The sequence below is a fragment of the Lycium ferocissimum genome, chromosome 7, assembly GCF_029784015.1.
Source record: "Lycium ferocissimum isolate CSIRO_LF1 chromosome 7, AGI_CSIRO_Lferr_CH_V1, whole genome shotgun sequence".
Taxonomy (NCBI): Eukaryota; Viridiplantae; Streptophyta; class Magnoliopsida; order Solanales; family Solanaceae; genus Lycium; species Lycium ferocissimum.
The window spans coordinates 53,794,426-53,858,546 of NC_081348.1; the positions used below are offsets into that span (position 1 = coordinate 53,794,426).

At 36.1% G+C, this 64,121-nt stretch overlaps 1 protein-coding gene across 5 annotated transcripts; it reads right to left on the bottom strand.

The window, feature by feature from the left end:
* Nucleotides 1–19,803: 19,803 nt before the first annotated feature.
* LOC132065670 (DNA repair protein RAD51 homolog 2) lies at nucleotides 19,804–48,131 on the bottom strand. 5 transcript variants are annotated; one of them, XM_059459170.1, is made up of 13 exons: nucleotides 46,235–46,628; nucleotides 46,021–46,134; nucleotides 45,782–45,934; nucleotides 45,447–45,550; nucleotides 45,301–45,364; nucleotides 44,702–44,757; nucleotides 26,131–26,211; nucleotides 25,558–25,617; nucleotides 25,350–25,441; nucleotides 23,685–23,804; nucleotides 22,713–22,856; nucleotides 21,889–21,975; nucleotides 19,804–20,027 (listed from the first exon to the last, which is right to left on the bottom strand). In XM_059459170.1, exons 2-12 carry the CDS (start codon nucleotides 46,102–46,104, stop codon nucleotides 21,932–21,934), a joined length of 1,002 nt encoding a protein of 333 aa, XP_059315153.1. In that variant the 5' UTR covers nucleotides 46,105–46,134; nucleotides 46,235–46,628; the 3' UTR covers nucleotides 19,804–20,027; nucleotides 21,889–21,931. The 5 variants fall into 5 exon arrangements, 4 of the variants coding, with proteins under 4 accessions (XP_059315153.1, XP_059315150.1, XP_059315151.1 ...); XM_059459167.1 differs by lacking the exon at nucleotides 46,235–46,628 and adding an exon at nucleotides 47,973–48,128 and having other exon boundaries at nucleotides 19,805–20,027; XM_059459168.1 differs by lacking the exons at nucleotides 19,804–20,027; nucleotides 46,235–46,628 and adding exons at nucleotides 21,371–21,734; nucleotides 47,973–48,128.
* Between the last annotated feature and the right edge of the window lie 15,990 nt (nucleotides 48,132–64,121).

A 64,121-nucleotide genomic window follows, 5' to 3' on the forward strand; every position in this document is an offset into this window, starting at 1 on the left:
CCTTTCAAGATGCTGACAAGATTGAGGAGTATAGAAGGAGGTTGGGTCTGAATACTGCTCTAGTGAATGTGTCAGGAAAGATTTGGGCTTTTATTGATGATTTATTTGAAGTAATGGTGATGGTGGATCATGCACAACACCTTACCATTAAATTGAAAAATCGAAATCTTCAGGAGGATCTAATTGTCACTTTGGTATATGCTAAATGCACTCAAAATGAAAGATTGGAACTATGGGAATCATTGGAAGATGCTGCTATGAATATGACTATACCATGGATGATAGGAGGTGATTTCAATGTTATAAAATCAAGGGAAGAGAAGTATGGGGGTTTACCTGTTGGAAGTAATGAGGTGCAGGACTTCATCCAGTGCATACAAAATTGTAATGTGAATGATCTGGGTTTTAAGGGCAGTAGATACACATGGTGGAATGGGCAGAGTGGTGATGATTGTATTTTTAAAAGGCTGGATAGATGTCTTGGAAATGCAGAGTTACAGAATAGATATCCTGGTATTGAAGTTACTCATTTGATCAGAACTGGGTCTTATCATGCCCCTCTTTTAATATCATATTCTGCTAACTTTGCAAATATTAAAAAGCCTTTTAAGTTGTTAAATTTTTGGGCTAAGAATGAAACCTTCATAGATACTGTAAAAAATCATTGGAAAGCTGATTTCATGGCCAATCCTTTCATTCTTTTCCATCATAAGTTGAAAAAGGTGAAGGAAGCTCTTTCCCAATGGAGTAGACAGACCTTTGGAAATATTTTTCAAGAGATAGAAACTTTGGAAGATGTAGTCAAAGTGCATGAGATTCAGTTTGAATTGCAACCTACTCCCAATAACAAAGAGAGACTACATAGAGTCCAGGCTGATCTGAATAGGTATTTACATTTAGAAGAAGAATTCTGGAAATAAAAGGCAGGGATGCAGTGGTTTCAGGATGGGGATAGGAATACCAAGTTTTTTCATGCATATGTACAAGGGAGGAGGAAGAGATTGCAACTTAGAAGGATACAGGATCAGAGTGGAAACTGGATAGAGAATGAAGAAGGTATGGCTGAAGAAGCTATCAGATTTTTCAAGGCACAATTTACAAAAGAGAATGATCCTGAGAAGTTTGAAATGCTGGACCATGTGCCTACAATGATTTCTGAAGAACAAAATGAATACATTCATGCAATGCCAAATCATGAGGAGGTTAGAAAGGTAGTTTTCAGCTTAAGTGGGGAAAGTGCAGGTTTTACTGGCTCTTTTTTCAAACATGTTGGGAAATTGTTGGGGAAGATATTACTAACATGGTGAAAGCTTTTTTCTGTGGGGCAGACCTTCCAAAGTTTATAACTCATACTAACTTGGTCTTATTACCAAAAAAGGATGTGGTAAATACCTTTTCTGATATGAGACCAATAAGTTTGAGTAATTTTGTGAACAAAATATTCTCAAGATTGTTGCATGAAAGACTGGTTGATGGTTTGGCAGATATTATCTCTTTAAATCAAGCTGGTTTTGTTAAAGGAAGAAGTATCGTGGAGAATGTGTTGTTGACTCAAGAAATCATTGCAGATATTAGACTTAGAACCAAGACTACTAATGTAGTTCTAAAACTGGATATGGCTAAGGCCTATGACAGAGTGTCTTGATTATTCTTAACTAAGGTGTTGAGAAAGATGGGCTTTTCAGAAAGGATAATTGATATGGTATTTAGAATAATCAGTAACAATTGGTATTCTATTCTTTTAAATGGTCAGCAACAAGACTTTTTCCAATCATCAAGAGGGGTCAAGCAAGGTGACCCATTGTCCCCTACTCTTTTCATCTTGGCAACTGAGGTATTAACAAGAAATTTGGATGCCTTATTGCATATAGCACATTATAAAGGGTATGGGATGCCTAAATGGAGTCCTAAGATTACTCATTTGGCATATGCGAGATGACATGATCATATTTACTTGGTTTGATCTGTTTTCTCTAAGGTTGATTGTGGAGGTGTTAAAAACTATGAGGTGACTTCAGGGCAGAAGATCAACAGGGAGAAAAGTTCTGTGTACATTCACCATAATGTTCCAGGTGATATAAAGATTATGGTAGAAGTGGCAACATGAATAATCAAAAAGGATTTTCCCTTTACATATTTGGGTTGTCCAATTTTTTATAGCAGAAGAAAGAAAGAGTTTTATAATCCTACTTTGATAAAGATAATGAACAGATTGCAATCTTGGAAGGGTAAGATGCTATCCTTTGGAGGTAGGGCTATATTGATTAAGCATGTCTTGCAGAGTTTACCTCTTCACATGCTTTCGAAGAATGAATCCACCGGATTGTGTCATTAAGGAAATGCACGAGAATGTTTGCTCAATTTTTTGGAGCAATAACATTGGGGAAAGAGTAGACATTGGTCGGCTTGGCACAATCTTTGTCTACCAGTGAAAGAAGGAGGATTAGGTTTCAGATCTATGCATGATGTATCTATGGCCTTATATTGCAAACTTTGGTAGAATATCAGAACTAGACTATCATTATGGGGTGCTTTCATGAGCACTAAATATAACAAGAAGGTGAATTCAGTTGTGTCACAATGGAAGTATGGATCACAAACATGGAAGAAGATGCTACAGGCAAGAGATTTGATAGAGCATCAAATTTGGTGGCAAACAAAAATGGGAAATTCCTACCTCTGAGGAGTATTATGATGTGAGGATTCAAAATATGAATGAAGTCAGTCAAGATGGGAGATGGAACACAGTTCTGCTTAATGAATTGTTACCCCAAGATATAGTTCAGCATATTACTGATACTATACTGCCACCATCCTGGGAGAAGGGCATGGATAGACCTTGGTGGCTCTTGGATACTAAAGGGGAATTTTCGTAAAATCGGCACAGGGAGTACATAAGGTTGAGAGGGCGACCAAATAAGACCTATAAGCACGTGTGGATAAAGGGCTTCCTTTTAAAATTTCCTTTTTCTTATGGAGATGTTGGAAATTCAAGTTGCCACTTGATGATGTTTTGAAGAAGATGCACTATAATATGGCTTCAAGATCTTGGTGTTGCTCAACTCCACAAGAGGAAACAATACAACATCTTTTTGCCAAATCCTTTTCGACTAACGGGACTTGGTCCTATTTTTCTCTTTTGCGGTATCAATGTGGAAGGATTACAACTACAACAAATAATATTGAAATGGTGGCAAGCCCTTGTGGATCGGGAGGCTTAAACCATTTTTTCAAGCATCACTTTACTATAGTTGTATGGGAAGCGTGGAAGAGAAGAAATTCAATCAAACATGGAGGGCATAAGTACGTAGGTAGAGTCATTTATCGGTGTACTTAACAATTCAAAGACTGGTGCAAGTTAGGAATCCTTCTATGAAACGGGTCCCATACAAAAGGAGAGATATGATACAAGTACTAGAGGAAGGAACGACTAGATTGAAGGTCACTAAGGTACTATGGAAATTCCCTCCGGAGGGATGGATTATATGCGATACGGATGGGGCATCCGGAGGAAATCCGGTAGGAGTTCTTATGGTTTTTGCTAAGGAACAATTCGGGAGATCTAATGTATGCTCGGTGAAGAGATTAGTTACACTTCAAACACCGAAAGTTTGAAACTATAGCAATTTTGGAGGCAATCAAGTATTGTAAAAGCAAACATTTACATTGCATTATAATACGGACCGACTCCAAATTGTTAACACGATTCTTTCGGATGAATGGAAACCACCTTGGAACATAGTTGAATGGGTGGAGGAAATTGTTGAAATGAGCGAGAGATATACAAATTAGATATGAGCACATGTTAAGGGAAGGGAATAAACTTGCGATTCCCTAACAAACCGGGCCTTGGACAAGGGCAATTTGAGATACCACGGTTTTATAGAAATGGAGGTGGAACAAAGAAAGATCATTAACGGTGATAAATCCCAAATACCTTATGCGAGGATTAGAGCGTAAGTTAACAAATACCATGGAGAACATTCATAAGGGGAGGACAGAAATGTCAACACAACTTACCACAAGGAAGAGCAAAGGAAAGTCACATAAAAACCACTCAAAGGGCATCAGAATGCACAAGAATCAGGAAGATTTACACATTGAGAAAAAGCAGAACACAGAAATGACTCTCAGATCTGGGTACAGACAAAAGTCATCATCTATTGTGAAGAATTAGAGAAATCACAGGGCAAATCACATCGGAAAAGTTTACACAACAAATAACCGAACAAACAAACACCAACATGAAAGGGGTTCTGCGAAATATGCAAAGGAGATGAAGAAGAGCATACGGAGCGAATACAAGAGGATTTGAGCAAAAGAACACTTGATTATTTGAAGGAGAGCTCGATTTGGGCATCGACCACGATACTAACAAGAAGAGGAAAATCATGAAGAAAAGTGAGATATTGAGATTTCAACCAGAACAATAGCACACAAACAATAAGTGGAAGGTTATCTTACCTGAGGTGGAACGATAACGATGGTTGCAGAGAATCGATCGGAGGAGCTTCACTGTTGGAGTACACCTGAGATGGAGGAGACAACATAGTTTAGGAAAGTACCAATGTTTTAGGGCTTTTACATGTTTTAGTAGCTTTCAACTTTTAGTCCATGTATTTTCGTTTTTTGCATTTCTTTACTTCTGCTGGACCTTTTGATTTAATAAATACAAAATAGTCCCATGGGACTAAAATTTATTTAATAAATAAATAAATAAATAAATTTGCCTTAGTCCATAGGATTTATGTAACTCCGTTCTGCCGTTGGATTTGACTTGTAAATATGTCGTTTGGTTCGCGAATTAAATTATTCCGAAATTATAGTTGTTGGATTATAATTCTTGAACTAATTTATATGAACTTTCGGGTGGGATAAAATAACACCAAAGTTTGATGAAATAAGGTGATATATTTCAGGATTAAGTTTGAGATTAAATAGTTTATACTTTATTTGGTTGAAGTTATAAATTTATTCTGAAAGTAGTTATACCTTCAATCAAGGAAGTTTAAATTTAATCTAGGATATATATCCTGAAACATCCACCTTATCTCCCGAGCCCAACGACCCCTAAAGAATTGGTGGACGGCTGGATTTGAAGGGACTAGAAAGATACGTGGGAGGTAAAAATTAAAAATAAGGGGACCAATAAAGATGGAGTTGTTGATATGTTTGATATTACCGGCAACCGGTTGTAGCCGGTATTGAGAAATCATCGTAAAAACACGGGCCGAACCTTGTGGAGTCCAGGATGAAGAAGTTGAAGGTTACTTACCAAATTTGGAAAATTTAAGGAAAAATGTTTAAGGACGTAATATATATGCCTTAAGAGGAAGCAAGGGTCAGCCTTCTAATCACTCAAATCATGATGTTTGTCATCTGTCTTTGCTTTTTTCTTACTTTATTACTCCATTAAGGCCCTAAGAGGAAGTTGTATTTGGAATTTGGAAAGCAACCAAAACTTGTTTTTCACTTTTTTTTTTCTTATTTTTTTCACTTTCAAATCATTAAATGTTTGTCACTGTCTTTGCATTTACCAAATAAAATGAAAAATATTTGGTTTTCATGGCCAAACGCCTACTAAGTTTATTGTATTAATTACCCCATTAGAATGATAAGATTACTTTAACCTCAAAATAAAAGCAAAAATATGCAACTTATGCGGTGCTATAATTTTGATAGGAAAAAGGGTTTATGACTAATGATATTCTACACATCAAGGGCTTTAGTTAAATTAAATACACTTTATCACTTTCATATTTGATTTGTAGTGTTTTTTGGGATCAAGTGAGGAAGATTTAATTGAGAAGCAATGATCAATTATGTTTTTGTGACGCATATAAAAATATAATTAATAATAAATCAAGTTATATATGATACAAAAATGTGTTTTAAAAAGTGTTTAAAAATGTATTTTTGGAGTAGTATTTGCCTATTTGGATTGCAAGAACAGCAAAATTATATATTTAAAAATAATTTAATTTAAAAAAATTCATCTACCCTTGATCCATGCTTTTATCGTCACGAAATTGTTGTGATATCTATACAATTGCAAGATTTTAAAGTCATTTTTCTTTAATAAATTTCATCTCTAGTTAAAATTCGTCACATAAATTGAAACATAAGGAATATTTGTTAGAGGAGAAGTTTAATTTTTCATTTTCTATTCTCATATACAACACCATCAAGAAAGTAAAAGGGGAGGGGTGGGGGTGGAAGACCATCTCTTGTCACATTATTTTTCTTTTGGAAGATCGTAATCAAAACGGGACAAGCAAGATAATAAGTAAGATTAAAAACTAATAGTCATCTTGGTCCAATAGTTTATACTTTATTTGATTGAAGGTATAAATTTATTCTGAAATTAGTTATACCTTTAACCAATGAAGTTTAAATTTCTCGATTTATATCTTTGATCTCATGCTCGGTTTATTATCTAGAAAGATACAAATTAGATATATGTTTAAAAATGTGTTTAAAAATGTACGATACAAAAATGTGTTTAAAAATGTATTTTTGGAGTAGTATTTGGACTGCCAAAACAGCAAAATGATATATTTGAAAATAACTTAATTTTAAAATTTTCCTTTACCCTTGATCTCATGCTTTTATTATCACAAAATTGTTATGACATATATACAATTGCAAGGTTTGAAAGTCTTTTTTCTTTCTTAAATTTCATCTCAAGTCAAATTTCGCCACATAAATCGAAACAGAAGAAATATTTGTTAGAGGAGAAGTTTAATTAATTTCATTTTTTATTCTTATATGCAACACAATCGAGAAAGTAAAAGGGGAGGGGTGGGGTTGGAAGATCATCTCTCGTCACATTATTTTTCTTTTGCAAGATATGTATATACACGTAACCAAAACGGGACTAGGAATAATTGATCAACAAGCAAGATAATAAGTAAGATTAAAAACTAATAATCATCTTGGTCCAATTTGTTGGCCCCTTGTTTTTCTCCTTTAAGAGAGAAACTGACAACTTGGACAGGAAAAAAAGGATAAGATCCACCAAATGCAGGAGCAAAATTATCGTTGTCATTGTAGCCAATTAATTGGTAGAAGATCTACCATTAAGAGTTGTGATGGATTTTGCATGAAATAGACAGGTTTCGTTCATTCTTATTTATAGTTCTCTGAGTTCAAATTTTGATAAACGAAAATAATTTTGCAAAAAGCGCTTTCCCTTAAATGGATTCTATGTGGTGGCAAAATCAGAATAATTTCCAAAATACATGTCGATATTGAATGAGAAATCAAAAAAGAAAAGGTAGAAGATCTGTGTTGGTCAAGGATGGGCTCAAATCTTTAGTTTTATTTTAAGCTAGGTCATGCAACGTGGTAACTTCTTGTCCTAGGAAATACTTTTTTCTTTAGGACACAATACAAGGGGAGCTCGTACTTGATGAAGAGAAGTTACATATCTAACCAAAGGCCCCAGTCGAAATAGTCTATTATTCTCCAATTTCAAATGTTAATCGTTTTAGTAAACTTAAGTTATTCGAAATTATTTGTTTTTTTTTAAGTATTAGTTACTTTTTCATATTTTCCTTACATTGATGAAATATTAAAGAGTAGTTTAGATAAACACTCTTAATTAAAGTTATTAAGAAATGTATCAATAATCACAAATTAAAGACAAACACTACTAGAAATAGAAGTTTTTCCCACCGACATTTAATGGGAAATTTGTGCTACAAAACATGATATTTTCACCTCATTCCCACCGAACAATCTTACTAGGAAAACACAAGGTGGGAAACAGGTTCCCATTGAAACGCTGAGAAACTTTCTAATTTTTCTGTGTGAAAATACTATGATTTAGGTTTTTTCCCACCGACATTCAGTGGGATATAGCTACTGAACATTTTTCAGTGGAAAATTCAGTGGAAAAATAATGATTTTTTAGTAGGGAAAAAAATAGGAACCATGAGGCAGTATTATCTTCTGGAGATATTTTTGTGTTGGAAAGTTTAAAGAATCGATTTTGTCTCCAATCATGTCAAGTAGTCGATGAATTGCTTCATTCTTGTAAAAGATAATTTTATAAATTTCTATGAATAATGATATTAATCAAGAGCAGCTAAAAATGTACTTTTACTAGCCAAGAACTATTCTCCCTCTTCGTATAATTCGAGTCGTTAGAAATTCTTTGACAAAGAGGACGAATAGAGCTATACCAAAATTGTGTGTCAAGAACCAACAGTTAATTTTGATCATAAGTTTACGACTAATTACGTTGAAGAACGAAAAAAGTCCCTCATCGGTGGTTAATGAGATGGGTGGTCTCCTTATATGGACTTGGGCAATCCTCCCCTCTTAAGCTAGCTTTTGGGGTTGAGTTAGGCCCATGATCCATTTCTTTACATGGTATCAGAGCAGGACTTGTCTCACCCGATGTGGGCCGCCAAATTAAATTGTCCACGCACCAGATGTCCAGTCCTGGGTGTGAGGTGGGGTGTTGAAGAATGAAAAAAGTCTCTCATCGGTGGTTAATGAGATGGGTAGTCTCCTTATATGGACTTGGACAATCCTCCCCTCATAAGCTAATTTTTGGGGTTGAGTTATCATGATCCATTTCTTTACCATTAAGGTTTATATTTACTTCTAAGTATTTGATGTGTTTTACATCTGTTGTTCCTTTACCTATCAGTCCATAAAAATCAATCTTTGTTGTTATCTTTTGTCTTAAAAATTAATAAGTCTCTTCCTCTAATGAATGTTCATCTTGACTCTGACATTTGTTTAGATGGAGCTACGTAGATAAACAAAAAATTCAAATTTACCCTTAAAACTATCAAATTGGTTCATATATCCTCTATAATTATCCTAAACAATTTAAAAATAAATATACCCCTTATGTGGCTTTTACCTTGTCAGCTCTGTGGTAATAGTTGTAATAGTAATAGTTATCATCTCAATATAATTACATGATTCTTGATGAAATCCATGTGCTTAAAGTTGCTAAACAAGAGGAATAACCCAAAATGAGGATTATATTATCACCCTTAACAACCTAATAAAGTCCCACACGAGCATGGCATAAAAGTATTCCCTTGTTACCTTTTATCTGAAAAGGTTTGCGTGGAAAATTACTTGAAAAAAGAAACCAATAAATCAATAAGGTTTTTTGGCCAATAAATACCTTTAATAATATGTGCTTACTTTTTTTTTTTTTTTTTTTCTTAATTTAAAATTGGAGAGGATATGATTTTTATATAAGTGTGACAAAAAGAGATGAAGGAGAAATGATAAACCAAAAAGAGATGGAGAAGATTATTCTCCGTTTGATATAAGAGAACCGTCGTTTTCCTTAGTTGACGACCAAGAAATGACATCGTTACCCACCATGTGATTAATTAAGAAAATAAAGATTAGTATTAATTTGCAGTTGGAATGTGACTTTTTTTAAAAAAAATTTTTTTATTGGAACAAGTAGCCCATCTTCATCCAAGCACGAGCTTACAACCATCCTTTTTGGGTGTGTTCGGTACAGGAGAAAATATTTTCCATGGAAAATGTTTTCTCAAAAATGTGTTTTTGAAAATAAGTAAATTTCTTACTTATTTTTTCATGTTCGGTTGGCTAATAAACAAAAAATTTTCAAAAAATACTCACCCAAGCCCTATCAACCCCACCACCCCACACCTACCCTGCCGCCACCACCCAACTCCACCCAACCACCACCCTCGAAAGCATTTAATCTTCACCCACCCTATCCCACACCACCACCACCCCACACCACCGCTCCACCCATTTTTTTCTCAAGTTTTCTATTTCATATATTTTATTTTAATAAAAAAAAATTTTCAAAAAACACCACCCACTCCCGCCAACAACCCACCTACCAACCACCACCATCCCCCACCACACCTCCACACCACCGCCACCACCCCACTCCACCCAAACCACCACTTTAACCATACAAATTTTTCATTTTTAGGAAAGTATTAAATTAAATGAAGTCACCCAAAAATTTGATTGGAGGGAGGTGAGTTGGGTGGTGCCTATCCCACACCATGGGAGTGGGTGGGGGTGGGTTGAGTGATAGTGAGGTAGTTGGTGGAACGTCGCTCCACCCAAACACCACCAAACAAAAATGAAAAAATTGGAAAACACACACCCTTTTTCTTAACCGAAAATTCTGTTAGATTAGCCGTAGCTTATGAAACTCGAAAATAATAGGTCTGTCTGTTTACCCTTATCAGTTTAAAAATAGCAAGCTTAATTCTTGTGACATAGACTTCGAATTGTGACTTAAATTACAAACGCCTCAATCTTTATCACTTGAGCAAAAAGCTATCTTCGATGCTTCCTAGAGAAATTATATATCCTGGGACAACAAGTTATCACGTTACTTGACCTTATAAAGAGGCAAATAATGCCCTTGTCGCAATTTTTGACTGCCTTAGATTTCTTGGACCAATAAAATCTACTATAGTACCTTATTAGTTGGCTACCATGTAACTAACATGTTTTGCATTCACCTTTTCTTTCCTTTTGTTTGCTTCTACCTATTTTTGCACAGATGTTCAGCTTGTCTCCTAACGAAACGAGAGGCCAAAATTCGACCGCAGACGATTACTTGGTTAAATTACACTATTTAGTCATGTGCATATATCTTGAAAAGTACGATCGACAGTTTCAATGGAACGATAAATATTCTTCCATCCTGAATCAAAAGTTTCGGATTCAAGCTTTAGGTATGAGTTCATTTTTGGGTAAGGTGAATTTTACATCCAATGTAAGATTTTTTCAGTGTGATATATGTCAAATTTAATCGGACCCCAATACAAATAACGGATATCAAGTGAAAACTCAAAAACAAATCTTGAAAACGAAGGAAAGCCCGAAATAGAGAAGGGGAATCTTCCTCCTAGATTGACCTTTTTTGCCTTTTCAAAAAGAAGAAATAGTTTTTGTTTATTGATAATAATGAATATATTCCAAAACCATTTTACTTGATCTTCAATTACCTCCCGTAAACCTTGGTTTCTTCAATGTGCATGATAGTGCGACACAGTTCATCTCAGGCTTTCACATTGCGACACGTCACACATCCTTTTGGCCTTTAGAGAGAATATACATAAAGAATCAATCCACAACGATTTTTGTTTTATCCCTTCTTACCTTAAAACAATTCAATGTCAATATCCAGATAAAAGAATCATTGGCACTAACATTCTTCTCTTGTGATGTAACAAGGCATGTAGCTTCAATTCAAAATGTTGCATTTTAGTTTTTTTTTCTCTCTTTTCGTATCCGTCTTTTAGAGTTTTGACTCCCTAATTAATATGTAAGAACATCGACAACTTTGATAGAGATTATTAAGACACAACGTATAAATATAAAATCATAATCTTGAGTTAAGGTTAAACAAATGATTCGTTCAACTCCATTGATTTGACAACAGACTAATTTTCACAATCCACTAGCTATCATGCTCTCATAGCCTGAAGAACTCGATTGATGGGATGTCAACTTTTATCATTTAAGAATAAAATACGGTAAGGTTCTGATAGTTAGGAAACAAGGGTTCTCTATTTATAGAGAGTGTCTACTCATCACAGATCAATAACTATTGAGTATTTGCTTATTCACACATAATAATGTAATATTAGATCCTTTTTTTTTTTTTTACTACTTAAGCTAAGCCATTATCCTTTTCAGATTATAACCCATCAACGTAAATTCAAATTTCAAACATAACAAATAATACATGATGATATCATTGTGGGAAAATTTTATTCTAAACGAAGGGTATATTAGTTCAATTATATTTTTTTACATATAAATTGATTAAAAGAATCATTCTTATAAATAAATTAACATAAGGGAGTTAAGTGTGATATTGTGAACTAAAAAGCGAGGTTAGTGTTACGAAACTAAATCTAAGAGGAGATTTCTGAAATTTTCGTAAAAAATATTTTCAATATAGAAAACTTTTACTATTTTTTTAACTTATATACTACACCTATTTTTTATTTAAAAAAATCTACCTATTCAATACCTGCCACGTTACCTTCTAGCCCCTTCTGCAGCCGTCCACCAATTTTTGTCCAATATTTCCAAGTAATCTTCGACTAGGATTGTTTAAAGGTTTAAAAATCCAATCCAAAGAACTGGGTGTAGTTAAACATTCCTGATGGACAAAGGCAATCAATCTCTTAAAGAAAAAGATGCTTTTGTACTTGGTCGATATTCTGGACATATACATTATTGTCCTTAAGTCGATGATATTTTTGTACTATATAATTTATGAAAAAATTTGGTACCCTAACCATTTGTCAAATGTCGTGAGTTCAAGGATTTCTATATGTAGCAACTAGCAATTTATAAAAGTTACGGAGTAATAAATTGCAGTACATGATTGCAATACTTGAATTTTGAGTAATCTAAGGAAAAGCGATATCAAAATGAAATAAATCAAAGGTACAATTAATAGATTATTTACATGATTACACTTTTCTTGGTCTGTATGGTTTGGGGCCAGCAAGGTAGGTTAAGGCATTAAACTAGGGTTTTAATATAGGAAATGTTATTAATACTTCTTCCGTTCACTTTTACTTGTCTATTATTACAAAAATAGATTTTTACTTTTACTTGTCCACTTTCGCATATCAAGAGAAATATAATTTGTTTTTCTTGTTTTGTCCTAAGCATTAATTACTCATTCCAAATCATTTTTCAAATCCAATACAATTACACACCAATTAATATGGGTATCATGGTAAAATATGCACTTTATTTATTATTTTGTAAAGGGTGTGCAAAGTTCACTTGAACAAGTATAAGTGAATGGAGGGAGTAAAATTTATTAAATACGCTGAATAGACACAAAATGAGAAAACAGGAAAAATGTTCTGGATCTTCCTTTATGATCTTTCTTCTTGGAGGGTTTACGATAAGTATAAAAATCAAGAAATGGTGAATCCTATGAAAGAAAATAATGAAAAAAAACGAAAGGGAAATTAGTACTTTTAGTTCTCAAATATTGATAAATTTAATTTTGATGCTTATAATTTTTAGTTGAACATTAACCTTCAATCGATTGACATGTACACTTTGATCCTTTAACTGTAAATCTTTATAAATTTAATAAGTATTAAACCATTATATTGTTGATGTGTTATATTAACGTGTTTTTGTTACTTCATATTTTAAAATAATATAATTTTAAAAATAGTTTAAATAGCACATATTTACTTTGTAAAGGGACAAAAAAATTTATATATATTAGTTAGTCAAAGAATAAATATATTTAATTACATATCAGAAGGATCAAAACTAAAAATTATCGATAATTAAGGGACTAAATATGTGAAAATACCATAAGAATTGTCGGCAAGAAGAGGCAATGTACGAAAACATTAAAGAAATAAAAATAGAAAAAGGGAGACAATGTACGAAAAACATATTTAAAAGAAAAAAAAGGTAGACAATGTACGAGGTTTGAGGGGCAACCTAGGAGACGTGGATGCTTCCTCTCCATTCATAGTAAGCCTCTTAATTAATCTATGTACTCTCTTAATTAATCTATCTACTCCTTTTGTCAACCTTTCCTTTTTTTTTTATCATTCATTTTACTCCCTATGTTTATTTATTTTGTATTTACAAATTCAAAGAACTAAATATCATTAAAATACATCCATACCAAATGTTTATATCAAATTATACAAACTAATAAAATAGTTAAGTGACTTAATAAGATGATAATATGTGTTAATAAATCGTGATTAATGAAAGAAGCATAAGTGCAAATACATGACATGCATCTATTAATTTGATATAAATATTCAAGCTCGTAAGTTTTTACCCTAAATATCCCTCAACACCAACAAGCGATCTTAAGTACCAATATTCTCGTTTATTGCTTTTTTCTTCTTCTTGCATTTTCCTACTTTGAATGAATGACATTGAAGTTTGAAGCATTTTTTGGGGGTGTTTTTGACCTTTTTTAGCAAGATTAGACTCCTTAATTAAGGCATTGGATACATTTAATTCTTTGACAACCATTGGATTTTCAAGTCAGGCATAAATGACACTTGTACTAACAATAAATCAAGAGTGATCGAGTGGATGGACTCGGTCTTGATTTTTCTCTAAAATTAAGAATAGAAATATCGAAATTCACATGCAAGTTGCATATTGCATATTGTTTTTATGTTTAAAATATTTAGGGAATGAATTATTGCAATGTTGAATAAATGATGAGGTTAAGTGAGAACACTGTTACCTTTCTTGAGATAAGATGAGAGGAAAAATAAAAATAAAATTTAAATATGATACTCCAATTATTATTCATGTGCAAAGCAAATATGGGTTGCTTAGAATAATGTCAAAGGTTGCATTTTTTGGCTTTTTTTCAGCTATGAATATCATCGAAACTTATTATATAGAACATGATGATAAAGTCGACTTCACATGAATCACACCAAAAACGTATCCACCAGAGGGGAAGGCCACGACAATTAGAACCTAGCGCATTGTTCGAACAAAAGAAAAAAGATCAAATTCTTTACTTTCAATCTGATTATATTGATTAACAGTCACTCTGTCTAATATATGTATGTATGTTTACTTACATATTCATGCACAAACAGTATAATATACTAATATAAAACAGTATAATATACTAATATATTCAATTATACTTAAATAATCTCAAGTTGTCAGAGTGACGTAACCACTTGTGTCAAATGTTCGGTGAAACCTAGATATCCACTTGCTACTACAGGAAAGATACATCGTACATAGGATTACGGAAAGTGTTAAGTATTAAACTTAAAATAATCTCAAGATGGCCACATTTTAAAATGTCACTTGCATGATTATATTTATATATTTATAAAGTATGGTTACCTTAGTAACGTTGTACTTAAAATATTGAGTATTATTTTAAAGAAAGCTGATAAAACTTCGAGGAGATTAGAGATCCGCGACAATTATCATAGTTGAATGAGAAACGTAGTCCCAAAAGATTAGTTTAATCATAACCTTAAATATTACTCCCATAACCTTAAATAAAAAAAATTAATAAGTCCATCCGTCTAATCAACATTGCTAAATCTTAAAGCTGTGTAAAGTTCTGTAAAAACATATAATATGGATCAGATGGTGAGCTTTTCTTTCCTAAACACTAATAAATATATTGTTAAATTTACTAAATTACCCCTATATAATAAAAATAGATTACTTTTTCATGCCTCTAATATAATAATAATATATTTTTATGCACTAGTAGTAATTATTTCAGAGTGATGTAACCACTTATGTCAATCCAACAATACAGAAAGATGCATCATACATTGGATTGAGGAAAGTTTTCCAATCATAAAATGAATGTTACTTTTAAAATGTCACTTGCATGATTATATTTATCAAGTATTGCTACTTTAATAACGTTGTACTTAAAATATTTAGTATTATTTTAAAGAAAGCTGATAAAACTTCGCGGAGATTAGAGATCCAATTTTTTTTTTAAATCAGAAACGTAGTCCCAAAAGATTAGTTTAATCATAACCTTAAATATTAGTACTTATTATTTCCATATTTCAAAGTTCAATCACATGCCAAAAGTCAGGCAACTTGGCTCCTTCTTGGTCAAATACCTATGATTGTATGAATTTGGACACATAAATAAAAAGAGGAACCTTAAAAAGGGTCAATATTTTTTGTTTCATATTTAATGTTTTTGGTTTGTTCAAAAGTGTCGTACCAGATGGTTATAGGCTAAATTGCACGTCTTGTATAGCTGAAGACAAAAGAAGACAGTTCACAGTTTCTTTTTAATTTTCTGGGAGTATTAAATTCAAAAGCTATTCCTTTTAGTTTCACAAAAATAAAGAATTAAAAAAGGAGGAATCATATTTTGAATCTTTAAAGACAGATTGTATGTTAAGGTATTAAGTATTATTCTAAGGACAATCTAATACATGAAGTATTCCATATTCATATAGGATCATAAAAGTGTCACACTTCAGGGAGACGTGATTTAAGTAACTTACTCTCACGCAAATACTAATGATTGATTTCACAGTTCGAACCTATTACTTATAGATCACATGAAGACAATTTTATCATTACTCCGAGGTTTCCCTTCGCATTATTGTTTTGAGTTCTGATAGATAAATAATAGTAATATTAGATTTATTTAACTGTGGGTTTTGCATACCAACGATTATAATAAATTTACCCTTAAACGGTGTTGAATTATGTCGAGAAAATACAGAAAAGTAAGCCTTAAGACTAGGTTGATATAGTCACATGCAATGCTAATGTCTCTGGAAAAGTTGGTAACCTATGGCATAAACGTTGTCTCTTATTAATGGACAGAATCATATATAGTGAAATTAATAATCGAGAATTATGAGGTAACTCAACGGTAGACCAACGGCATTGCATTTAAGAGGCGAATCGAGAATTTAAATTTTTTGGATTTGAGATGTTACTGAATCCATTGATTACTTAAGTTAATGCTTTCAAAATTAAATATCTCTATGTACATTTAATATATCTTTTAACCAATTTACAAAGCCTGAGTCAAAGCTATTTAATTTCATTGAACTCACACGTTATAATTTATATCCGCCTTTGTAATGCATTCTAGAGGTACAAAATTCGATTTTCGTTACTCTTTTCTCTCCCTTATCCAAAAAAGAAAACAGTAATACAAAAGACCTTATCTGCATTTTGTATTAGCATTAAATCAAACAATGTAAAACATAAGTTCTCTATATGAAACTTTTATTGCGTACCAATGTTAAATGGTATATATTATAAATCCTTTTTTTTAACTCTTAATTTTTAACTTATTTCATCCTAAACATCCAGGAAATATCTTTTTCGACAATCACTTTGGATAAACTATTCAGCTCTTAGATGATTCATCAGTTTTATTTTATTGAGAGTAGGCTTTCAGAATAATTTAAAATTGTTAGCTGGTAACATGGAATTATGCTTTGGTGAAAGCAATTTGTGTCTTGTCTGTTTACTAGAAGTTGGAAGAAACTTGCATAAAACAGTGCCATTTGATAAAATATATATAAACCAGCGATAATCCACCAGCTTAATGGTTTCTCAATTCATTAGGCACTTAAGGAAACAACAATTACGCCAAGTTGCAATCTTAATAAATGGAAAAACCACATTTGCACCCAAAGGAGAAAGTGAAGAAAAAGAAAAGGAAAATTAACGGCAATGCCCAAGTAAGCTAAAGATAACTACCTGACAACACCTATTTAAAAAAAAAAATTACAATCCACATCTATCTAGAAAAAAATATTTACAAAATAACTTGTATGATCATTGGATACCCTTGAGTTACATAAATCATTTGTATATAACAATATACCTTAATAGTATACAAAGTATGATTCAACTATTAATTGTACACTTTGGGGTTATATATTTATGTAAATCGTATATCGAAAAGAATATAACTTATAGAAAATTTAATGGCAAATTTGGTAAATAGTACAAGCGATTAAATTTTTTAGCCTGCTAGTGCTTGGCTAGTTTACTGAAAGTCCCAACAAAGTCGCGTGTAAACCTATGTTACCAGATAGAAGAAATGTAGTTACTGAGGCTTACAGTCTAGTGATATTAGTAAATCTTCCGAAAAATAAATATAAGTTCAATTCCTATTGTCTCTCTTCCCTTAATTTTCCCCTCGCTTTCTTATGTAATAGCAAAAGGAAAAAGAAAAAAGAGATGTTTCAGCCCAAAGGAAATGAAACTTGCTGGTTGCACATTAACTATAAGCCATTATATATGGGCCATAGAACAGCCCACTTCAGACTTGAAAAATTAAGCAGAACATGAATTTATTTGGGGAAAGAACGTCGCTGCCCCTGAAAAACAAAATGATTACCCGCCCTCATCCCCCTTACTTTCATGCCCTCAAACAATTTACCCGAAATGCCCCCAAAATTATGATACTAATATGGTATATAAATATATTGAGATGGTATCATGTTCATTTATTCAAAAGACACACTTTTCTCAAAAAGATCTCTATGATACCATCATCTTATATAAATATATTGTGATGATATCATGGAGGAGATCGCTTCAGTCTTTCAAAGGAGACACTCGTAAGTCCTCCGAAATACCATCGTGTTATATAAACATACTGAGATAGTATCATGTAGAACTGCTTCAGTCCTTCTCGTAATCCTCCAAGATACCATCATAATATATAAATATACTGCGATGGTATCATGGAGGAAAGGTTTTGGGCGAGGAAGTACTCGAGTAAATATTTTTTGCCAGTTGAATAAGAAGAGAAATTAGTTTAGAGGGGACATGGGGCGGATAAATATTTTACATTTTAGGGATATGTTGTGTGGTTTTCCCAATGTATTTCCTAGGAAAATCTATAGGGACAATTAAAACACATGAGAAATAGGCACTGTGTGATAACACCGTCCAAAAATTGGCATGCAAGAGCCCATTCCTAAGAACAAGGGTTGTATGTTCATGCCAATTCCCCCTGACATGTATGTACGGCTCAAACAAAGAGCTTGCAATGAGCATAGCCTAATAAATTTTTCTATCTAAAATAGCCAACATATATTTACCTTGAATTTCATGAAGCCAAATCTATTTTAATGTTATTATTTTAACTTTCTCCCCGAACTAGCTTAAGCCTCTTCATTTTTATTTATTTATTTTTCATTTTTGAAATCTATATAACATGATGTATGGAATTATGTATGCACTTTTATAGACTGTTGTACATTACATATAATGTATATGTATTGCTTTGTATAACCATGTATAAACATTGTATAACTATGTACAAACCATATAATCCACGCTATTTTCTGTACGTGAATCCATGCACTCTTCGAAGTGTTTGAAAGGCATTATTATAATTTGTCATTGAACAGAGAATAGGTCTTAATCCGACAAGAATCTGAAGCTAAAAATGAATATCGATCGTCCCTCTTCTTATAGCCATGAGATCACCATATTTGATGCATCAAATTGACGGAACCAACAAAGAGAGCTCCAATTTCATGTTGAGATTCCAATTTTCTTTGTCATGAACCTAAGAGTGCCAAAAAGCTTTAACCTTGTTCATTTATCCAACTGAGTCCACCATTGAAGTTGTTGAGAGGAAAAGAGCGCGACTGAGAGCAATAGAGATGTCAGCCGCCGCCAGCGGTTTCTGGTCAGCGGAGATAGGACGACAGACCGTGGGTTGCTGCGGCGGCGAGGAGAGAGAAAAGGAACAACTAAGAGAAGTTGGGACTAGGATTATACAAAAACCTGGCAAAATGGGCCAAACCAGGTAATAAACTAACTGGGATAGCTACGAAGGTATTGGGCCGTAATTATTCTGCTGTTGAAGCTATTTTTGTTGCTGTTTTGATGGTTTAAATCTCTAATATATATATATATATATATATATATATATTTTTTTTTTTTTCATGGCTGAGCTGCTTATATATATATAGACCGCAGTTCCTTGCTGGAGAACAAATTAATCTGTCCAGATCTAAAATGAAACTCTCTTCTTCGATTTTTGTATTGTTATAATGGAATGGGTGGTTATAGTGGTTTGTGATGGTGGTTATGATAGTTGTGGTGGTCTAAAGGTGGAGATGAATGTATGTATAGCGCATCTCACTGTATGTCCGGTGTATGTTTGATGAATGTTGAGTGTATGTTACTGTACATAAAGTGAACATACACACAGCATGCAAGTATGTATGATCAATGATGACACGTAAGTGTGTATGTCATCAGTATATCTTTCGTAAATATATTAACATTTACACTTGACATACACATAGCATCCAACGATACACAATGATATACAAATGTACATGGAGAGATCAGAGATGAAATCCGGCAAAAAAGAAAACTCCGATGAAGAGAAGAGAAGGGGACAGAGTCGATGGGTGGGATAGGGACAACGATGAAATGAAAAAGCTATGAAAGAGAGGCTCCGATGATTCTTCAGCAAAGCAGCGACAACCAACAAGTAGGATGGGGCCAACGGCGACTGAGGCCTCTATACAAGAGAAGACAAAATCACTAAGGGCCGGTTTGGAAAGCCACCCAGGTAATTGGGTGTAATTACGCAAGAAATTACACAAAATTACACTCACTAAAGAATTGTAATTACACTCTGTAATTACAGGGTTACTTTTTAGTTTGTTTATTTTTTTACTTTAATTTATTTTTATTTTTAATTTATTTTATTTCTATTTTTTTAATTTTTTTGATTTTTAATATTTTTTTATTTCTATTATTTTAATTTCTTTTTTATTTTTATTTTTTAAAATGTATTTTTCTTTTTATATTATTTATTTTTCATTTTCTTTATATTATTTATTTTTCATTTTCTTTCTTTTCATTCCCAACCTTTACTTCTTGTGATTTCATAATTCTCGTATTTTTTTATTTTATTCATTTAGCATAACCGTGTTATTATTCTAATATTTGAAATTACACCTAATATAAAGAATGAGTTATTATAAACTTACATATAACGGGTGACGTTATTAAAAATAGAATTTCATTGTGAATGGGGTTATAGACTTATATTTTTCCTTTCTTTTGAATTATTTATATTACGTTGGAACTTACGTATATTTGATATTATGTTGAACTTTTTCTTTTGGATTTTGAATTTAATATTTTCAATTTTAAAATTTTTCACTTATATTTGATGGATTTTTTGTGTCAAACATTTGAATAATGTTATGGCATTATATTTATTAATATTATTTTTTTGTCAAACATCCAATCCATGACGTTCTCACAAAAAAAGTCTTCTTTTAAGTTTTATAATTAATTAAAATTAAATATTAATTTGAAAAATATATATCAATTATTTTTGTTACAAATATATGATTATTAATTAATATATTTTCAAGAAACAATGTGTTATTAAATAAATAATTTAATATCATTTATAAAGGCAATATTTTAAATATTAATTTTAAATTTTTTATAATTAAATTTTATTTTTAAATTAAGCGACTGTAATTACACTTGTGCAACAACGCTTGTAATTACACCGTAATTACGTTATGACAAACAAAAGTCGTTGTAATTACACTATTGTGTAATTACTAGGCTGTGTAATTAGTACCCTAGTAATTACACCAATTCCAATTACCAGGTGGCTTTCCAAACAGGCCCTAAATTTGTAGAATTTCTTGTAGGTTGTATATATTTTGTATAGTTATTGTGCTAGTGTAATAAATGAAATGGTACCGTTAGTTATGGTAAATATGAATTTATATCCGTATATATCTATAAAAATAAAAAAATAAAAAAAATAAAAATCCTTTAAGAAACTATACATGTATCCAGGCTATATAAAGTCAACCACAACTCTACAAGCAATGGTAAATCTCAAATATGAGCTTTAAAAGTAGAAAAATTGCTTAGCAACTTTCTATATCTAGTTAGATTACAATATTAGTGTAAAATTCTTTGCCCTGCCAGACGTGTATAATATAAGTCCATCAAACATATAACAGAAGTTAAGTATAATATTTAACTATGTTGTTACATGTGACACAGAAGCAAGCCAGAGCAGTCATATAGAATAACTAATGAAGCAAAACAACATCCTTTCAGTCACATATAAGAATTGCAACTGCTAGACGCCAGTATGGCAGTCAAAAAGAGCACTGCAAAATGGATCGGAGGGCATTGTAAAACCTCTAACTTGAAGAACTTCATAGAGGACCACCTGAAGCTTCCTTTAAAAATCAAAACATATTTAGTTCGTCAATCGATGGAATTTACACCTAAAAAAGATATGACCGAGGGATTTAAGATTTCCGACGAAGTGAAAGTCTGAGGATTCAGAGAAAAAGATGAATGTGCCAGTATAAGAAGAATTTACCAACACACCTATAGGGCTATACATTGGACAAGGTAGCATTGCTTCTGGAGCTCAATGCATCATTTCAGTACCGAAATTAATAACATCGTTGTGACCTGCATTATGCATAGAGATTGGTGAGGATTATCATTAATAAAAACTAAACATATGATCAGTGATTAATAAGAAAATGTTAGTTACCAAAGAAGCAACCTATGATCAAATGACATTTTTGGAATAGTGCGCTAAATTTGGAGACTCTGAACTTATGCAATTGGAGGATATTATAACTCAAACAGGGAGAATAGATAAAATGTGCTAGACAGGAACTCTAGAAATTCCAACTTCCAATCAATAGACCAAAACATAGGGCACTTGCTATTTGTCTTCAAGATGGCATTCTTAAAGTTTCGTTTCCATGTGAACTAAAACTAAATCGCATACAGTGCGTGAACTTTTTTAGCAGTGATTTGCTTCTTCCTTTCACTTTTTGAGATTGTGTCCTTTTTCTTTTTTTTTTTTTTTTTTTTTTTTTTGGTATCTGGGCAAGCTTCCGTGAACGTCGACTATTTCCAAGGGATACCTGCCACCTCCCACCATAAACAGGTACTAAGTAACTCGGCCCCCAAGGCTAGAATAGATGAGAGAATTCATCTAGTGATTTTATCTCTGTTGGGATTTGAATTTGAGACCTCATGGTTCTCAATCCATTGACCTCTAGGCCAAACCCTTGGGTTCATGTCTTCATTTTTATATTACGGATATGTATTTGACATGCTCCACCAAACTGAAATAATGCCACTAAACCAGAGACCCCCACCGACAAACAAAAAGGCAGTATACTAAATCAGACCTTGACAACTTATTGCGTGTATGTCTGGCCCTTGCATTTCCACTCCATCATCATTAAGCAATGAAATCCCAGAAGAAATAATGTTGAAAGGGAACGCAAGAGGCGGAGATAGTGGAGATTTGGCTAACTTTATAAACCTTTGACCTGAAAGATGGAAGACAGCATCAGCAATTCCTTCATTCATCGATGTTAATCAGCTGTCTACTCGAGAATCAGAAAGCTAAAGTCAGAAAAAGAAAAAAGAAAAAAACTGTAAGCTCTATATGGAGACTCCAACTGCATCGTTCTTAGAAGTTATGAACCACCGCAACAATTTATCAGTTCAAATTGTGAAACCAGCGATAACGGATCAAAAACCTCTAAACCTATAAAAATTGAGAGCATAAATGAGTATGAGGTTACTTCTGCCTTAGTGTCTAAGCATTTTGAACACAAAATAGGACCTATGGCAAGACAAATAATAACTTCCATGGATATCTTATCTTCCAAATCTTTTATTTTCTTCTCTAAAAGTTCTTACGGTAGGAAATAATGATACATGTCACACATCATGTACAGTTTAACTGATAACGAAGATTTTTCCAGCTATATCCCTGGATTATTTGCTGTATTACAAATATATTAAGGTAGATCAGCTAGCTTAGCCTAATTATCAGGTACTGGCTTTTGGCCTAAGCTCGGAGTAACAATGTCCTAAAAAATACACTGATATAAATTTTATTGAAGAGACCGGTTCTGACCACCATCCATTGTACACCAATCAACTCCTCTCCCTTGTATAATCCTTCTGCAGTATTTTTTTCAGATAACCAAAATCTAGAAGAGCATCTAGTCGGTTAAGGAACAACAAATAAAAATGTAATAACAGTACCACAAACACGCAATTTTCCTATCAATGGAATAAAGAAGAGAGAAGAATGAAAGGCGCAAAAAAAATCCAGGATTGCCAATTCTAAGAAAATAAGATCTAACCTGATCTTGATTCAAATACAAGACGAATACTAACAGCATGAGCCCAGTGGATCCCTAAAGCAGCAACAAGATGAGAATCAAGTTTTGGGGCAGCTTCTGGACTATCGACCATGCTCTTTTCTGAAAAGGATATTCTACATCATCTTTTGTGAAAAAAAAAATACTTCATATTTCAAAAAGTAATAGTATCCCATGTCCTACAGACTGTTAATTAGAGAGAAGAGATAGAATGTAATTGTAAAGCTTGCTTATTCTGCAAAGTTGGTCGAGAATTTCATAGGTTACCACCCTCCAGCATGCCTAGGGCTGGATATCTGGAGTATAGACAACATAACACGGGCGCTCAATATTGGGTAAACCAATAATAAGAATAGGAATGTGTCTGCGTCTGATACCATATTAAGAAAATGGACATTGGATTTAACTCAACCAGCATAAGCTAGCTCATATTGCGAGGATTACCCAAGATTATATAAGGAGACAACAAACCCATTTTCTCAACGAATGTCGGCTACTTGAACAGTGTCCAAAGTTTTATGGGCCGTATGAAGTAATACAAAGGGTAGAACCTGTTGCTTATAGACTATAATTTCCCAAGATTCTCAGCTACCCCCTATATTTCATATTTCGTTGTTGAAAAGAAAGATTAGGCCGGAGCAGATGGACAGATTTTGACTCAACCTATCGCAATACGACAAAGGAAAATGGTGAAAGACAATAATGGAAGTTCAGTGAAGAGGCCCAATGGGAAAATTTAGCTCCAGAAGAGGCAACGTGGAAAGACTGGAAGGTAAGTAAATCTTAGGTTCCAGAGTCTTATCACGCAACAGCATGGTCGAGATCGAGCATGATTCCAAAGGCAGAAGGAATGTAATGAGCTGGCAGTAGACTTTCTAAATTAGGACAAATTGGAGTTCAATTGGGAAGCTATGAGATGACACATTTTAGCTAAGAGTAGGGTGACTTCATTTTTATGTAACAGACTAGTAGCTAGGGGTAACTTGGTGAGCTTGTGGAAGATGTATGGATGGGATAGATTGAATTGAGGGCCCAGATTGTTCAGCTTATTCCATATATGCGGACAAACAAGAGAGGGATCAGTTGTGGAATTGGGTAAAATACAAAACCTGAAATTCACTATTTCCTCTTTGTTTATCACTCCTCTGCTTCTTTTCTCATTCTCTTCACTTCTTCTTCTCTTCTTTTACAGTGCTCTATGTGGTTGTTTTCGGTGGAAGCTCATGGATAGGTTATCTATATCTAGTTTCCTTGAACCCCAGTTTTCCCTTGTAATTATAGGTTATCCATATCTAGTTTCCTTGAACCCCAGTTTTCCCTTGTAATTTTGAGCTTAGGACTATTGCAATCTAGTTTCATTCTGGAGATTAATCAATCTAATACAATTCAGAATCTTATAAAAATCTAAACACAAATCTCTATTTTCTCGAATGAATAAATCCTCATAACTTAAGCACACGAACATGTTTTACCAATTAATTTCAGGGAAGAATCCACAAGCAGACATGCCTTAGTGAAATGGAACCAAGCAGATTATGATAGCAATGATCCTTTCCGTTGTTCACAATGTATTTCTTTATTATTTTTTTTTAAAAGGAAAGCTTCCATCATTATTAATATAAGCAAAGACTGATGATACCACAATACCTTGGAAAGAATAGTGGGAAGTTTCATCGCGACTTTGAGATCTCACTTGGTTGGTCACTACTACTGGAATTCGTGAAAATTCTGCAACTGATCTGAAAATGGCAAAGCAACATCACCAGATTAGGCAAAAACAGTGATCACTAGCTTCGGTCGGGGGAAGAAGAAAGAAATACTTCCTACGCATTCATTCAAAAGAAAATTTTCTCACTTAATAAATGATATATGCCAACCCAAGGAGTGTTGCCTCTGAGGCCCTTGCACAACTTCGCTGAAAATAAGTGAAAAGTTCACCAGTATCAATATGGTGAAAAAGAAAAATGTGGAAAACTGTATAATGCTATTGAGTTTTCAGAGAATTATTAAACCAATGTTGCCCATAACATGAAATCACACCAACTGCAAAGAGCGGATTCTGAGTACTACATGTCAAAGCTCTGTTTTCGCATGATCAAAGAAATTATAAAATATACACCAACAAAAACAGTCTACCATGAATTCATAGACACAGTAATGTATTGAGACCCAAAATTTCTCATTGAGGTTACCAGAATCTGATACCCTCTTAATATATTATTTTTGTATACAACCTAAGAGCACAAATCAAAAAGTACTCAGACAGGTCAAAATCAGCATGATAAGATCAAATGCTATATGGACTACCAAGATATTTACAATTTTCTCAAGTGGATACTGGGTGTAAAGTTTATAACTCCAGTAGAAGTTGTACTCCAAAAGGAAATACATGTTAGCAATTACACAGGAAAAGTGAAAAAGGAATTACCCTGAAAGAAGAGCAGCCATGCTGTCAATGATCAGCAATTTCACATTGTGTAGAAACAGTGAAACTTTGATTTTCTGCAAGCTGACAGAAACACACAGACAATAATTCATAAAAACGAAAAATTTCCAATACTTACAACTTGGACAAGCGTCAAAATGAAAGCTAGAATTTAATTGGCAAAGAAGTAAGAGGGTGTTTCAGATAGCAGTCAATGTCGGCCAAAATTAAGCATGTGATGTTCAGCTGGGGTTTCAGAAGAAGGAAAGAAATGCATAGAGGATGGAAGTGGCTGCTTTGGCTCTTACGTGGGTACTTTGGAGGGAAAGGAATACAAGAGCTTTTGAAGGAGCAAAAAACGATTTTGTATAGCTGAGGACTTGTCTTTTGTTCTTAGTTAACTTTTGGTGCACCCATGTTCCTGTCAATATAGTTGACTATGTGTCATTATAAAGAACCACTTTTTTGAGTAGATTTTCTACTTTTTCTATACCGGGATTTTCTCAACGCGTTAATGAATTATTACTTTATTGAAGAAGAGGCTGTTTTGAATGACAGTAAGATCAAACAGAGGGAAAAAGAGATTATCATACAGGAACTAAATAAAATACGTGCATTATGAACATAATATACATTGGTCGTTGGATGTTTGGTTGGTTTTGTAAAATTGGAGATATACGGGCTTTAACACAACATTATATCTGACTCCCAATTGGATTCACTTTTTCATTCCAACCCTTTTTTATAACTTTTTCCAATATCTTGGATTGAATCCCTCACACCATAAGCAAGAGATCTTACATTATTTGACTGCTGGTGAACTGTTTCTGTATTGACAATACTATCTACCCTCAGTATGGATAATACTGAGTTTGTGGAACTGTTAATAGGGGATGGCATACATAGTACAAAATAGCCAATTATTCCATCTTACACATAATGTGGCGTCAAAATTGAATACCAAGGACCCTTAAGAAATTATGATGTTAAAAGCATGAGATGGGCTCTCAGCTCTTCTATCTTGATCAAACATATTCATCCTTCTATTTCAGAAAAAAAAAATGCATCTTATTTTATTTTTTATCATCCTCCTATTTCAGAAAAAAAAAATCTGTGTTGAAAAAATAATTATCAACACATATCATCCATTAATTATTTTTTCCGTCGTTTTATATTTCATTTTAAGAGTTATGCATTTTTCTGTCTTAATAAACTATGCATGTTTGTTGTCCAGTATTGACATCCAGCAGCAGCTTCTTTCTTTACTCCTTTTTTTGCAACTCTAATGTTAAGAGGTTGACAGTTAGTTACAAGCTGATGTAACCGCAGTTAAGTTAGAAATTAATTCAGGCTGTTAGAGTGAGTTAGTTACTGAGCTAGTCTGTTAAATGACAGCTATAAGATAGCTGTCAGATTATTGAGATGTATAAATGTGTGAGGTAGTTATAGACTTATAACTTGATCAATTCTGATTCAATAGAAGATATTTTCATACACAGATTTCTCTCTAGCTTCCTCTTCAAGCTACTGTCCAGATTATCTCTTTCATAGCTTCAAGCTTATCCATGGCTGTTAACATGGTATCAGAGCCAACCTAATCGAGTCTACATTGATCGAGATTTGTAATCGAAGCAAGAGACTTTGATTCAACATATTCACTGCTAGAAGGATTCGCGGTTGTAGAAGAAGAAGTGATTTTTGAGCTAGGATTTGCTTGAGAAGTTAACCTAATTCTAATTCATCAATGGCGATTGGAAATGAATCAAATAAAACAAATGTAGCTGCTATAACCACCAATTCTGATAATCGGACAGTAGAAATTGGTCACAATCATCCAGTCTATCTTCAACCTAATGATACTCCAGGTAGTTCTCTCATCTCTCTTCAGTTAATTGGATCTGATAACTATGCATTGTGGAGTCTATCTATGATTTTAGGTTTAAAAGGAAAAAGCAAATCAGGGTCTGTCGATGGTAGACATAGCAATGAGTTTGATAAGTCACTGCATGAGCAATGGGAAAAGGTGAATGCAGTGGTGTTGCCATGTATAATGAGTGCATTGAGTAAAGAGCTATTGAGCAGCATAATATATGCCTCAAATGCTCATAAAGTGTGGTTAGATCTCAAAGAGAGATTTGATAAAGTGAATGGATCTAGAATTTTCTATTTGCACAGAGAAATTGTCACTTTAAGTCAGGGAGTTCTGTCTGTGACTGACTATTTCTCTAGACTGAGGGAGTTGTGGGATGAATTTGATGCGCTCATGCCTTGTCCAGGGTGTGAATGTCCTGAATCCCGGAAATACTCAGAACACTTTGGATACCAAAGACTTTTACAACTCCTCATGTGCCTAAATGAAATTACTCTCACTCTAGAAGCCAGATTTTAATAATGTCTCCCACTCAAACACTCAATAAAGCTTACTCAGTGATCATAGATCATGACAGCCAACGATCATTAGCAAACTTCACAAAGACTATTCAGGTTACTGAACTCTTATAAGGAGCAGCTTTCTTCAGTAGTAGAGGAGGAATGAACTCTGGCAAAGTCAGCAGTTCAGGAGCGAGTAGTTCAGGATCTGGAAATAGTTACACAGGAGGTACCATCTCAAGTGGAAGTTATAGACCTAACATGAGTTCTGGACCTGGACCTGGACGTAACACGACACCCGGTGCCTGACTACATGTAACAGAGCGAACCAACTGGTTGACTAAATCATAACATACTGAATGCGGAAAATAAACTAACACATGCTGATATACTGAAAGTCTGAATGATATAAATCAAAGTGCGAAAACACTAATATAAGTCTGAAACATATCTGTAGCCAACATTGCTTAACATGAAAAGCCTGCGACTCTGTCTAGCTGTTACTCTAGTCTATGAAGCCTCTAATGAAGTACTGAAAACACTGACTGTCTGTAAATACTGAAAGACTGTAAAGTAATGATAATGCCCCGAAAGAACTGGGGCTCACCAAATAGCTGGTACGAGAATCCTAGCGCTCTGAATCATCAACCTGTAAAATTGTACCTACATCGTGCAATGCAGGCCCCCGGGAAATAAAAGGGGACGTCAGTACATTTGAATTGCACTGGTATGTAAAACAACTGAAAGAACAAATAGGTAATAAATGCTGAAACTGAAACTGGAAACTGTAAACTGAAACTGAACATAAGTACTCCCTGTTCTGAATGAGAAACCACCTGTTTATCTGAGTAAATAAGCTGCGGCCTCAGGCCCAATATATAAGTGCACAAGCTACGGCCTCAGGCCCAAGTATACGTATACATAACTACGGCCTCAGGCCCAAATACAGGTGTTCAACATTCAGGGATTTAAAATCAGGAACTGAGAATCATACTGTAATACATGATGCTGAAATACTGAATCATACTGAGTTACATGATACTGGAATACTGAATAGAACTAGACTGAGACATGTATTCATAATAAACTGATTTGTCATAACTGAGGCTCATGGGATATTGAACACGAGCCTATACTGATTACGTAATGAGTTCACGGTGTTCGGAATGATAATTATCAACGAATTAAGAAACTATGTCATTTAGACAATAGAAGTTCTACAACTATACATGGAACTAAGGCATAACTACTTTCTGAGGTAATTCGTAATAGTCATAAAGAATGGGACGCAGTGAGAATCATAAACATTCCCAAACGTAGAGAGTTAGGCTCACATACCTCAACACTTCCTGCTTTTGAGCATAATACAACGTTCGTCAACCCTTTCAACTTTAATCTATAGCAATACAAGTCAAAGGGATTCCATATTAACAATAATATCCATGCCTTGGTCATCTAATCATTTTATCAAACACTTGGTGGGCATAAAGCTCCACAACCTTCATTAATGGTGTTTCTACACCCAACAACCCATTCTCTTGCTCTTAGATGATTCTACAATCTCATATTGCTATAATTGATATCATTCTTCATCACCCATAAGATAAACAACACCCTTAATCAATAATCAACAATCAACAACCCAAACCTACAACTGTTGATGTTTTTCTATCAAACTCATCAACTCATATCTCATGAACTTAGAGTCTATAATCATCAATACAAAACTATAATCAATTAAAGGATGAAGATATTACCTTTTTGACGTTCAATTCCCTAGAATTCGGATTCTAGGGTTCTTTCGTCCAAAACCAAGTCTCAATCGAATATCTATGGATTTGAAAGGTTTAATCATGTTAATAGAGTATTGGGGAATTGAAATCAACTTAGAATCATCACTAATACTTACGTTGAAGAGTTCTTGAGGCTTGGGACGAGTTCTATCTCCTTCTAGGTCGTTTATGTAACCTGGAAAAATATGACACCCGTGCCACCCTTGTGTCGCAGGGCTACCGCACAAGGGCAAAATTTGGCCAAAAAAGGCTTCTGCTCGCGCCACCCTTGCAACGCGAAGGTGTCACAGCACTGCCTTCAGTAAAATGGGCATAACTCTTTGTACAAAGCTTTGTTCGGGCTTCACAATATATCATTGGAAAGGTATTTCAAAGGGCTACAACTTTCATGTTTTGAGTTTTCTCAATTTCTCAATGGATCTTCACAAAATCGGGATGGAAGGCAGACCTGCCGTAAACTTAGCCGATTCTATCGAATCTTAAGCAACTCACTATTTGTCTTGATTCCAAAACAACTATTTACACCCAAACTCATCCCGACAGTACTACACGTCCAAAATGCCACACTAACACTTATTTAACACATCCACACCTATTCTGAATTTACAGAGTATTACATTGACGCGTGGCCAACGTGCATGGCCTGCTGCTCTGAGTGTTTTTGTGACGCTCACAACCTCTTGCTCCGATCTCTGTTTGGCCTGATCTTTATATGGATGGAAAGATATTTCCACGTACCAAATTAAGGGCATTTTTCCAAATTCCCAACTAATCAAAAGGTTACAATTGCCCGAAGGAGGCCCCTCGGCCACTTTCGCAAAAACGTGAAACCTTATAAGTTTCGTTTTACTTTCTTAATACGAGTCGTACCTTAGTCCAAGGACCCGAGGTGTTACATTATGTTTCTAAGTCTTCTTTTGATTTGGTGCATTGTGATATATGGGGACCATATAGAGTTCCTACTTACTGTAATAAGAGGTACTTTGTAACTGTAGAGATGATCACACTAGGTTCACTTGGCTGTTTCTGATTCAATTCAAATCTGAGGTCATACTGAGAAGAATAATTAATCTGTTTTCTACTACTGTCAAAGTTGTTGAGAACTGACAACGGGTGTGAATTCCTCAGTACTGAATTCCAAACCTTAGTATCTAATCTTGGCATTTTACATCAGACCTCATGTGTTTACACACCCCAAAGGAATGGTGCAGTTGAAATGAGACATAGAACAATTCTGAATACTGCTAGATCCTTAAGGTTTCAAGGTGGTATTCCCTTGAGGTTCTGGGCGGTATGTGTTACTACTGTTGTTTACTTAATCAATAGAATACCCTCACAATCTCTGAATTACACATCCCCTTTTGAGTTGCTGTATTTGCACCCTCCTTCCTTGTCTCATTTAAGGGTGTTTGGTTGTCTTAGTTATGCTTCCCCTACTAAGACAACTGATGAGTTTACTGCTAGAGCTGTCCCTAGTGTGTTCATGGGATACTCACTGACTCAAAAGGGTTACAAAATCTGTGATCTTCATTCTCAATCCTTCTTTGTGAGCAGAAATGTAGTGTTCCAGGAACATGATTTTCCCTTTCTTCATATGCACTCAGCTGGGACTCCACTGTTTCCTGTTCTAGATTTATCCACTAACTCAGATATGTCTCCTTGATCTTTCCCTTTTGAGTCTTCTATATAGGGGAGTCTTCCTCATCCCAAAACTTGTCATCACCTGTTCCTGTAATGACCCGTTTCGTTGTCGCCGCGATTTACGAATTGTGTGTAAAATATCAAATTTGGGCCACCGGGCCCAGTTAGGCCGTTATAGCGGCAGTGTGCTCTGCCGAAGCGGAGATGTATAATTGTTAAAACACCGCACCGCTGCCGCTGAAGCGGTATCCCGACCGCTGAAGCGTTAAAGCCCCCATTTATTGACTTGACCTAATATTTCATTTCCCTAAGTTTCAGCCGCCACAGAGTCCTAATTTCAGCTTCTTGAGACTTGAATGTTGGGAAGGTAACTTCCTTGTATCCCTCATTTCATCTTCCTTTAATTCCTTCTTTCTTCCTACACCATTTATGATTATGGCAAAGCATTAAATGAGGGTTCTTTCTCAAAATTCTTAAGAGACTATTGGGTAAAAATGGTATGTTGACCTAGAGTAATTAGTAACTCAAGGATGGCTTATTTATTGCAAGACCTAGATTAATAACTAGTTCTAAGCCTAAATCCTTTCTATTTCTCAAATGGGTTAACTTATTGGGTGTTAATAATGAGGAATGTGAATTAGTGAGGTAAGTTTGACTTAGTTGAACCTTGATTTCTATAAAAGAGGTGAAATAGCAATAAATCGAGAATCTAGAGTGATTATTTGAGAAATGACGGTTTTACCCCTATGACCCCAAAGTCCTAAATTGTTGCTTACTTGAATTTATCCATCATTCCTAGACCTCTCGGATCTACAATTCCCCTACAAAGATGGAAGATGGAGTCCAAGTGGATGTTCGCGCACCTGTTCGGCCTTGAGGTAGGTTACGGTTTCCCTCTCTTGGTAGACTCCGGTTAGACTTTCATATACGAGTGTTAGATGAAACGGAGAATGCATGTATAGGATTTCGGAGATTGGGATGGATAACGTATAAGAAGTAGCGGTTATTATGTAGCACTAATATAGTTGTGAATTTATGATTACCTTATGGTGAGACTTCGATTAGCAAAACGTATGTTTAGATGATATTGTCGGAGAATGCATGTAAACCTTCGGGTATGAGGCTGGGTTGAATATTGTCTTAGGTTAGGCCTTGTTGTATGATTTGGGGGCTAGCCACCCAGTTGTGTTGTTGACTTATCTTGATCTATTTACTTATTGGCTCGTTGCCATGTTGAAACATTGGTTATTTGTAACTAGTTATATATCATGACTATGCTATTGCGGTATTTTACTTTACTTGATTGATATTGAGATGAGAATTGTGGTTCCATTGTTGCTTATTGTGTAGCCTTATCATTGATATCACTTGTATGCTCTGTGTGGTACTGTTTGGGATTGAGTTGGTTGTTGATATTACATTGCATTGTGTTCATACTCATTTCCGCTGATACATTGATATTGCATGGTTATGGTGATGGTGATAAGTGAGAGAGTGTAGCCTCAGAGGTCTTCTTAGAGCGTAAAAGAGATGAGAGTCGAGTGATCAGGGTCGTTTTCGGAGCGGAATGAGTGCACGTTACAGGTCTCTTCTGCCGAATGAATGAGTGCTCGTGATCGAGGTCATTTTCGGAGGGAATGGTACATGGACTTTGCGGGTCTCCCGTGGTTGTCTTTGTAGAGATGTGATGTTCCATTATCGGAGTGTGTACGGAGCGTATGCATGTACGTTCATCATACATACGTTATTGCATTGCATTCATCATACATACGTTATTGCATTGCATTGTACCTTTTGGTTTCCTGTGTATTATTGTGATGTACTGGTTCGGATTGGTTGTACTAAGACTTGGCACAGTTGGGTTTAGAGGCTATAACATAGGTGATGACTTGTTGTGATATGATTGTGATGTACTGGTTCGGATTGGTTGTACTAAGACTTGGCAAAGTTGGGTTTAGAGGCTATAACTACAAACTGTGACCTTGGATTGGGAAAGCGTGGTGCTAGGTGACCTTAATATGGATGTGTATGACTTGTAAAGTTTGGGTGAGTGATGGATATTAGAATGACGAGAGAGTTATCCTTAACCCAATTATGGGTACGATAAATGATAGGTTGACCTTGCGGTACTGTGAGTAGAAATGGTCCTGTTAGTAGTCGTAATGTCGCGGTATTTGAGCATGGCTCCCTAATTAGTAAGCTAGCTGAGTTAGAATGTGAGGAATGGTAAGAGCTAAAGAAATGGACTACTAAAAGAGCGTTAGTAGGATAAGGCTTTATAGTGTTGGGACGGGTGGAATTTTATACTTATGATTTGACTTAAAACCGCCTACCATGTTTATTTGTCGATTCTATTACTGTTATGTTATTCTAACCATTGTCAACCTATGATGCTCACCAGTACTAGTGTTGTACTGATACTACCCTTGCTACATCCCTCTTGGGGTATAGAGTTGTGCAGGTTTTTGTGTGCGGTGCCTATCTTGAAGACCTCCATCATCTTATTCCTAGATGGAGGTTAAGTCTTTTATTTTCATTGTAATTAGTCGCTCTTGTACTAGTCTAGATCAGGTCATGGGAAATAAGTCAGTGTATTTAAAAGTTGTTGTAAACACTTCCGCTTTATTACATATAGAGCCCGTTTGGCTTAGCTTATAAGTTGCTGAAAACAATTTATAAGCCATTTTGTACTTAAAATAAGCCCAAAAAAAATAAGTTGCCCAACTTATTTTCTTTGGCTTATAAGTTATTTTCAGCTTATAAGCTTCTTTTTTTAAGCTAAGCCAAACGGGCCCATATTGGTTTTACTTCCGCATTTTGATTATGTTATAACTTGAAGATTAATGAATCTCGTTCTTTACTTGCAAATGATTTTGTTTTGGGTTAAGGGTTTACCTACCGAGGTGGGAATTGTAGGTACCCGCGCGATCCTAAAATGGGTCGTGACAAGTTGGTATCAGAGCCTAGATTATCGATCTCGTGGAATGGTACGTAGACGTCCGTGCCCATCCATGGGAGGCTATAGGACATTTAGCGAAAATTCCCTTTTTTCATTTTATTCGTGCTACTTCGGTCAAATTGGTATCTCGGTGGGTTCAATTGGTATCTAGACGATTCCAATTGGTATCTAAGCGTGTAATTATGTTGTGTTACTGATTAGACCTAGTTCGTGTGGAAGAACTACTCGATTAATTTCTTAGTTGCGGAAGTGATTCGGGGATGAAGTGCATGCCACTGTTCAGTAATGAGCGCCACAGCGGTCAGTCAGCCGCTGTAGCGTTACAGCTATAGCGGATATCTCACCGCTGTAGCGGCATCCTATACTTCCTCCTTGACCGCTCCTGCGCACCTCTTTACCGCCGAAGCGGGACCGTCGTAACGGTCTGATTGACAGCAGAAGCAGAAGTACAGAACCTGCAGCCTTCCCCTGTTTCATCATATTTCCCCTGTTCAGCAAAAACCAAAAACAATCCAACAGATTTCACAACAAAATTTGATAAAAACAAGCCCGACAACCATTCTAGTCACTATTACAAATCCAAAAACCAAGCAAGAAAGATTGTCCAAACATCCAACCAAAACGAAACAAACCAAATAAAGTGTCCAAAAAGTAAAAGCCCTACAAGGGCAACCAAAAACATCATCATAAAAGAGGGAGAGTCTCTAGGCCATCATCTTGCTCGTCGCATCATCATCATCTGAGCTGTCGGCATCATCACCCAGTCCACCAACACCCCGAGGCACGCTCACGAACGAGTACTGCTCCGAATCGTCATCATCCTCCACAGGAATCGGCGTACCGGGATACATTGCAGTCTACATCCCCTTGATACCCCTCCATGCTCGGATATGAACCTTATCCCGAGACTTGTTCTTTGCTAACTCAGTGTCGAAGTCCTTGCGAAGTTCGTTGTAATCTTTGGCCAGGTAGTATACGCAGTCTGTAGGGTGGAAAGTGACTCGCCCATTTTCTTCTGCTGAGTATCAAAGTAACCTTTCATCTCCTCCTGAGTGACGAAACCCGCAGCAGCCCCTGATGAACTGGACCTATCGGAAGGCATGGACATCTTCTGAAACATCGAGATCACCTCATCAAAGCGTGAGTCCATACGCTCAAAAGGGCCCTGGATACGAGGGACCTCAGCCCTAGCCTCATAATCAGCCCCATCCCCAGCCTCAGTATTAGCTCCAACTCCACTCCCTCCCCCGCCTGCATCATCCACCTTCCTGCTGTTGATCGCGGTACCACTACCTTTCACCCATAGTGGGTGAAACGGAGTATCGGATCTAATCCAGTCATCTTCATCCTCTTTGGGAACCTTGGCCCTCTTGCATAAAGAAGTGATCAGCGACGGAAACATCAAACTCGCTGCAACATCCCTCAAGAACTCCCTCCACTCCTGAATTATCTGAGAGCCCACGTTCACCTGCACATTATCAAGGACGCAAGCAACAACGAGAGACCTGGAGAAGGTCACATCATAGACATTCCTAGAAGGACGGATCCGGCGGGAGACGATATTCAGCCATCTCTTCGCCTCCGCAATAAATGGGTCGCTGGCTATCTCTTGGTGTATGTTGACCACATTGTTCTTACAGGGAATAATACTTCCTTTCTTAATTCATTTGTTCAAGTACTTGGCAAAGACCTTCTCAATCCGAGGCCTCGACCGTTGCATTACTCCTTGGTATTCGGGTGTACCGTAGCGCGTCTTGGTCTCTCATTGTCTCAAGCTCAATATATTCAAGGCTTACTCTCCAAAGCTGGTATGAGTCACTGTAAACCTCTAAACACCCTCATGGCAACCACTGTGAAGCTTCATAAAGGTGACAGCTCTACGTTTGATGATCCAACCCTCTACAGACAGATGGTTGGAGCACTCCAGTACCTCACCCTCACGCGACCGGATAGATCATTTGTGGTGAACAAAGTGCGCCAATATATGCACAATCTCTTCGCCATCTCTTCCGCCGGATCCGTCCTTCTAGGAATGTCTATGATGTGACCTTCACCAGGTCTCTCGTTGTTGCTTGCGTCCTTGATGATGTGCCGGTGAATGTGGGCTCTCAGATAATTCATGAGCGGAGGGAGTTCTTGAGGGATAGTGCAGCGAGTTTGATGTTTTCGTCGCTGATCACTTTATGCAAGAGGGCCAAGGTTCCCAGGGAGGAGGGAGGATGAAGATGATTGGATTAGATTCGATACTCCATTTCACCCACTACGGGTGAAAGGTCATGGTACCACAGTCAACAGCAGGAAGAAAAGGAAGGTGGATGATGCAGGCGGGGGAGGGAGTGGAGCTGGAGCCGATATTGAGGCTGGGGATGGGGCTGATTATGAGGTTGGGGCTGAGGTCCCTCGTATCCAGGGCCCTTTTGAGCACATGGACTCACGCTTTGATGAGGTGATCTCGATGTTTCAGAAGATGTCCATGCCTTCCGACGGGTCCAGTTCATCAGGGGCTGCTGCGGGTTTCGTCACTCGGGAGGAGATGAAAGGTTACTTTGATACTCAGAAGAAGAGGGGTGAGTCACTTTCCACCCTAAAGACTGCGTATACTACTCTGGCCAAGGATCACGACGAGCTTCACAAGGACTTCGACACCGAGGTAGCAAAGAACAACTCCCGGGATAAGGTTCATATCCGAGCATGGAGGGGTATCAAGGGGATGTGGACTGCAATGTATCCCGGTACGCCGATTCCTATGGAGGATGATGACGATTCGGAGCAGTACTCGTTCGTGAGTGTGCCTCGGGGTGTTGGTGGTCAGGGTGGACTGGGTGATGATGCCGGCAGCTCAGATGATGATGATGTGACGAGCAAGATGATGGCCTAGAAACTCTCCCTCTTTTATAATGATGTTTTTGGTTGCCCTTGTAGGGCTTTTACTTTTGGACACCCTTTTATTTGGTTTGTTTCGTTTTAGTTGGATGTTTGGACAATCTTTCTTGCTTGGTTTTCGTATTTTGGATTTGTAATAGTGACTAGAATGGTTTTCGCCCTTGTCGGGCTTGTTTTTATCAACTATTGTTGTGAAATCTGTTGGTTTGTTTTTGGTTTTTGCTGAACAGGGGAAGTTTGATGAAATAGGGGAAGGCTGCGTGTGTCCTCGGGTTACGTATTCCTTCGGTCAATCGACCGTTACGACGGTCCCGGCTAGGGCGGTAAGAGAGAGACCGCGGGGAGCCGGCGGTCGGAGGAAGTATGTGATGCGCTACAACAAGGCGGTGGGATATCCGCTATAGCCGTAACGGCGCGCCGCCTAACCGGCCGCCGTGGCGCTCGTGCCCGAAAACGTGTGATGTGATTCTTCGAGTTAACAAAGAACATATCGACCAGGATCTTGATCTTGAAGCGACTTGATGGGTAGAATTCAAGAAACCGATATAACTCAAGTTATATGTCTTGGAATTAGGTGATTCCAAAACAACATGAAAGATTACAATTTGAACTATAAAAATAACTCTTAAATCGTTTAAAACAAGTAAATATTGAGGGTACAACGATGAAAAGAAATTTAGGGTTCTAGGTATGAAATAGAATGAAATTGTTTTCAAGAAACGTGTTCTTGAATAATCAAGAACCAACAAAGTCACCACGTGAAATCAATTAACGTGATAAAGAAACACCACACGCAATTGAAAACAAGGTAAAGACTATCACCACCTTGCTTGGAACCAAAAACAAGGATAAAGAACACTAAATAGAGAAAATAACTCTATTGCAAATTTAGGGTTATTATAAAAACGTGAATTCTGCTATTACATGTCATGCGAACCCTTTACATAGGCCTAGGATCTCTTCTTTATGACTACAAATCCCTATTCTACTCTAGAAAGGAAATAGCTAAAAACAAGAAAAGTAAAATCCCTATTCTATAAGGAAAAGAATAAAAAAAAACTAAATCCTACTAGAACTAGAATAAAAATCCTACTAATGATAGGAAATTAAATCCCTACTATAATATAAATCAAGAAACAAGAAACCTATTTAGAAAAGGATTCAAGAAACAAGAAATCCCATTCTTGAAAGAAATTGATCTTCAAACTTGAGCTTCTTGGACTTTCTTGCTCTTAAATTTCAATCTTGTTCTTCTTGGTTTTCTTGCTCTTTCATCATTCTCCCCTTGTTGAGAAAGACTCATCCTAGAGTCTAAAGGCTCCATAAATGGTGAAAGATTAGCCAAAAAAAAAAAAAAATGGGAACAACCCGTACTCACCAAGCTCTAAGTTGCATTTTTCTAGCTTGTCGTAGAGCTTCATCATGTTGAAAGAAAGCTTTGCATATGGCCGAACTAAATCCCACTTTCTTAGTAGTAACTTAATACCATGATTTCTCAAACATGTCATCATAAGCTGATCTTCAAAATATAAGTCATGATCAAAATTTATTTCCTTTTGACCTTTAGCAGTCTTGAACACTCCCGTGTCTATGTGGTGTTTGCAAGAAACATCTGAGTTAGTGCCGAAAATTTTAAATAAATCAAAATCTTTAAATAAATCAAATTCTCGATGATTTTGTTGCACCCATATTTGACATGATTATAGCCATTAACCTCGATCAAATTAAGATATCTTAAATTTACACATTCTTGCAAAGATTCAACCTTTTGAGGAATAATTCTTGCTCGAACTAGATCATGAATTAAACTCTCATTCATAGACTTCTTTTTCAGCAACTCATTCTCTTTCTCTTTCAAATCTTCATACACTATTGGTCCTATGCAATACACTGCTTTGGTTGGCGTGGAGTAAGAAACAAAATCCATATTCTTTTTGAAATCCCTTAATGGGGGAAACTCAACCTCACAAATGGTTGGATGCTCAAACGGATCCTCATCAAACTTTGGAGGTAAATCCTCAACTTGTGGATCCAATTCATTCTTCTCATTCGTTTGTTGTTCCACATTGATGGGACCAATGATTTGTAATTTGGTCACAAAAGAATCATCAACATACTTGGAGTTTTTAGCAATATCTTTTGGATTCAAGGGAACCAAATTGATTTTTCGCCCATCCTTTGTAAAAGAATAGGTATTACAGTATACATCATATTTAGCACTCCTATCATACAACCATGGTCTTCCAAGTAATAAGTGGCAAGCATCCATCTTTATTACATCACACCAAACAATATCTTTATATATTTTGCCACTAGAAAAAGAAACTAGACATTGACAAGTTACCTCTAAGCCACCACCATTCTCAAATTTTATGCTGTAAGGATATGAATGAGGTTTTGTTGACAAGCCAAGTTTAGAAACCATCACTTCAGAAACAACATTCATATGACTCTCATTATCAATAATCACCGAACATACCTTACCATGTGAGGTACATCTAGTAAGGAAAAGAGATTTCCTTTTTCTTTCATCTTCTTGAACCCAACGTCCTCTTCTTACTTGCATATTATTAGCCATGATACTCCTCAACTGTGCTCTGATACCAAATTGATGTGATCGTGATGTTAACAAAGAACCAATCGACCAGGATCTTATTCTTGAAGCGATTTAATGGGCAGATTCAAGAAACGGACGTAACTCAAGTTATAGGTCTTGGAATTAGGTGATTCCAAAACGACGTGAAAGATTACGATTTGAACTATAAAAATAACTCTTGAATCATTTAAAACAAGTAAATATTGAGGGTACAACGATGGAAAGGAATTTAGGGTTCTAGGTATGAAATAGAACGAATTTTTTTTCAAGAAATGTGTTCTTGAATAATCAAGAACCAACAAAGTCACCACTTGAAATCAATTAACGTGATAAAAAAACACCACACGCAATTGAAAACAAGGTAAAGACTATCACCACCTTGCTTGGAACCAAAAACAAGGATAAAGAACACTAAATAGAGAAAATAACTCTATTGCAAATTTAGGGTTATGATAAAAACAAGAATTTTGCTATTACATGTCATGCGAACCCTTTATATAGGCCTAGGATCTCTTCTTTATGACTACAAATCCCTATTCTACTCTAGAAAGGAAATAGCTAAAAACAAGAAAAATAAAATCCCTATTCTATAAGGAAAATAATAAAGAAAACTAAAATCCTACTAGAACTAGGATAAAAATCCTACTAATGATAGGAAATTAAATCCCTACTATAACATAAATCAAGAAACAAGAAACCTATTTAGAAAAGGATTCAAGAAACAAGAAATCCCATTCTTGAAAGAAATAGATCTTCGAACTTGAGCTTCTTGGACTTTCTTGCTCTTAAATTTCAATCTTGTTCTTCTTGGTTTTCTTGGATTTCTTGGTCTTCTTGCTCTTTCATCACAGTGGCATGCACTTCATGCCCGAATCACTTCCGCAACTAAGAAATTAACCAAGTAGCTCTTCCACACGAACTAGGTCTAATCAGTAACACAACATAATTACATGCTTAGATACCAATTGGAATCGTTTAGATACCAATTGAACCCACCGAGATACCAATTTGACCGAAGATACTCACTGACTCAAAGGGTTACAAAATCCATGATCTTCATTCTCAATCCTTCTTTGTGAACAGAAATGTAGTGTTCCAGGAACATGATTTTCCCTTTCTTCATATGCATTCTGCTGGGACTCCACTATTTCCTGTTCTAGATTTATCCACTAACTCAGATATGTCTCCTTGATCTTTCCCTTTTGAGTCTTCTATACAGGGGGAGTCTTCCTCATCCCAAAACTTTTCATCACCTGTTCCTCAGCAAGAGACTTCTGTTTCTGATCCTCCACCTCCTGAAAATGATCCTTCCTTACCCCCATTGGTTGATCCTACACCCCATTCCCAATCAGTGCAATCTCTTAGACAGTCATCCAGATTCAAACACCCTCCTGCTTGACTTCAAGACTACATTACTCTTGTTCCTTCTCAAAGTCAGTCCTGTGTCTATCCTATGTCTTCCTTTGTCACTTTCTCTCACCTCAACCCTACATATAGACGTGTTTTTGTCTGTTTACTCCTGTATTCCTGAACCTACAACATTCGAAGAGGCTGTTTGTGACCCTAAATGGCTAGATGCTATAAATTTTGAAATTGCTGCTTTGGAGGATAATAATACTTGGTCCATTGTTGACTTACCTCATGGAAAGTCCCCTATTGGGTGCAAGTGGGAGTACAAGGTGAAATACCAAGCTTCATGAGAGGTTGAGAGGTACAAAGCCAGTTGTGGCTAAGGGCTATAGTCAAGGCTGGTTTAGATTATTCAGAAACTTTTTCACCTGTTAATAAGATGGTGACAGCTAGGCCCATTGTTGCTCTTGCTGCTTCTAATCAGTGGATGATTTATCAGATGGATGTGCATAATGCATTCCTCAATGGTGATCTCACCTAAGTTGCGCGGACTCTTCGCTTTTGATGCCACACCCGTCTCGACACGGGATGGGTGTGGATGTGGGTGCGGGATACGTCTCGGATACGGTCAACCAACTTCGGATACTTTGACCGGGGTCCATGGACAAATTTGGGGGGAAATTTGAGATTTTGATTTCTCAAAATGAAAGATACAAAAGATTTAAGAGATGGGAAATGACATAACTTCAATATTATAGTCCTTTTGTCTCATATTCGTTGCTTCATGTTTCAGGCCAAACAGAGAGGAACCAAGAATTCAAGGGGTCGTGTTCCTTATAGCTCTATTTTTATAACTTTGAATTTTCTTAGCCGAATCCTCGCACTTGTGTCCATACCTAGACCCGCACTCCCGAATCTTAAAATTTAGATTTTGCCGAATCCGACATTCAAATCCTTACCCGTATCGGATACCCACACCCGAGTCCGAGCAACTTAGGATCTCACTGAGGAAGTGTATATGCATATTCCAAAAGGGTTTGCCAGACGGGGAAAATCAGAAGGTCTGCAAACTTCATAAATCTTTGTATGGGCTCAAGCAGGCCCCAAGACAGTGGAACAAGAAACTGACTGATGCTCTAGTCCAAATGGGCTTTGTTCAGAGTCATTATGACTATCCATTGTTTACTAAAGAGATCAGGAGCTGAACTGGTGATAATTCTGGTGTACATAGATGATCTTCTGATCACAGGAAATAGTTGTGATCTAGTGTGTCAAGCAAGGGAAGATTTGCAACAAAGATTCAAAATGAAAGATTTTGGTGACTTAAGTTTTTTCTTGGGAATTGAAGTAGCTAGATCCAATAAGGGGATGTGATGTGCCAAAGGAAATATGCACTAGAACTGGTCTCAGAAGCACGGTTAAGTGGAGCAAAACCTGCTGGTACTCCACTTGAAATGAACCAGAAGCTAATCTCTGTAGAGTATGACAAGTGCATCCAAATGATGCTGCTAGTGGTGATGAAGTACCCGAAGAACCTGGTGCCTATCAAAGATTAGTGGGAAGATTGCCATACCCCACCATGACTAGACCTGATTTGGCCTTTGCCGTACAAGTGTTAAGTCAGTTTATGCATTGTCCTAAAATGTCACATACGGAGCCTGCACTCAGAGTGGTAAGATACATCAAGGGAGCTCCTGGTTTGGGGTTGTTTATGCCTGCTGAAAACGCAGATCAGCTGTTTGCCTACTGTGATTCAGATTGGGGTGCCTGTTTGCAAACTAGAAGGTCTGTTACTAGATACTTAGTCAAGTTTGGTGGAGCTTGAATCTCTTGTAAATCAAAGAAACAAGAAACTGTCAAGAAGCTCAGCAGAGGCTGAGTTTAGAAGCACGGCCTCTTGCATTGCTGAATTAACCTGGTTAGTAGGATTGTTTAAAGAAATTGGTGTTCAAATCAAGCTACCTATTGATCTGATGTGTGACAGTAAAGCTGCAATTCTGACTGCTGCAAATCCAATATTTCATGAAAGAAATAAGCACATAGACATAGACCGTCACTTTGTGAGAGAAAGAATTAGTCAAGGAATTGTTAGAACCAATCATGTTCCTACTTACAAAGAGCTTAGGAAGAGCTCAACATGAATATTTGCTGAACAAACTGGGAATACAATCAGCTTGAGGGAGTGTTGAGAGATTGACAGTTAGTTACAAGCTGATGTAACCACAGTTAAGTTAGAAGTTAACCCAGGCTGTTAGAGTGAGTTAGTTACTAAGCTAGTCTGTTAAATGACAGCTGTAAGATAGCTGTCAGATTATTGAGATGTATAAATGTGTGAGGTAGTTATAGACTTATAACTTGATCAATTCTAATTCAATAGAACATATTTTCATACACAGATTTCTCTCTAGCTTCCTCTTCAAGCTACTGTCCAGATTATCTCTTTCGTAGCATCAAGCTTATCCATGGCTGTTAACATCTAATTCCCTATAAGATAAATTTATGAGAATACAACAACCACAACAACAACATACCCAGTGAAATCCCACAATGTGGGGTCTGGGGAAGGTAAAGTGTACGCAGACCTTACCCCTATCTCAGAAGATAGGGAGGCTGTTTCCGGAAGACCCTCGGCTCAAGATAAATTTATGAGAATATGGAATTTTAACTTACCAGTAAAGTATCCACGTTCATGAATATCATCACCAAACAAATTATTTTCCAATAAAGACGCTTTCCTCCCAAACATCTAATCAACTGTATTATACTATGTAACTCCTTTGGACATTTCATCCTAATCTTCAATTGAAATGATTGAAACACTAAGGCCAATCTTCAAAGAAGAAGAAGACGAACAAAAAGAAAATTAAATTCCATTAATGAACCCGTACTCCTTACAACATTAGATCCAGAATCTAAACATTCGCCAATTAAGTATTGCATCAAGATTCAGAATAACAGAACATAGGTAACGCTGCAACTAACCTATCAGTAAATTCAGAAAGTGATGTTGGCCTTAGAACTAGGATCCTTCCAGCCATCTGCAACATCAAGGGGAAAATCCTCACTAAGCTCTTCAAAATGCTATATCCAGAAAACATTAAAGGGTGCATCAGTATCTGTCAAAAGGTTTTACTATACTACATGCTCTGACATAGTTGACTTTCAAAACTAAAAAATGTCCAACTCTTTAATATTTTTCCCCTTCCCTCATCATTTTGTTTTAGAGACACAGTGAGTTAAGACATCCGGACATGCTTGAACATGGAAGAAACGCGTTTATACAGATCTGCAAGTCAATAATTCAAGGAAAAAAGTCAAACTTAGAAAATGGTCATGATTATCGTTGCACCAAGTTATAGAAGATACAGGAGATCTAGAACTTGCATCCTACCATGACGATTTCATGGCTTGCTTTCAGAATGAAGTTAGTCAAAGGGGAGAATAAAATTATTTGGGAAAGGGAATCCAGTCGCAAATAATTGATCGTAGACTTGTTAATAATATAAAACCGCTCTGGCAAGCAATTCATAGACTTCGGAAATTGGTCTATGAAAGAAAGCACTAGACAATATGCTGCATACCTCCTGTGCCATCCCTTCGGTGTGGAATACTTCCGGGAAGCTATTATATCCTATTTCTATCATCCTGGGGAGACACTTCAAAAATAGATAGGTCATCATTTCCACCTATAACACAGCAACCTCAGTACCAAAAGCCTGAAAGTTACCTCTTTGAGCTAAATTTGGATTCTGTATCAATATAAATTACAGAACCATCTAAGCCACCATAACTAGAAGGAAGAGAAGCTAACAAGGAAAGCTTCAAGCAGAACTGCAATTTAAGACAGAATACGTCAATAAAAAATATGCCAAAGGCAACACAAACAGTTTAAATATATGCAAATGTATCAATATATATACTCCAATTGGCATTTCTTTTCAGCTTGCAATCACAACAAATAGAACCGAAGAAACTCCAAGCAATCCGAAGTTCCAGCCAGCTAACAAATAAAAAGAAGACCAGAAACCAAGCTTTTTTGAGGTTAGAAACAGATAATCATGCCTGAGTTTTACCAATGCCTGCTGGACCCACTAGCTCTGTCACAATGCCAAAAGGAATTCCACCACATAGAGCATTGTCCAGACCTTTTAGACAAGTTGGAAGATGGCCAGCCATGTTTTCATTTTGTCGACGCTGTTCCAGCAATGACAGTGCCTAAGTCACAGAACAGCAGGGGGGAAAAGTGAATTTGCATCTCTTTTTGAAGAAATCAACCATAGATTCTGCCTTTATAAACCTACAGTTTGGTATGGAGGGCATGTAAATTCACTGATGTGTGCTACCGCTGATGTTACTACAGCTAAATCCACATCAAGCAATTCCATCAACTCAAATTCTGTCAATGAGAATACATCCTGAGACAATACAACAAATATAAATTAATGGAAACACATGAAAGCAATGTGTCAAGAAGTTAATAAGGTCCAAAAAAGGAACATAAAATGATTCACTCACTTTCAGTGTTCCAAACTTCCAGGTGAAATTTACGCCAAGTTACTAATTATGAGGAAAAGCAAACACATATGCACACTTGAAAGATGAAAGCAACAATCAGCAATCTATCTAAAGATTAGTTCCAGTATTTACCCTTCATTAAGGTTTCTCCTCACCCTATCCTGGTGTTTGTCGATATAACGATACAAAAGCTTGGGGGAAAAGGGGAAAAGGGCAGCCCAGTGCATGAAGCATCCCGCGTTAGCAGGGGCCGGGGAAGGGCCGCACCCTAAGGAGTATGATGTAGACAGTCTACCTTAATGCAAGAATTAGTGGTTGCTTCCATGGCTCGAACCCGTGACCTATAGGTCACACGGAGACAACTTTACATTGTGGGAAAATGCTCCAACAACCTTAAAAAAAAAAAAAAAAAAAAATTGTTTGATCTCATTCCGCACTCAGCATAGATGGTTCCACGCGTGCATTAGATAATTTCTCAGTGCTTATCAGGGCATTTGAACAGATTCATAAAAATTTCATTTGGTTTAGCCGCAAAAAGGCTCTGAAAACATTCTCTTTCATTGAAATATTTGATTGCTTTAAGATTGCATAAAATGTTTTCTTATTGACATATTTAACACCTAAGTTATCAAATCAATAAACATTCAAAATAAAAGCATCAGTAGCTTTTACTTCAATTACCTCTACGAATACTCAATACCTAATATAGTGTTCCCACTTCCCATATTCCACTACTTATTGCCATAACAGGCCCCAAAATCCTCCCTCAACTTTACAATCTTATGAATTTCAAGAAAACACCAAAACATTGAATTTAAATAAATGAGCTCTTTTATTCAATAAAATTACAAGTGAAAAATAATTTCTAGTTTAAAAAGGCAAAAACTACTCATTGGGTGTTATCATTTCACCTCAACATGAGTTAATAGACCTTTTACACGGGGTCGTTTGGTAGCTGGTTTGGAGGTGAGTTATGCAGGTATTAGATTTTGCACAAGTAATACCACGTTTGGTAGCTGGTTAGGAGGTAAGTTATTCATGTATAAAATTAATAAGTATTTGGTTTGCAAATTTAGAAACCCCCCATGAGTAATACATGTATAAGTTATGAGGGAATCTATGTATTATTTTATGCAAGATAGAAGGTGGAATAACTTATACATGAATAACTAAACCCTACATAACTAATCATTGTATTACTAATACTTGCATTTAACTCTAACCAGCTACCAAACGACCCCTTTTAGAAATATCAATCTTCAAACATAATTCCCTTTCTCTAGTACTATCTGAGTGTTTCTTTTACTACGTTATCCTATTATCTTGCTGCTATTACAGCTTATTATTACTATTCATTATTCCTGATGCTTTTTCATCTCTCCTTGAGCCAGGAGTCTATTGGAAACAGCCTCTCTATCAGTCAAAAGGTAACCGTCAAAAGGTAAGGGTAAGGTCTGCGTACACTCTACCCTCCCTGGACCCCACCTGGTGTGATTGTACTGGCTATGCTGATGTTGTTGTTGTAAACATAATATGTAACTATACATTTCCTATGTAAATTTGAAGAACCCAAGAACTAAAACAGACTGAATAATTGAAATGCTAAAGATTGAAGAATTTTAAAGGCAGTATGATTCTTACATTTGACAAATGTGCATTATATTGGCATATGTAAAATTAGTAAAGAGAAACAAAAAATATAAAAAAAATATAAAAAGGGCTAAAAGATAAAAGAGACCTTGGCAATAATAAGGTTACGAGCAGCAAAAATGTTGGCTATAGATTTGGGAAGACCCATTTCGCTAAGGAGCTTGTTTGCCATCTAGCCTTCACTCTCTCTACATCACCATTGCTCTATGCTTATGTTAATTCCTTTTTTTTTTTCCCCCCTCTAATTGTCTAATATTTTTTTTCCTTCTCTTTTGTAATAAAGGGTCAATTATAACCCTTCACTTTAGTTTATTGGCTAACTTTACCTCAATTAGGTAAAGTAATCAAATATATCCCTACCATTAACAAAGTTTTAAAAATACCCCTCATTTCTAACATATTTTCAATAAACAAGTCTAGTCATTGGAATTGGGTGACATGAACGCCACATGCCATTTAACTTATTCTATGTGGTACCTACGTGGCAATTTTTAAAAAAACAATCTAGAAAATTAATTTTTCTAAAAACAAATTTGTTAAAAATGGCTTTTATTAAAAATCTGAATTTTATTTTATTTTATAAAACTCGCTTCTCAAAAAAAAAATCTGGAAAATTGGATTTTTTTATTAAAAAAACTAAAAATGATTTTTTTCAAAACCAGTTTTTTAAAATTAATCCAGATTTTAAAAAACATTAGGACACTTTTTAAGTAGAATTTTTTTTTTTTTTTACAGTTTTCCAATTTTAAAAAAATTATTTTTCAGATTTTTTAACTAAAATATCCAATTTTCGAGAATATATTTTAAAAAAAAAGGGTTTTATTAAAACAAAAAAGTTTCAGATTTTTAATAAAAGCCATTTTTTCATATTTGTTTTAAAAAAAATCAATTTTCTAGATTGTTTAATAGAAAATTGCCACATAGGCACCATATAGAATAAGTTAAATGCCATGTGGTGTTCATGTCACCTAATTCCAATGACTAGACTTGCTTATGTGGGAATATGTTAGAAATGAGGAATATTTTTGAAACTTTGCTAACGTTTGGGGTATATTTGGCCCCAACTTGTAATGGGAGGGGTATATTTGACTACTTTGGCTAACGAAGGGCAAAGTTAGCCAATAAACTAAAATAGAGGGGTATATTTGACCCTTTTCCCTTTCTTTTTTGAACTACTATTTTTGTAAAAATAGGTGGAGAATGTTACCCTCCATTCCAATTTTATCTCAGATCGTTTGATTGAGTGGCTTAAAAAGAAATAAATTTTCGGGAATAGGGGCAAATATACCTCTCCGATTTAGAGCTGATATGCCCCTCGTTAAGAAAAGGGTAACTTACATAAATCACTGCCAAGAGCTTTTAACAATCCGTAGCTACATTTTATGTATTTACATTTCGTAGCTAGTTTAGGGCAACTCGATGTATTTGAGTGTATTTAAATACTGTTCAGTTGTATCCAACCTTATTCAATGTCGCGTCTATCTGAACGTATTTGAATACATGCAACCTTAATTTCTTTGAATACATGTGTATTACAAAATTATTGGGTTCCAGTGCATTTAAAGACGGAGCTGTGCATTTTAGTGTATTTATATATTAATCTATCCTTTTGTTGTGGCTGTATTTGAATGTATTCGAGCTCCGATCAGCAAGGTGGCCGCCTGACGTCGCAAGGTTGAATGTATTAATTTGAATGTGTCCGGACAGACGAATACACTGACTCAGATCTGAGGAAAAAACAATCAAATACATTTAAGAATCGAATGAAAATTAGTCAAATACATCTAGTTTTGCCCAAAAATACAATCAAATACATCTAGTTTTCCAAAAAAATCTCCTTTAGAATACATAAATACTACATTAAAAAATGCACAATACACTCACGTACACTCAAGTCGGGCCTCGAGATCGTCGGAAAATACACCAAACCCGGCGGAAATACAAATAGAGATCTAATTTTCAAAAAAATACAGAAGTGTTAACGAGATATTTTCGATTTTACACCAAATCCATATCGTCGGAAAATACACCAAATCTAGAAACTATGATATGAGATCGTCGAAAAATATACCAAATCTAGATTTGAGATCGTTGAAAAATAAACCAAATCCAGATCTGAGAAAAAGCCATGAATTCCGGCATTACCGGCGGCTAAACTATGATATGAGATCGTCTAAAATACACCAAATCCAGATCTAAGAAAAAAATCATGGATTCCAACATTACCAGCGGCTACGACTGCCGCCTTAGATGCGGCGGTGCAACGGAAAGAGAGGGGTGAGAGACAGCGGAGAAGAGAGACTGAACAGAGAGAAGAAACGGAGAGAGAGAGATAGAGGCGAGAGAGAAGAGAGAGGCGTGAGGAAGAATCTTGATAAAGTGGAATAACTCTATGTATTTGGTATAGCTACGATATGTAAGTTAGAAAATCACTGTAGCTATGAAATAGAAATAAATTAAATAGTAGTTATTATCAATAAATACCTCTTAGAGGTAACTATGGCAAGTAAATTTTCCTAAAAAAAGTGGCTCACATATACTCTCGCCGTCTAACAAATAGAGCATAATTTCCCTTTTCGTTAACAGAATCATATTACTGAATTATTAAATCATTTGACTTGTTTTTTAATTTAAGAAGTGGCACATGACTTTTAAAAATAACTCTCACTCATTAATATTTTTACCCCTCCAGACTCGACCCACCAGTAAAAAAAAAACCTCACTCCCTCTTTGAGGAGTAACTATTATAAATTATTTCATTAAGAGTGAAATAAAATATAAAATTATTTTTTCTAATATAAAAAATGTATTATAAATCTTAAGTAGATTGAGCCATAATTGAAATGTCGTTCTTCTTGAAATCTCACTTAAAATTACAATTGGAGAAAAAACTCGACTGGTTTACCTCAAAATCTAAAGTTCACGACATGGAAAGGTAACTTCTAAGCTTAAGACTAATTAATAATTATGATAATTGAATTATGGATGATCGAGCTAGAGTTTAATCCAAGATATGGAATTGGGAATTTTGGATTCTCAAAATCCATAATTAGTCGTGTGTAATGAGATTGAATGGATAAACACTCAAAGGGTGACGAAATTGAATTGAAAATACAATGAATTTGATGAAATTGAATGTTAATACAAGAAGTGACATGAAAATGGAGTAATGCAATAGGTGTGATGAAATTACTTGTTGGTTGCTCGATGTAACAAAAAGCATATTGTCCATCACAAACATTTGGACTTGGAGATTATTATTGGTGAACATATCAGCATTCTTATGGGTTTCAACCATGATGGGAGCAACGAGGTTTGAAAATAGAAAAAAAAAAAAAAAAGGTTATTTTTTCTGTCTTATCTATTTCATTCATATACTATGACACATAAGCATACAATTGAACGAGAATCTACATGCAAGGATAAGTGGATAGTTATTGTTGATCACAAGTGAAAAAACTACATGCATAAAATATATCCTCGATGAGACTGAAATTGAATTAAAAATCACCCAAAGTTCCTAAGGCAACGTTTTATATACAGTCAGAACTCGCTATAACGGCACCCGCATATAAGAGCACATTTCTATAATAGTCAAGTTTTTTCGGAATCGATGTTTAGTGTTATATTTTACTTCTGTATAACTGTTACGGTTCACTTTTACGCGAGACATAAAAGCTACTAAGATGTTGTGAACTCTATTGAATTTTTGGGCCACCTAATTTTATAAAGGAAATTAGGAAAACCAAGTTTAAAAGGGTTTATCAAACAAGTGAAAAACACTTTTAGAACCAGAGTTCGAGGTAAGGGTTTTGGGGATCTCCTAGAGAAAGTTTTTAGCACCCTAGTATTAAGGATCCGTAGAATACGGTTGACCTTCGAGCTTCAATGTGTGATTAATTGTGATCATTTGCTAAAATGTTTTCTTTCTTGCAAAATTTGTCATATGAATATCATAACTCCATCTTTTTGGCAAAAAATATTTCTTTAAGGAAGAAGAGTTGGTTTCTTTTAAAAATGTTCTAAGGGGGTTAAAATCAGTTCATTTCTGGACCAAAACACACTTAAGATTTTCTCTTAAGTAGAGTCCTACTAACTTGGTCCTAATGTCATGATTTGATCCTTATAAGTTTATATACATATATAATAAAATAAATGCAGTATATCTCCCTTGAAAAAAAATAGAGTAGATTGCATATAAGTGTAAATGAAGAAAAAGTTTTACTTGTTTTGTCTTAGCTCATTTTATGGTCAACCAATATCCTTCCAAAGCCGTCTTACTCCGAACTAGGATGCAAACATATCTCCTCTTGTTTTATTGCCTTAAGGTCTGGGCTTTTGGCCTAAAAAGTTGAAAATAACCTTAAGTTAATGAGTTTGAAAGTCTATGTTACACTTATTTTTTGAAATCTGTTTTGTCTTACTTTTCATCCAAAATTAACCCAAGTTTGCTAATCTTTATGAATGAAAGGCCCAAAATCCATTCGAGTTCATGTACAACAGAATCCATTTTTTCTTTCCTTTTCGGCCCAAAACAGTTTCATCTTGAATCCCTTAAACTCGTTATACTACTAATTTCAGATTTTTTTTATTACTTGAAATGCTTGCAAAAATTCTCATGTTTACTAATTACATGCGATTATTAGCTTAGCACGTGTTTGGTTTTTATAAAATCATTTGAAAGCTTCTTCCTAATCTCTATTCGGGATTTCCTAAGTCCTAACAAATAAGGGTTTCAATATGTTTACAAGTGTTGTTTACATATACAACTAATATAAAAATAATATACACATATATAATAATGAAATAGGAGAGGGTTTAGGCTAGTGGGCCTACCTAAGCTCACCAGTTGACAATTTTTACCCATGGTTGGGCCTTCAATCATCTTCTTTTGGTTTCAGACTCGATTAAGAAAAGAGGTTGGGCCTCTAGCCCAACAAGTTTTAAAACCAGAAGAGGCGGCCTGTGTGGCCCATGACGAAGTCCCATGCAAACAAAGAGGGGAGAAGGAAAAATACGGTTAGAGGATATTTATACTTAATTTCTAAATTAAATAAAACTTAAGTGAAAAATAAATGCCAATCACGTGTACAAGTGTATATATGATAAGTATATTCATTATGATTTACCAAGTGAATAAAAGGAACAAAGGCCCAAGCAAATGAAATAAAAAGAATATGCAGACATGCCCAAACTGAATAGCATGCAAGGGGGAAAGGCCCAATATTGACAATAACACGAATCAGTTAAAGGGGGAAATAGGCCCGGTTTAGTGACAAAGTAGTGGCAGACCCAGCAGTCTCATATTAACACATTAAGCTAGAGATTCCTACTCAAACAACACTGATATACACGATATATACATGTACCTTCCTATATGCTTCTAAGTGTATACACCCTATATATACATTGTACATATTTACACATCAGGACCACTAAAGCCCAGAATACAAAATAGATTGATACCAAATGTAGGAACATGCCCAATAAGATACACACATAGGAAGAGTTAGGCCTAAACCCTCACCACAAAGTATACAAGACAGATTTATAAGTTTAACTAAATGATATGCAAGGTATACACCCTTTATACACATCAAAGTGTATACAAAACATGTCTACTTTGTATATTTTGCATATATCAAAGATAGCAACAACTCAAAACAAGGCTAAGGATAGCAGTAGATATGAAATAATGCAGGTTAAGCATGTATCAGCTATATATGACTCATGTTTGATGCATTTGATCCCTATTGATGTTTATAACATAAAATTCTTTCTTGTAAAGAACCCATTTCGGTACTCAGGGTCGGTCGATAACCCACAGTGGAAGGCATTCTACCCAATAAGGCCAATACTTCGGATCCTGCTTGGACGAAACGGAATATATTGTCAATAAATAGAAGTACGTATTGCGCATTAACATCTCGGAAATATTCCGCCATAGTTAGAGGGGCTCAAACCAACTCTCATACGAGCTCCCGGCGGTTCATTCATCCGACCGTAAACTAGGGCCACCTTTGATTACGCAAAATTTTCTTTATTAATCACTCTGCATTCTTTCATTTCCATGTAAAGATCATTTCCTTCCCGAGTACATGTTTTATGTCAACAATTAATCCATAGATTTGCAATTCTTGACTTCAAATTAAACAAAAAGCAAGCACAGGACAAGTTTCTTTCAATAACTACCAAGATAATTCCTATATCAACCCCATAATATGAGACAAATCAGTAAAGCATGGAAAGATAGAAGAGATGGAGAAGAGAAGCTACTAACACACTTATGGTCATGCTAAATCAAAACTGGAGTCAGCATGTTCAGGTCCTTAAACTAAACATCAGATTAATATTCATTTAGTGAACAAACTGCAGAATTCTATCATACCAACACATGTAAAGGGATTATAAGAAAGTTGAGGGGTTTACAGTATGGGAAGACTGATTTCACACCTATCATGGACAAAGTCAAACCACACCAATAAACAAGTATTCAAAACATGAAGGAAGGTTAAAATCATTTAAGAGGAAAGCTTTTGACATATAATGAGACCAAACCAAACTTAAGACATGCACATCAAACCTCAAAGGGATCAATAAGATAAAGCAGGCCAAAGTTAACTCAAGATATGCATACAAAATCTCATAAGGTAAGAACAGGGTGTCACGACCCAACCGGAGGGCCATGACGGGCACCCGGTGCTAACCCACCCGGGCACCTCTTATCGTACATTCACATTTATATCTAGGTGAGCCACATGGCTTACTCATACATACATCAATAGTGCTAATCTCGTTGGGCAACTATGCATTTATATCATCATCAATAACAATGCCCATATCCATATACACAAGCCGATGAGGCTATCAAAATGATATACAAAATATGAGCCGACAAGGCTACAAGGCATCTAACCACACACAACTGTCTACGAGCCTCTAAGGAGAGTAGGTGACATAGTATAGGCGGGACAGGACCCCGCCATGCCCATATGTATGTATACAAAAGAATAATACCCAAAAGCTGTAGCTCCGGATGAAATGGAGCTCCTCTATGCAGTCACTGAATAAGAAATCTATGGATCAAGCCTGTCTCCCTACCCACCGCGGGCATGACGCGACGTCCACAAACAAAAGGACATCAAGACGAATAATATCCGAGTATGTAAAAGCATAATCAACATCATAGTAGGAGCATAATAGACAGCACAAGAAATAACATAAGATGGGAGAATCAGGAGGTAATAGAGTCATTTGAACCTCTAGTGGCCTTCATTGTATCTACTTACTTGTCTTTTATAGCGACCTTCCATTTTTAATGCTTACTCGTTTACATACATACATATATATATATTCGTATTCGTATTCATATTCATATTCATATTCATATTCATATTCATACTCGTACCCATACTATACCCGACCATGAAGGTTCGGTATTTCACATACCTGGCCATGACAAGGCTCGGTGATTATATATACCTGGCCCTACCAAGGCTCAGCGTTATCCATACCCAACTGCAGTGGTGTGCACACAATAGGTATCATACCCTGCCATATAAGCTCGGTGTTACATAATAGTCATACATACTTAGACACATATCCATAAGAGTCCCTAAGTATCATCAACATCATTACCATCATCGTTTTCGTTGCATCTATCCTTAGAGGATCAACCATCATATAAGGAAAGTAGTAGAATCGTAAAAGTATCGAGAATCATAAGCTTTAGTAGCTTTAGAAATAGAATCACTTGGAGGACATTAAAGAACTCATGAAAGGATATATATATATATATATATATATATATATATATATATATATATATAGCCAAGGAACCATGCCTTATTGAAAGAAGGGTTAGCCTTACATACCTCTTCGTCTTCTTAACTATTTAGCATTCACCGTTGAAGCTTGAATAATCTACATTTAGAAGGATTCATACCATGGTTAAGCCTTAATAATACTCTTAAATTCAAACTAGAATAATTCATGATTTAATGAAAATTGGGCAGCATTTCCCCTATTTCGTCAACTTCCACCATATTACAAAACAACTCTCAACAACCATAATAACAGCCATAATACACTCACAATATCGTAATCAAGTAATCGCACTTCATTACGCCTTCAAATTCATCCTTATGTTCAACTTATGCCAATAACTTCACACCCATTTTAGCGCATTTTCATACAATGCTTCTTCATCACCATTATTACCTTCCATAACATGATTATATCTATATCATACTAAGAATCATGACTCAATATAGATTACTACTCATAAACATCATAAAAGCTACATTTAGACTTCATTTTCTACTTTCTTCTTCTACCCAAGTTTTGCTACAACCGAACATTCTCATTAACATGAAATAATCATGGAAACTAACCTTTTCATCCCATAGAAACAAGCTTTGGAGCAGCTATCAACTTTTGCAAAAACCCTAGCCACAATGTCTAAGTTTTCTTGAAATCTACCAACCTTAGGAAGCTTTTTAACACATGAACACTTTGATTCTTGCTATTTGATATTTGTAGTCTCTTGGGTTTGGGTGTAATATGCTTATAGAAGGGTTTTGAAGTTTTTGGAGAGCTTGGAAGAATGTGGGAAATGAAAATGAGCAAGGGTCGTCCATGTTATAAAATAAAAATTTTGTCCCGACCCGATTTATACGGCCTATTATACGGTCCGTATAATTGGACCGTATAATCCCACCAGGGATCACCCCTCTCTGGACGAAACCTACGGACCATTATACGGGCCGTAATTTATACGGTCCGTACAAATGGCCGTACAACTGGGAAATCCCGATTTTCATTCTCGTCGACTCATTTGACTTCCAATCCTCGTGGAACCTTCTTAACACTTATATAACACTTCATTAACCACACAATAGGCCCTATAGCAGCCCCTCAAGATATTTTTAAATAAATATTAGCTCAAATATAGCGGAAACCTTCCGAACATAACTTACATTTCACTTCCTTCAATGAACTTAGGCTCATATATTCATATAATTTCAAACTCTTATAGTACACACTTTAAGCTATCTAATGCTTCCCTTAATCTCATAAGGATTTCATAATTACCTATATAATTTCAAACTCTTATAGTACACACTTTAAGCTATCTAATGCTTCCCTTAATCTCATAAGGATTTCATAATTACCTTAAGCTCACATTAGCCTATCCACAGGGCAACACATCTGGAATTTTCGAGGTGTAACATTCTTCCCTCCTTAGGAACATTCATCCTCGAATGTTAGGTTCTTGGGGATTCTATAAAAATTTCGCCAAAGTTTCCCCTATACTATGACACTACCATCCTACACAGCAACCCAAAATACATCGCCTCACAAGGCTACTACAACAACAACAACAATAACCGTGGCCACACACGACCAGGAAAACATCAAGGGAAAACACTACATACCTGAGGATAATGGCGTTTCTGCCTGAGTCTCCTCTGAAGGTGAAAATAAATGTGGGTACCTGAACTTCAGGTCTCCTTCGACTTCCCAAGTCATTTCCTCTCTATTACTATTTCTCCATAAAACTTTCTTGAAGCTACCTCTTTGGTCCTGAGCTTCCGTACTTACCTATCTAAAATGGCAATGGGGATTTCTTCATAAGACAATTGTTTGAACGTCATCTATTGGTACAACTCTAGAAGGATCTCCAATGCACTTACGAAGCATCGATACATGGAAAACTCATGAGCCCGACTCCAAATCAGGAGGTAGATCTAATTCGTAAGCCACTTTGCCTACCTTGCGTATAATCTCATAAGGTCCAATGTACCGGGGAATAAGCTTACCTTTTTTGCCAAATCTCATAACGCTCTTCATTGGCGACACCTTTAAGAATACCCAATCTTTCACTTGGAATTCTAAGTTTCTTCGACGATTATCCGCATAGGACTTTTGACGACTCAGCCGTTAATAATCGATCCCCGTATGAGCTTGACTTTCTCTATAGCTTGTTGGACCAAGTCTAGGCCCTATTAATTTAGTCTCCCCAACTTCAAACCACCCAATTGGGGATCTACACTTTCGCCCATATAAAGCCTCATACGGGGCCATTTGGATGCTAGAATGATAACTACTGCTATAAGCAAATTCAATAAGCGGTAAATAATCATCCCAACTACTTCCAAAATCCAATATACATGCCCGTAGCATATCCTCAAGAGTCTAAATGGTACGTTCAGCTTGCCCATCTGTCTGTGGGTGGAATACCGTGCTAAGACTCACATGGGTCCCTAAACCTTCTTGGAAAGATTTCCAAAAATTAGTTGTAAACTGAGTCCTCATCGGAGATAGTAGATGCTGGAACATCGTGAAGCCACACTATCTCTTTAACATAAAACTTTGCATAATCTTCTACTACATATGTAGTTCTGACCGGTAAGAAATTAGCTGACTTCGTAAGTCTATCCATAATCACCTATATAGAATCATACTTACGTCGGGAATGGGGTAAGCCTGTAATGAAGTCCATGTTAATTACTTCCCATTTCCAAGTAGGAATCTCTATGGCTTGCAGGCTTTTGGTGCTCAATTTTCACTTGTTGACAGTTGGGACATTGAGTTACAAATTTCGCTATATCTTCCTTCATACCATTCCACCAATATATAGATTTAAGATCATGATACATTTTCGTTGCTCCGGGGTAGACAGAATAACGGGAACAATGGGCTTCTTTTAAAATCACGACGTAACCCCCGCAACACGTCGGGGACACACAACCCCTTTTACTCGACATCGCAGAACTCCGTCTCGTAAATCTCAAATGATGACTTCTCGCTTCCGAGGGAGCGTATTCGTAATGAATTAGCATGGGATCTTCATATTGGCGCTCCTTTACTACTACTAGCGACGAAACCGGCGAATTTTGAATGATAGCTCCCATCTTTTGCTGAGTCCACTACTCGAACTCCTAGGCTAGCAAACTGCTAGAGCTCATGAGTTATCTCTCTTTTCTCTTGCTGCACATCGCATAAACTTCCCATGGATCTATGGCTAAGAGCATTAGCCACAACATTTGCTTTCCCGGGGTGATACAGGATGTCAACATCATAGTCTTTTAACAATTCCAACCACCGCCGTTACCGCAAATTCAATTCTTTCTGCTTGAAGATATCTTTTGAAGGCTCTTTATGATTCGTATAAATATCAACGTGGACGCCATTACAAATAATGTCTCCACATCTTTGATACCTGAAATCATCGGCGACGAATTAGGTCATGGGTCGGATAATTCTTCTCATGTTTCCGTAACTATCTTGAAGCACATGAAATCATCTTACCATGTTGCATCAATACAAAGCCTAGCCCAACGCCTGAAACATCATAATAGACAACATAACCTTTCGACCCCTCTGGAAGTGTCAGGATTGGGGCAGAAGTTAATCTATCCTTTAGCTCTTGGAAACTACGTTCACAAGCATCTGTCCATTGAAATTTAGCTGATTTCTGGGTTAACTTCGTGAGTGGTGCAGAAATAGAAGAAAATCCTTCTACAAACCTCCTGTAATAACCTGCTAAGCCCAGAAAACTACGAACTTCCGTAGGGGTTGTGGGCCTTGGCTAAGTTTTCACGGCCTCAATCTTTTGGGCATCTACCCGAATACTATCGGCTGAAATAATATGCCCCAAAAAGGCCACTGAGTTCAACTAAAACTCACACTTAGAAAATTTGGTAAATAACTCTCGAGTTTGAAGAACTCTAAAGACAGTACGTAAATGATCCACATGTTCTGCCTCGGACCTAGAATACACGAAGATATCATCGATGAATACAATCACAAATAAATCTAGGAAGGGCCTGAACACATTGTTCATTAAATCCATAAATACTGTCGGTGCATTAGTTAGCCCAAATGACATCACCCGAAACTCAAAATGGCTATATCTTGTTCTGAAGGCAGACTTAGGGATATCTTTCTCCCTAACTCTCACCTGATGATACCCGGATCTCAAATCTATCTTTGAAAACCATTTGGTGCCTTGTAATTGGTCAAATAAATCATCAATCCTCGGATGAGGATATTTATTCTTAATCGTCACTTTATTCGGTTGCCGATAGTCAATGCACGTTCGCAAAGGAGCCATCTTTCTTTTGGACAAACAACACGGGTCTCCCAGGGATGAACTAGGCCTAATAAAGCCTTTCTCAAGCAAGTCCTTCAATTGCTCCTTGACTCTTTCAACTCTGCGGGAGCCATTCTATAAGGGGGAATATGTTACATCCCATGTTTTCATGCGTTGGAAAGCGTGCGAGTTAAATGACATTAGTAACGAAAACCAGGTTATCCCCCAAGCTTATAGGTGGTTAACGTGATGGTACAGATGTGTTGTAAATATTAGAAGTTAAACGAATCGAAGAAAATAAGTTTCGTCGAGGTTTGAAATTTATTTGAATGAAATACGATCCAAGCTATAATATCCTGTATTTTGAACCGAGAAATTGAACCGTCCAACATGAGCAAATTTACCCAAGCCTGGAGAATTTAGTCATATTGAAGCATGAAAATCAAGAACTTGGTGTATATGAGGAATGAAATCCAAAAATAATTTAGGCCTTAACAAGTGTGACGACGGTGATTGGGAATAATATTTGTGTAGGTATAAAGAGGCTATGGACTAGAGTTCTACCACACGATTATAATAATGAGTATATGAAGTGTGTTAAAAGTGGTTCATATTTAAGTAAATTGAGATCAAGAAATAATTATTCGAATATTGGTTAAATGTTGGAATAAAGTGGAAGAGTAAGAGATTAATTATGGTACTAATTATGATTTTATGGATATGTCACATTTTGGTTGGCCCCACGTGGAAACAAGGGAAAAGTAATAGGCAGTGACTGCATATACAAGGTGGATTAGGTGTCATCATTAAGAGGAGAACCTTTTGTAAGAATTATCTTTTGAGGTGGGACTCACTTTCCACTATAAGAGAAGTTAACTCCATATCTAATTGAAGACAGACAATTCTTGGAGAGATAAATGATCGGTAGTAGCAAATTATATAGGTTGCTACCGTGACTTCCATTCTGGAAGGTATTAACGTGACTTTCTATTTAGGGGCAGCAACGTGACTTTCTATTTTAGGGGCTGCGGCGTGACAACCCTTTTAAGGAAGCAAAGTTTAATTTTTTTTATCAAGAACAACACTCGAGTTTTGTTCGCTACTTGGATCTAGTTGTTCCGTTTTGTCCTGTTGCTAAATCCAGGATTTCTTCGAAGTGAAGTAAGGTGGAAGAAGAGCAGTTCTTGTCATATAAGGTAAGAATTATCCTCTCCTAGATATATTTAAGTTCCTTTAGTTCATAACTAAATTGTGGGATGAGAAATACAGAATTAATTGCGGGAAATGGGATAAGTTATTGTTGTTGTTGTGTGGGCTGATTTGAGGTATATTTTTGGGGTTGTGTTGTGGCTGGAAATTATTGGAGTACCTTAAGTATATTGTTGTTGTTATCATTGATATGTATTTTGAAGGAAAGAAAAATTGGAGAAGTGTGTTTGATAATCGTATCCGGGCTTGTCGCTCATCGTGAAATGTTTATGACTTGTTGCTGCTATATGGTATCTTATTATTGATGTATATACTTCCTGGATTGTTACGTTGTTGTTGTTGATATATGAAGTTTGGGAAAATGAGAAGAACGGGGGAGATGCTGCCCGTTTTGTTTTAGGATAAGTTAAATTTTCGTTATACGATTAAGTGAATCGTTTGTTGTTAGATATAGATCGTGGAGCATATACGAGTTGAGTTTTTGAGTCATTGAGCTTAATCAGGTATGTTAAGGCTATTCTCTTTTTTCATTTTGGCATGATCCTTATCATATGAACGAACACAGTGAGCAAGCGAGTTCCAAAGACTCTATTCTTAGATAGTGTAGAGATATTTGTATCCTTGGCCTCCTATGTTTTATGTTCATAACTCCAGAGACTTATATACTAGCTTTAAGGCCACTGTCACCCGAAGAGTTTAGAGTATCCTTTTTTGAGTCTTACATGCATTTATATATACAATTATATCATATATGGATCGGGCGTGCTCTCCTCGGCACTATTATATTATATATATGGATCGGGTCGTACGTTCCCGCACTATGATATTATATATGGATCGGGCCGTACGTTCCTCGACTATGATATATATATGGATCGGGCCGTACGTTCCTCGGCACTATGATATTATATATGGATCGGGCCGTATGTTCCTCGGCACTATGATATATATATGGATCGGGCCGTACGTTCCTCGGCACAATTATATTATATATGGATCGGGTCGTACGTTCCTTAGCACTATTATATTATATATGGATTGGGCCGTACGTTCCTCGGCATTATTATATTATATATCGATCGGGCCATATGTTCCTTAGCACTATGGTATTATACATGGATCGGGCCATACGTTCCTTGGCACAATTATATTATATATGGATCGGGCCGTACGTTCCTTGGCACTATTATATTATATATGGATCGATCGTACGTTCCTCGGCACTATTATATTATATATGGAACGGGCTGTACGTTCCACAGCACTATCAGTTATATTATAACCTATGCCTACCACGCGTAGTCGGTTTCGGTCCATATAGAGTTACGCAGATATTCTCAAATGTTAGCCACATATGCATTTAAATATTGAGACTGGTTTTCATGATTCATCTATACTTGATGTTCTTATGCCTTACATACTCGGAACATTGTTCGTACTGACGTCCCTTTGCCTGGGGTCGCTGTGTTCATGCCACGTAGCCCCAGATTGTTTTGCAGGAAAGATTATACGAGACATTTGTAGGGTATTCCAAGGCTATCACCGGATTAGTAAACTCCATTTCATTTCGGAGTATGGCGGAGTCGAGTATTTCTTTATAATTTGAGTCGGATGCATTATGGGTATGTTGGGGCCTGTCCCAAATTATGTTTTGATATCATGTTCTACATTAGAGACTTTTTTGCGGATGCAGTCGTAATGTATACGGTATGTCGGTCTTGTAAGCGGTATGTGGCGACATATCATTTTGCATTACTTTACGGATTCATATTATTACGGATTTTACTTGATTTAAGAAAGACGAAAGAATGTTTTGAAAAGCTTTCATTATGCATATCATTTCATGATTAAGAGTCCAGTAAGATTATGAGTATAACGAGAACCAGCGGGTTCGCTCGGCTCTAAGTAAGGGTCGGGTACCTATCATGCCCTATCAGAATTGGGGTGTGACTGAATAGATATGGGCTTAGTATCTGATAGCACATCTATAGCAAAATCAATCTCCCGCTCTAGAGGGAGGCACGGAAACTTCCGGAATACATCCGGAACTCACTCGCACGGGGACATGCGAAGAGTTGGCGGCCTCTTCTACATCTTGAAACCGAACTAGATGGTAAATACAACCTTTTGTGATCATTTTCCTTGCCTTTAGAGAGGAAATAAACCTACCTTTTGGGGATGCGGTATTTCCTTTTCATTCTAAAACTGGTTCTCCCGGAAATTGGAAGCGAACCATTTTTATTCTACAATCAACATTGGCATATGGCTTGACAATCCATGCCCATGATAATCTCAAAATCCACCATTTTTAGCTCATGTAGTTCAACCATAGTACGATGGTCACAAATCACAAATACACAATTTGTATATACCCGACTAGCTATTACCGGTTCATCAACGGGTGTAAATACCTCAAAAGGTTTGATCGTGTCACGACCCGAACTACGGCCCGCGACGGGCATCCGGGGCTAACCACCGAACATCGCTCATATTACTGCTTATCTGCTATCATTCATCCTGTATGCTCGTAATCATATAAAGCTGTCATGTTCGAAATACGTTAACTTTTATAAACATAAACCCTTCGACTATCAAAATAATATATACAAATACACGTACATATACATAGACCATGGGGCTATGCTACCCACACATACGTGACTACGAGCCTCTAATGGAATACCAAACATATAGACGGACGGGACCCCCGTCGTGCCCAAAATGTGAATATACAAATATGTACCAAAAGAATAATCAAAGCACCTCCGGACGAGGAGTGCTCCCAATCGACCCCGACCTAGGGATCGACCGTCTCCTGCTCACGGGCACCAAAAACCCCAAAGAAAAAGGGGCGTCGACGAACATGCCGATATGTAAGGCGGGGAAAGAAAAAAACTAACCCGGGAAAACGTAAATCCGGGGGAGGGCATA

Excerpts from the sequence above, each read along its gene's own strand:
- LOC132065670 (XM_059459167.1), bottom strand. The coding sequence starts at position 48,056 with ATGGCAAACAAGCTCCTTAGCGAAATGGGTCTTCCCAAATCTATAGCC. Across the intron at positions 45,935-46,020 it reads CATGCCCTCCATACCAAACT|GCACTGTCATTGCTGGAACA; the intron begins GTAGGTTTATAA and ends TCTGTGACTTAG. Across the intron at positions 21,976-22,712 it reads ACACGCAATAAGTTGTCAAG|GTCACAACGATGTTATTAAT; the intron begins GTCTGATTTAGT and ends TGCATAATGCAG.